This window comes from Quercus suber, unplaced genomic scaffold, assembly GCF_002906115.3.
Source record: "Quercus suber isolate HL8 unplaced genomic scaffold, Cork oak 2.0 scaffold_908, whole genome shotgun sequence".
Lineage (NCBI taxonomy): Eukaryota > Viridiplantae > Streptophyta > Magnoliopsida > Fagales > Fagaceae > Quercus > Quercus suber.
The window spans coordinates 8,906-80,994 of NW_027070332.1; the positions used below are offsets into that span (position 1 = coordinate 8,906).

Sequence of the window (72,089 nt, forward strand, 5' to 3'; positions counted from 1 at the left end):
GCATTTCTCTTGCAAACCTCTTCACTTAAAATAAAATCTCGAATATTATCATATTTGAGTTTGTTTTTCCCTGTAGAATTACTCACCACCATTCTCATGGCTTCCCAACTATTTGGTAAAGAAGCCAAAAGTATCAATGCATGAACCTCATCATCAAATTCAATTCCCACTGTGGATAATTGATTAATGATTGTATTGAACTCATTCAGATGTTGCGCTACAGGAGTGCCTTTTGCCTTCTTCAAATTAAATAACTTCTTCATCAGATACACCTTGTTGTTAGCAGATGGTTTTTCATACATGCTAGACAAAGCCTTCATCAAATCCACTATGGTCTTTTCTTTTACAACATTGTGCACAACCGATCTTGACAGAGTTAATTGAATAACTCCCAATACCTATCTATCAAGAAGGTTCCAGTCTTCATCCTTCATAGTTTCAGGTTTCATCATCAAAAGAGGCAGATGTAATTTCTTCCCATAAAGATAATCTTCAATCTGCATCCTCCAATACGCAAAGTTTGTTCCATCAAATTTCTCAATTCCTGAACCCTTACCTTCTTCTTCGGCCATCGCTTCCCCTCTAACCTTAGCTCTGATCCCATTTGTTGGGTTCCAAATAATATTATCACAAATATTAGCAATTCAAGCTAGCAATCACACACAAGATTACAAATATTTACGTGAAAAACCCTTTCTCTTTGAAGGGAAAAATTACAGGACAAACTCCGAATAATTTCACTATTATCAAATCAATTATAATAATTTTTTTGTATTTCTCAAGACTAAAGAAAAAAAAATCTCTTTTATTTTTCTTTGCTCTCACACACACAATTTTTTTTTTCTTTCTCAAAGACAGCAATCCTATCTCTTTTCTTTTTTCACTATGCGGCATCCTATCTCTTTTTCTTTTCACTGTGCGGCACCCTGTTTGTTTTTTCTTCACCATATATACCACACAAAACCTAATAACCCTTATTTATATAAAATATGCCGCCTCACACTCCTAGGAACATATGGATTCCTAAATCAGCTTATATAAAAGACTTCTCATAGAAATAGAATTCTATTCTATCCAACAAGCTCATTACAGGACATTCTAGCATTTTACCCCTTTTTTGTTTTTTATTTGGCATTATGCCCAAAAAAAAAAAAAAAAAAAAAATTAGTGTCATCACCCATACAATGTTCAGAGAGCTCTATAGTGGGGTTTTTAACCTCTATAGTGACATTTTAAATCCTTATAGCAGCGTTTTCCTTCAAATTTTTTTTTCCCTAAGTGTCATTGTCCCATGGCAGGTTCAAGGAGCCCTATAGTGGCGTTTTTAAGCCCTATAGTGACGTTTTTGAGCCCTATAGCGGCGTTTTCCTGCAAAAATTTTTTTCCAAGTGTTATTGTCCCATGGTAGGTTAAGGAGCCCTATAGTGGCATTTTTTTAGCCCTATAGTGACGTTTTTGAGCCCTATAGTGGTGTTTTGGAACTCGATTTCCATAAAATCGAGTTTTTTTTTTTTTTTTTTTTTTTTATAAATTTGATCGGGCGTAACTCAATTTTAAACCAATCGAGTACTTTAAGTAACTCGATTTTAGGGTTATCGAGTATCGAAATAGGGGCATGCACCTATATAGTTTCGAAACAGGGGTATAATGCCTAATATTTTTGCCCAAAGGGGCAAAAGGCCAGAATGTCCGCTCATTACATGGGCAATTACGTGGGATGGATTTAATTGGTGCCGTGCACCTAATAAATGGGGCATCCTTTAACCCAAAGGCGAGGGGCAACTTAATTAAGACAGACTCTCTAGTCATTTGAGACAAACCAATAGCCACCTCTTTCACCTAATTGATTCTATCGTGCTTTCAACTACTTTAATACCTCACTTAGTTATAAGCTCACGTCACTAAACTCAGCATATGAATAATAAAATTAAACTGTTTCAAATGAAGAGGATTCTAGTAATTAGACAATAAAATGGTGCCAACTGCCAAGGATGATTCCATATGGATAAATATCAATAACATCTCACCTCAGTATGTTGTGAAAAAAAGTATTATATCAGTAACATTACTCAAAAATTAAATGAGACCACATTTGCTACTCCTTATCTAAAGCCTTAACCACCGGATCGACAATATGGATAATGTTTCTGGCTCAAATCTATGGATGGTTCATGCCTCAATTAAAAAACAGTGTACTTAGTCCAAGTTGTTGAGGATATGTTTGTGTCACATTAATGAGTGTGGCCCTTCTTCTATTCGTACATTGAACAGAGTTTAATGAATTAATTATTCATCAATAATGATCACCACTCGTGTAATCAATAAATCAAGTGTCACACTGTCGCCTGAGAGTACCCAAAAGGCCAATTAGAGATAGAGAGTCAAACACTTCTGTGTTTTTTTTCATAGTTTACATTGCATTTGATAAGTTGGTGCAACTGAGATATCAACATCTTAAAGCAACATATCACTGTTCATAGTTTGGTTTTCTTAGCACGTATGTAGTTCATGACCAATTCCATGCTACACCTTGAGGTTCATATCTCGTTTTCATTTACTTGACCAGGTTCTAAGTGGAATCTTTTACCGACCAACCTTTTTTATTTTTCTATATTCCTCTAATCCTTTTTCTCATGGAATGGACTTTGGAGGAGATAAAGTTGAGTACCAAATGGCACAGCTTAGTTAAGACCTTCCTTAGTTTAACCTTAATTATGTTGGTCAATTTTTACTAGCATTTTGATAATCACAAGTAAACCAATAAATGGACATTTTTTATTCAAAATGTTGATTCCCTCCCGGTACATCACATTGACCACTGACTTGGAATGTATGTACTTTTTTTTCTTTTGATAACAATAATTAAGTACACAAATTTTCTCGAAGTTTTTTATATAACTGCTCAAATTGTCAGTGATAAGTTTATGAGAATTAATGCACGCACGCACGTACGAAAGAAGTTGCTGTTTCTTGAATTGATCTTTTCAAAATAAACCAAAGCTTCCAACTTTTGAGGCAATTGCATGAGTCATGGTGAAGGCCAAAATATTCCATGTCTATGTGCAATTGACGAGGATGATGCGTTCAATTAATGATGCATTTTATGACCTTATTAGGATCTTTATAATTATAAGACAGATATTGTCAAATTACATAACGTTAAGGGTGACATCGAATTTCAGATCCATTGGTAAAAGGTAGGGCAAAGATGCGAACGAAGAATCCAAAAGTGGGCCCAATTTGAAATCAAATCATTTAGGTACTAAATAATATATACATTGCTCTTTCATGGTCAACAATGTTATCATTATGGTAAATCTAAGGGAGGTGGTATCTTTGGAGGCGGAGGGTAGAGCTAATAGACTCAATTTTTTTTTACTTATAGGTTTTTATAATTGGTCAAGCTTTTGGAAATAGAAGGAGATGTCAAAGGCTATGATAGAAAGAATAGACTATCAAATGGAAATATATGCTTTCATATTAGGGAGTCCTTGTAAGTGACTATAATTAAATAACAAAGAACTTATATAGTAACCAAAAGAACTTGCACTTCCTTGCTGTTTATAGTTTTTTATTCAAATTGTAATAACTAAATGAGATTTTAGTTGATTTCTATCTAGTAAAAGGTATCACATACATTGTCAACAACCTTTGTAGTTGGATGGTACTTTTTGACAAGAGAGAGACATTCAGGGTTGGATCCTTCAATAGTTGGGACACTTAAAATGAATTAAAAAAAAGAAAAAGTTTTCATTGAAAGTTCAACAGGCCTATTTGAGGGTTGTAAATTGCAATATAAATGGTTGGAAAAAATAGGATCACATGTTATAGAGGACTGATGTCACTAATAATTCATTTTAAAATTGTTCTATGGTTGGCATCTCTTAATGTTTTTATCAGAGACATATATACAAAGCTTAAATCTCTCATTCTAATTATCGAATTATTAAAAAAAAAAATTTCTTTATGTTTGTACTTTTTTTTCCTTGGAAATATATATGTGTAGTTTGCATCATGTCTATACATTGTTCATCATCATTAATTGCACCATGCAAAAGCAGGCCGCCGGTTGCCAATTGCTATTGAAGTGTGGTTGATTATTATTTGAACCAGCTGGATATAATGTCAATCCCAATCTCTCCACAGTCTAAACACATGGTGTGCTTGCATGATTGCGACCCCCCTTTTTTCCATTTGAAATTAACTTTCTACAAAATTTGGTGTACAATAGATGGTAGATAACAAAGAGAGAAAGCAAACAACATAGCTAAGTATGTGGGAGCATAGCACACAAAGCATAGGGAATAATCTGACAGATTCAGCTAATGAGCGCCCTTATGATATTTGTTAATGAATCATTTTAAAAAAGTTTTAATATTATTTTTATGAAAAATATAAAAACTGTGAAAAATGTTTTTTTTTTCATAAAAGATTTCTAAAAATATTTTTTAAACTATATTATTATAGCATCCGTTAATTTTTCTTTTAATATGAAATAGTTTAACATGTAAATAAAATTAGGTCCCATTAGGCTATTACCATTTTTTTTTCTTTTTTATTGAAGGCTTATTGGGTTTATGAGCTATAGATTAAGCCTTTCTTTTTTGTTAATAATGATTATTACAATTTACAAGGCATGTACAACCCTAAAGTCATACTAACATGAAAAGGAAAAAGAAAAAGACAAGGAAGATCATGTGTAATTATTTTGGATGAGATGTTTCATCTGACAAATACAAATATACTCAATATAACATAATTGCGGGTCTGACAATCTTTTTGTTGATGTATGGAGAATTAGGTTAATTAGCTTACATCACAGCATTGACCCCTGACTTTCTATTGGATATGGAGGTCTACTCCAGCCTCTTCTTCTTCTTTCTCTTTTATTTTTATTTTTATTTTAAGAACTTATTTAGCATTCAAAAAAGAACTTGAACTTATTTAGCATTCCATTTCCTCTTAAACATTTCTCCCAAAAGTGAAATACTAATTTTATCCTAATTTTGAGAAATTAAATAAAAGTGAAATATTAATTTTATCCTAAATTTGAAAAATCAAATAAAGGTGAATGGTACAATAATAAAATTATATATCTCTTTTTTTTTTCATTATTATTTTTATAAATTCTCAAATACATTAGAGAAAATATGTCATGTTCCTTTTTATTCAATTCTTTTATGAATTATTTATTCCCATTCCATTTGGAATAGGGCAGAAATGTGAAGAAAATAGAAATCTCTTTCTCTCTCTCAATGAAAAGAAAACGAGTTTACACTTCAGATTTGATTATTATACCCCTAAACTATAAATATATTTACTATAGGATTTTATTTATTAATATTTGTTAATAGAAAGATGACAATTTATTTATAAGTAATTAAAGATAATACATTAGGCCGATAATATTAGCCGCTAGGCTGACTATGCATGGGTGAAGGAATTTCTTCCATCCAAACACATTCTAATTGGCCAAATAAAAATGCAACCATATTCTCTACTCTTGTGCAAGTCAAGTAGGCCTCTTAACTTAACTCTCCCTTCGATTCATTGTTAAGAGGCCCACTTTTAGAGGGACTAAATATGTTGTCCTTTAAATTAATAGCTATTAAAAATTTATAATAACTATTCACTAATAATTATTGAAAATATTAACGGACGTACTTAAAACAATGGTTAACAATTTATTTAAAAAAAAAAGTTTTTATAGAAAAAAATTAATGTTTTAACTTTTTTTTTTTTATTTCTCATTAAAGTGATGTTAAAATTTTCCTAAAATAAATTATTAATTATTGTCCTAAGCACATTCGTTAGCATGACCCAATAATTATATGAAATTTGTTACTTTCGGTTTCCTTCTATTCTCTTCAACAAAAATAGAAAAAAAATAGAAAAGAAAGAATAATCATTTGATCATTTCCTCCTCATCTTTTTCCTTCTAATAAAATAGACTTTTAATGGTGAATAACCTTATAATTCATCCAATACTTTCTATGTCCATAGTTTAAATTCTTCTTTAATTATTGTAACTATTAAAAAAAATTTTCAAAAAAAGAAAAGACAGTAAGTGAATCACATTCTGATTCTGATTCAACATTCAATTGAAACCCTTTTGAAAATCTCGTGCTCGCTTAAATTTGGACACGTCCACCTCTTAAAATTATAATTAGAACCTATTATTATGTTGTTTCTTTTGAAAAGACCCTTACGGGTTTGATAAGACAGCATTTTAGGCCCTCAATTCTTTTCCGTGTATTTGTCAATGTTTTTCCACCAGTTGCGTTACACTTGAGTGCTTTTAGTGGTGCATTTGAACTTTGAAGCTTCTTTCTTTTCCTGTTGGCAGGTGGCAACAAGAGCAATACATAATGTGTTTTCTAAAATAGCTCTAAAGAAGAAGGGGGAAAAAAAAAACATATTCGAAATAAAGATTATTCATTTTAATGTATAGAGGTGTATGACATGTTATATCATTTAAATTTTACTCTATCAAATAATAAGATAATTAATTTTATATAGTATATAAAATTTTATAGTACTTTTACTTTAACAAAATCAATAAATTTAATGACTTTCACAATTCTTAGCGCGATGTGTTTAATTAAAATAAAAAAATAGTGTTAATAATAAAAATACATAAAATAAATATTATTCTAATTACAACTTATCATTTAATTAAATATTATAAAAAAAATTATGATTTAAGAAAAAAAATAAAGTTGCTTCAGAGGTCATTCATGTTTTTTTTTTTTTGGGAGAAGAAGAGGAGGTCATTCATGGTTGATGTAACAACAATACAACATAAGTTCAATCCCAGAACAACCTGAAATTAGGTGTCTCTCTCTTTCACACGCTATATGGATGGGACATGTCTCTTAATTTCTCAAGGCATATTATTATTATTTTTCCTGTTAATGAATACTTATACTTAATATTATGCTTGACGGATTTCACATCCACATTATGAATAATAATGAATAAAAACAATGATTATAAGGGTTGAAAATAAACGTCCTAGGATTATTAATAATCAGGGTCATGCTTTAGTTTTATCCTTTTCAATTGACGGGTCGAAAACGAAGGGTTTAAAGATTGATATTGTTTGCATCTTGTAAGCTTCCTTCTGTAGTTGATGTATTCAACCCATTATATTATCCAAATACATATCAATCCAAACTCTATAGTAAGTGTGTGCATATAAAAGATGAAAATATATGTGTGGTAAAAGCTAACAACACGTGTGAATTTATAAATATCTAAAACCACATTGTTTAGAAATCCTAAAAAAAAAAAACATTTTATAACTTTCCATTGTTTATATTCATTAGATATTGCAAGTGATTCGTAACTTATTTCACTGTTAGATTTTATATTTATTCAATCACACACTTCATTAAACATAATAATCCATGGTAACTGCCACCAATTAATTTGTGAGTTCATGTCCCTTCTAAATCCATCTTAATTTTATATATTGGGTTTTTTTTAGATGATGTAGAATTAAACTTATGACATTCGTTTTATGATAATTACTTTTCATTATAAGAGACAAAGGCACCAATTAGATTTTTGTATAGGTAGGATTCAAACATATGTCCCATACTCTTTCTTCTCACATAATAGTGGATTCTACTAATTAAATTTATGATGAGACCCACAATTATGTGAGAGTTAGAGAAGTACGCATTTATGGTACTCCTAAAGTACTTAATAATTTTCTAAGAAAATTGCATAGACTGAGCAGCAAGAAGAAGAGGGTAAAGATGGAAAAACAAAGAAGAGGAGTTGTGAGATTAGTTCATTCCTTATGGCCTATTTGGATTAGGGGTAGCAAAGGGGACGAAGTAGGGAGTAGAGTAGAGCTGGCTGGATATTAGGCTAATTTTTGACTACATTTACTTTACTCCCCCTCAATTCCTCTTAATTTAAATAAACCATTAGAGGTTTTGTATTAGGGTAACATAGGCTGTGGTTTTCACTCTATGTAAATAAATTTATTGTATTGTTTGATCTTTGACCTGCTACACCTATGTTTTAGATTGGGACGATCAATGAAAATATTTACACAAGCTATAGTTGACAAAGAAATAGACATAGTTAAATGCAGTTGGGTTGGTCTTTGCTCTGACTTGATTGGATCCCCCCTACACCACAAAGTCACAAACTCAATATCAACATAGAATTGGTTGAACACTCCATAGCATTTTTATTTTATCTTCGAAATTTTCATTTGTTCTAATATAAAAGTGTTACATTTTCTTTCCTCTCATTACCTAATATTTTTTTGGCTTCTGACAACAGTCCAAATAAATATAATTTTTTTTTCTTCTATTGGAAATCCTCCTGATTCTTGAAAGTTGAAACTATATAAATTTATATATATATATATATATCGACATTCAACCACGACTATTAATTGAAAGTGATACTAAATGTGGTTCTTGTTCTAGAAGATGATTGTATAGGTGTTATCAAAAAGAAAATATATCTATATATGTCAACGTTGATTATATAACAATTGCACAGATATGAACTAATAATAATAATAATTAATTAAAACGTGGGCTAAGAACAGTGTAGGTATTAGGTTTTTGTCATTGTTATTCATGGAATCTGGCTGGAGTTTTCCATGCATGCCAACGTAGCTCATGCCTCAAATGGTGACCCACGTAAAGCTGTTACCAAACGATAAGTATAAAATATTATAATTGTTAGATTATTTTCCCAATTAAACTCAAAATAAATTTGTTTCTCAAAAAAAAAAAAAAAAACTCAAAATAAATTTAGTCTAATAACTCTAATGTGTCATTCTGAATAGTATATTATCCTTGGAGGTACACGTGGCACATTGTTCTAAAGTTTTTTCTTTTTACTACCAATTTTATTACAGTAGATTTATAAATTGACTTGAAAATAAATGTGATATATATAATTTTAAAAGTATGGCTGGGTTCTAGTTAACTAAACTGAAAAAAAAAAAAAAAAAAAAATTTGCCGTCAAATAAAAGATTTGTTGAATTCTGCTTACAACAAAAATTGATTAGTGTCTTAATTTGATAATAAAATCGATTATCATCGAGTGGACACCATGTTTAAGACTTATAGTTGTGTAATAAAATTTACAACGATGCTTACTTTTTTTTTTCTCAAAATTTATTGAGATGTCAAGTTTTGAATATAGTAGATGACAAGTTTAAGACCACTTATTAATTCAAAGCTTGTCATTTTAGTAAGATATGCACCTAAGTATGATGAAAGCTATGTCAACATATTCACGCTATTGAATTGAAAAGAATTTTTAGCACACCCGTGATTTTTGCATTGTACCTACAATGCATGAATGTCTGTTTGAAACTTTTAAATCTTTGTTAATAAATGAAAAATATCATTGTTGCCAACGGACTTTGGACCCATATAATATTATTCTTAGCAGTGAGACTAATGTTCTAGAGGGTAATCCCCTTAGTTAACACCTTATTTTTAGTCCAAGACCTTAGGTAACACCTAAACTAATATAAAAACAAAACTTTGTCACTCACTTCTTTTTTTTTTTTTTTTTTTTTTTTAATAATTTTTCATATTTAGTTATAAATCAATAACATGGAGTCCATCTATCATAAACAAATAACATGTATGGTTTCTTGTCAATGTTGATCATTGAATTTCGGAAGTCTCCTCTTCTGTCCTTGCAAACAGGCATGGCTATTGTTCTAGAAGGTGATCTATGTAATGAAAAAAAATGTTTTAATTGGCTAATATTATTAGAGTCATTTTAGGACCACAAATTATGCCACAACTTTCTTACCACAATTCTGACGCGGTAGATTATAAGTGGTTAACTATTACTTACACTTGGACCTACAATTTCTTATTTACCAATCACATATAGCAAGAAGTTGTGAAAAATTATGTGGTGCTAAACTTTTCCTATTATTAATTAAACTATTAATTTCTCATTGATTCGTATTCATTCAAGGTTGACAAAGTACTAGTAGATAGTTAATAGTTTAATTAATGAAAAATCAAAGATAATTTGCGTAATCACATATTTGTTTTGTGTGGGAATATAGGATCTGTTTGGATACCTCTTATTTTGCTGAAACTGAGAACTTAATACTGAAAGTACTATAAATAAAAGTAAAGTTAGTTGAGATGGTACAATAGAGCTCATAAATAGTACCAAAAAGTACAATGGGGTCCATGAATAGTAGCAAAAATAAGCTAAATAATAAAGTAATTTTAATTTTTCATTGGTATCCAAATACGCACATAATAAACCTTACCATAGTGTTAGCCCAACAGAGCCCTCCATCATTTTGGTTCGTAAAGAGGCCCATTCCTCTTGGAAGGTGGACCCTTAAAAACTTGGCCCATTTCATTTTTGGACCGACCTTGGACTAGTTGCTTAAAAACTCATATCAAGATCCTTTTGAAATCTTATAATAACTCCACCCTAAAGTTCTTTTCATTTATGTTTATTACTGGTCACTGTAATGTACCGTTGCACTGGATAGTTATATGCTACGATAATGTGGCTCAATAAGACTATAGAAACAATAATATGATACTTAAGATTTTAGATATTACGAGTTTGATATTTGTATTTTTTTAATAAATTTGGATTTAGAATATGTGCTTTCAACCTGAATTTATCTTTTTCCCATTATGTAAGTGCATAAAAATGGACCGAATAGAACTAAAATGGACCAAATTGGATACAAATGGACTGGATTGGACCAAAATAGACTAAATAAAAACTAATGGACCAAAAAACCCGAATAGGACCGAAGAGGTTTGAATGACTAAATTGGACCGAATAAGACCAAAGTGGAAAAAATGGACTGAATAGGACTAAATTGGTTGAATAGGACTAAAGTGAACAGACAGACCGAAAAGACCTGAGTAGCGCGAAAAAGACCAAAGTGGACTGAATAAGACTGAATAGAACAAATGTGGATAGAATGGACTGAATAAGACCGAATGGACAGAATGAGACCAAAAGAGACGAAATAGGACCAAATCAGACCATAGTAGTCAATAGTCACACTTAGCCCAACAGCGCCCATCATCAGTTTAGTTCGTAAATAAGCCCATTTCTGCTTGGTAGGCAGACCCTTAAAAACTTGGCCCATTTTATTTTTGGACCAACCTTGGCCTAGGTGCTTTAACACTCGGATCAAGATCCTTTCAAAATCCTTCTCAAAAAAAAAAAAAAGATCCCTTCAAAATCTTATAATAACTCTACCCTAAAGTTAGATTTATTAAAATCTTTAAGACAACAATAAACTTTACCAATTAAATTAGTTAGAATCTATTAGAGCTTGTTTGGATAAGTTGTTTCAAAAGATGCGTTTTAAAAATGAGCATTTTAAAAATGTGCGTTTTGAAAACACTATTTTAAAAACCACATATATTCAGTTGGTAAAAATGTGAAAATATACTTTTTATTTTTAAAACCAAATTAAGCGTTTGAATAAGTTGTTTTAAAAATAGCTGTTTTGAGTGTAAATTTCAAAAAAATGACTTAACTAGTTTGTTAAGATTATTTTATCATTTTTCATGTAATCAATGTTTTCTTCAAACTCATCTACTATTCAACAAGAAAAAATTAATCCCATCCAATCCAAATGGTTTTGATCAACCCCATCTATTTGATTTTTTTTTCTTTTCTTTTCTAACTTCACAACCAGTAAAGAAACAGCAGCCACACCAAACATCCAACCAAAATTTTATTCTAGTAACCATTAGCTACCTCAATTTATTGAAGCAAGAAAGCTTTGTCCACCCTCTCTTTTCCTTTTTTTTTTTTTTTTTTTGGCTGAATCCACCCTCTCTGAATATACTTCCATAAGCTAACCCATACGGCACATTAATAGACTTGGTACACACAAACCCCCCACTGAACCATACGTTTGGTACAGAGACTTGGGATACCAACAGAAAACTACAACAGTGGCGGAGCGGGGGCGCCTTGGCCCTCCAAAATTTTAATTTTAATTTTTTTTTACCATTTAGGTATATTTTATAAATATTTAAAGGTTATATGAAAAAAAAAAAAAAAAAGGAGTTGGCCCCCCCAAAAGAAAGTATTGATCAAATAATCTAGTAATTTTTCTCAAAAAAAGAGAGTTTAGAGTTAATATACAATTGCAATAGAATGAAATAATTAGGTAGTAAGTTTTGTGAGTAAATAGTAGAAATGTGGAACCCCTAATTTTTAGCTCAATTTCAAAACCTATTAATGCGTTCAAATTATTCAACATTGATAATATATGCAATTTGGTTGAAATTTCATATTCTCAAGATTTTATCCAAAAAAAAAAAAAAAAGGCTCATATGAGACTTCAATTATAACATTATGATTTTGATTTGTCAAAAATAGATGAAGTTTTGCAAACAATTTATGTATTAAAAAGGAAATTATAAATAATTTTGCTATAAAAATAATAATTGATGAAGTTTATTACGTAAAGTATTATTGTTGAGCATGATTTTGATGGAAGATACTATATTCATTTTTTTTTTCTATATATTTGTATGTTGTATACCCAATTATACAATGTTTGTATACTTATTAGAGTTTAAGAAGATTATAAGTTTCTCTTATAAAGAAGATTTTGTGTCTAGGTGTGTATATATGGGTATTAAAGTTGATAATTTTGTGTATATGTACATAACTTACTTTAGAATAAGAAAATCAAAATTTATATTTTCATACACATATATATTATGTGGATTTTTTTAGGGAAGTGTCTATTTGTGATTTGAGTTTTTCTTGACAAAATATTTCGGCCCCCCAATTCAAAATTTTTGGCTCCGCCATTGAACTACAAGAATAAATAAAAAGACATTTAACTCTCACTGTTTTGAAGCATGCTAAAAGAATACCACAGTGACAACTGACAACAGCCTTGAAGACATTAGGCACTATTACCATCCCATCTAATGTGCTTCCCATATGTGTGATACAACTATTCCACTAGGGCCATGTCATTGTTTAGATTTTAAATAACTAACTTTCAGACATAAAAGTTTACAGGATCCAAACAATGGTGACCATCTCACCAATTCATAATGCTAGTATTAGATGTAAAGAAAATTTTAAAATAAATAAAAAGACATTTAACTCTCACTGTTTTGAAGCATGCTAAAAGAATACCACAGTGACAACTGACAACAGCCTTGAAGACATTAGGCACTATTACCATCCCATCTAATGTGCTTCCCATATGTGTGATACAACTATTCCACTAGGGCCATGTCATTGTTTAGATTTTAAATAACTAACTTTCAGACATAAAAGTTTACAGGATCCAAACAATGGTGACCATCTCACCAATTCATAATGCTAGTATTAGATGTAAAGAAAATTTTAAATTTAACTTTCTCTCATGATAGAAACACAAATTTTATGCCATCTATAAAGCATCCACAAGTAGAGAGGATATGACCAGCTGTAATATAAACTGACACCACCAAATCATTAAATCTGTCTATTGCTTTCAAAAACCTGCATAAGAATGTAAGGAAGGAGATTGTTAGGAGGTACATTGATGACAAAAATAGGTGCAACACAAGAATAATAGAGCAAAAGCATAGTTGTTATCACATTGACATATTTATATCATGAGGAACAGAACTCACATGGCACTAGTAGTCCATGCAAGGTCCTGAACAATATCCAAAGCGGCATGTAATATGAACTGATGCAGCTGAGCAGCATCTTCTCTCTGTTACCAAGAAATACAACACCAACAACAAATAGCTTTAAAAGGGCCGTAATATACAACTCATATAGCAAGCTCCAATAAAAATATTAAAAACAATTAAATAATAATTAAATTAAAAAAGAAAATAAACCAAAAGCGAATCAAATTAATCATGATGATTAAACAATGCATCAAATAAGATAAAAAAACTCAATCATGAGTCAACATAATAAGCAAGCTTTCATCGTACAGAGCATGATACTGAACAATTATACAGGATAGGTTCAAAAAGTGATTAGAGACAACTACAAGTGTTACACAGATAACACCACAATAAAAAAAATTACATTTCAGAAACTAATAAATAGGAAATATCAAGGACTTACAGATCGTTCACAAGCATGACATGACCAACAAACACCGCATCAACTTTGTACTTCACAAACCACACCTCATACATTACTCTCATGGATTCACCCTCCAGAAAATGATAGTTGAAGCTGTTATACCAAGGGGAATGGGGAATTCATTAGAACAATCAACCAAGGGGTCTCAGTCCGCTTAACTTTGGTAGTTCCTCTTCAAGCCATTTGTATTGAGGGGTATATTTACCTGAAAAAATGGCAATGACAAGTAAATTTATTATTTTTGCTTTTGCTGCATGAAATCCCCAATTTAATTGGGACAAAGCCTTAGTTGAGTTGAGCTGAGCTACATTGAGTTTGGCAAAATGAGACACTAACACATGCCGTCATCAGATGCTAGCTTAAACAAAACACTATGGTAGCAATCTTGCCATTTAACTTAACCACATAAATTAGGAAGTCTTGATCATTGCATTCTGTCATCCCCTGTTAAAAAATTATTCTGTTTGTGTAGTCCTAAGTAGTCCTAAAAAACTGATATACAATGTCAATGAAAGATACTTGTAATTTTATAAACATTGTATATGATGTCATTATGGAAACCAAAATCAAACAAGATCCCATATTGATAATTGAGGGGCCAATATATATATATATATAGTTAGAAAAGTTTGCCAACATTTGATCCCATGGTGATAACGTTTTTCTTTGTGTCTATATCAATTATTCATTATGATAGGCCAGCTGAAGCATTAGAGGCTATTATCAATTATTCTTGCTTTTTCCCCCTTTGTTATGAAAACTATGCCCACTACAAGCACACAAAGATAGACACATCTAACCCTCAATTCGCCAGCAGCACACATAAATAGATTCTAAAATTTGTCAAACTGAGAAGGGCAATTTGCATAGAGAGGACACACAAACACTATATTGGAAGTGCATTTATAATACCCATTAAGCTTTTCATCACTAAAGAAACATAATAAAGAAAACTCCTTTATCCATTTATTCCCAACCCACCAAAAAAAAAAAAAAAAACACAGGGGTCTGATTCCAATGATATCTATGTGTCTACAAATATAAATCAATAATTATAATCAAAAGTAAAAATGGGCAGGTCTCAAAAGCAGCCAAAAACCCAACCTTTTTGGCACTTTGTTGATTGTTTCACAACTTACTCAATTCAATAAGAGTTATTTTAGAATCGCAATCTAATCACATCCCTCTTCACCACTCACAATCAACCACATATAATAGTAGTGGTAAATTATGGTATGAGAAAATGCGTGATTCTAGAACTTTTTATTCAATAAATTAGCTCGGTCCCAACATCAAATACAGGAAAAAAATTTTGGAAAAAAAAAAAAGACTTATTCTTGTGTGTGTATGGTTATAATTTTTGAAAATTATCTTTAAAATATTTTGATGTTTACTAGCACGGAAAATAATTAGTATTTTGATTTTAGCTTGGACAATGGATATTATAAGCCTACACCCCATTTTATCTTGATCAACGTCTTAAAATCTCTGATTCTCAATTATGAATGGAACAAAGCAAGTAAATCTTCTTCAAAAAACCTGAAAGGATCACAACTCTAGTTGATATCACCAAAAATATACACTAAATGTATAAACAAAAGGAAACTAGGTTTTACATTTTGGAAAAAAATGTGATTGCATACGCATCTCTTTAGTTTGCGTATGCATATAGAAGCACGTGTATGCAACTTTGCTACTTTGTGGGTCAAGAGGGATGATTGCAGAGAAGTTATTCAAGAAGCTTGGAACTTTGGCACCTTTGCTGCTACTCCTGAGGGGGTTGCATCCAATCTCCAAAAATGTGAAGTTGCTTTAACTAATTGGAATCAGAATGTGGTTGGCAATATTCAAAAGAAAATTCATGAGAAAAAAAAAGGCTCTCAATTTTCTCACCATGGAAGATAGTGGCACTGGGGGGGCTGTAATTAACTAGCTTAGAAGGGAAATTAATGATCTCTTAGACAGTGAAGAAACCATTTGGAGACAGCGCAGCAAGGTTCATTGGTATAGGGAAGGGGATCGAAACACTAAGTTTTTTCATGCCCGTGCTTCTAAAAGAAGGAAAAAGAACTCAATTTTGGGGATTTGGACTGATGATGGCATTTGGTGTGAGAGCAAGGAAAGCACTGTTGCAGTTGTAGTATCGTATTTTGAAAAGATTTATTCCACCTCCTCTCCAAGTGGAATTAGTGAGGTTGTTGATGCACTGCCTAGATGTGTCACTAAAGACATGAATGTTGAGCTTACTAAGGTCTTTACAAGAGATGAAGTCATTAACGTGCTTCAGCAGCTTCACCCAACCAAAGCGCCAGGGCCCGATGGTATGTTTGCAATCTTTTTTCATAAATATTGGGATATTGTAGGGCAAAGCATCACAAATATGGTTTTAAATGTTTTGAACTCAACTATACCCATAGCTGAAATAAATAAAACTAAAATTGTTCTCATCCCAAAGACCAACCAGCCCTCAAAAATGGCAAAATTTTGCCCAATCAGCCTCTGTAACACAACATATAAGCTTGTATCAAAAGTCCTTGCTAATAGACTCAAACCAATCCTCCCAAGTATTATCACTGAAAATCAAAGTGCATTCATTCCGGATTGTCTTATTTTGGATAATGTCTTAGTGGCCTTTGAATTCATGCATTATTTGAATCACAAAGTTGATGGGAAGGATAATTACATGTCAATCAAATTAGATATGAGTAAGGCTTTTGATAGAGTAGAATGGAAATTTATCAAAGAAGTTATGGAGAAAATGGGTTTTGCTAAAAAATGGGTGGACCTTATAATGCTATGCATCTCTTCCGTGTCTTATTCAATGATCATTAATGGTGAGGCATGTGGAAACGTCATTCCCTCTAGAGGCATTAGGCAAGGGGACCCTCTCTCTCCTTATCTTTTTCTTCTTTGTGCCAAAGGCTTTTCAGTGCTTATTCATAAAGCTGTCCATGATAATCAGATTAGTGGAATGTTCATTGGTAAGGGATACCCAAAAATCACTCATCTCTTTTTTTGTAGACAACAATCTCTTTTTTTGCAAAGCAAATGAACAAGAGTGTCAGAAGCTTGTCGACATTCTTAATAGTTATGAAGTGGCTTCGGGGCAAAAAATTAACACCGACAAGTCTTCTATTTTTTTCAGCCCAAACACTCCTAATGAGAGAAAGGGTAGCATTCTGAATATCCTTGGTCCAATGAATGATTCCAGGCATAACAAATACCTGGGGCTGCCCTCTTTCATTGGAAGATCCAAGGCTCAAGTGTTTGCAGAACTAAAGGATCGGGGGGCAAAAAAACTTGCTGGTTGGAAGGGGAAGCTTCTCTCAATTGGTGGGAGGGAGATTCTTATCAAGGTGGTTGCCCAAGCAGTGCCCATGTATACAATGAGCTGCTTCCAACTCCCTAAAACTTTGTGCAAAGATTTAGAAAATATGATGAGGAACTTTTGGTGGGAGCAAAGAGACGATGAGAACAAAATTGCTTGGGTCAGTTGGAAGAAGATGTGTAAATCAAAGTTTCACGGAGGGATGGGTTTCAGAAACATCCAAGCTTTCAACCTTGCTAAGTTGGCCAAGCAAGGTTGGAGGATCCTTTCCAACCTAAAATCTTTGATGGCTAAGGTTTTTAAAGCTAAGTACTTTCCTTATGATGATTTTCTAAACTCTAAAAAAGGTGGCAACCCCTCGTATGTTTGGCGGAACATTCATAATAGCCTTGGAGTAATAAAAAAGGGAACAAGATGGAGGGTTGGTAATGATTGAAGAATATATATTTGGGATGATAAATGGTTGCCAACGCCATCTTCTTTCAAGGTGATCTCTCCCCAATCAGATTTTGCTGACTACCCAATGGTTTCCTCCCTTATTAATAATGACACTAGATGGTGGAAAGCAGAAGTAGTCAGGTTCATCTTCCTTCCTTTTGAAGCAAGCCCAATTTTAAATATCCCTCTCAATTATAATCTCCCTGAAGATTGCCTCATCTGGATTGGCAAGAAAACAGGGGTGTTTACAGTCAAAAGTGCATATCACATTGCCTCAAGCCTAGTGGACTCAAATGAAGAGGGAGAATGCTCTTCTCTTGATTCTAGAACTTGCCTTTGGAAACGGATTTGGCATCAGAAAATCCCTCAAAAGCTCAAAATCTTTGCTTGGAGGTCTTGTGTAAATGGCCTTCCAACCATGTTCAACTTAAACCATAGAGGTATTCACTGTTCAAGCTTTTGTCCTATTTGTGATAAGGCCTTGGAGTCCACTGCCCATGCTCTTCTTTTATGTGATCACGCCCGGCTGACTTGGGCAAAGTGGCACAATTGCCCAGTTAATGTAATTTCCCCGCCTAGGGACTTAGTGGATGTTGCCTTGGAGTTTATTGTAAAAGGTTCCCCTCATGATTTGGAACTATTCTTTGCTGTGGCTTGGTCCATTTGGTGGAACCGCAACCAAGCTATTCATGAGGATTCGGGTTCTTCTCCAAGTCAAGTCTGGGATATGGCAAACAGAATTTTACATGAGTATAAAGATGCTTGCTCTCTCCTTGCCCTCTCTTCAGCCCCTACTCTAACAGCTTGGCAAGCCCCTCCCCCGGGTTTTTTCAAAATTAATACTGATGGCGCTGCTCTAGATGGCAGCCCTTCCTGTATTGGTGTGGCTATTCGGGACTGTCGGGGTTGCCTTATTGCAGCTTTGAGCAAACTATTGCCATCATCATACTCTACCGAGATCACAGAAGCTTTGGCGCTACAAGATGGTGTGCTACTTGCTTTAGAGTTAGGGATCTCTCATGTTATTCTCGAATCTGATGCCCTCTCAATTATCAAAGCTATTAATGAAGATGTGTTGGGAGGTGAGTTGGGTCACATTGTGCAGAACATAAAAGACATCTCTTCTTCTTTTTCTTGGTGCTCGTTTCAGCATTTGAATAGGAGTGGCAATAGAGCAGCTAGAGACTTAGGTGTTACGCAAGTTTGGAAAGGTGTGTGTCCAAGCTTTGTGGAGCATATCATCTTGAAAGAAGGGTGTTCGTAGCTGCCGTGTTTGTTCTCCCTGCTGCTGTTTTGTTTTTCTCTGTTGTTGCTCTTTTTCAGTTGCTAGTTTATAATGTATTTTCTCATCAAAAAAAGAAAAAGAAAAAGAAAAAGAGATGCCTACAGAGTACAAACCCTTATAGCTAGAAACCTGATCTACATCTTCAAATTTAAAATGACAATATATTCTAACATATAAACTTTATAAAACATAAGGAGACGCTAAAAATGAGAACTAATCTTGACCTGAAGATGTATTGGATCGTGATCAAATGAACCCACAACACGTACGATAACAAATTCCCACCTTTTTTTTTTTTTTTTCAACACACACACGCGGGGATAACAAATTCCCCCCTACAATAACAAACTCCTAGGCCTGGTTTTCCTTGGCCCAAATATTATACGGTAAATCACAGTCTAATAGGCCTATCTAAGGCTAAGTTAGTCATTCTATTCTCATTAAAAATTTGACCTAACACTAACCTGTCTATACGTATAAATACCATGCTAGGTTTCTCCTCTACTTTTTGATTATTTGCGTTTTTAATTTCTCTTAAACAAGGAGCATTTTTATTTAACCAGCGTGAGTGATCTCTTGGCATTCAGGTACTTCTTTTTTTTCTCTAATCTTCTTTGTTTTAGGTTGCTATACATTAATTGTTATTGAACTTTTATGATTGCTTTTAATTGATTGTGAGGCAAATAACAAATTGAAATATTAGAACATAGGTTGTTTGGATTGGGATCTCGAGGTTTTTTTTTTTTTTTTTTTTTTAAATTTTTTTTTAAAGCAAAATCTCTTAAATTCAAATCATATATACTGTTAAATTTACACCAAAAATTTTAGATTAATGATTTAAATTTCAAATCCAAACACAATATAAAATTTTTAAATGAATATTTTTCTCTCTTTCTTTCCACTAGACATTGGCACCAGCATCTCAACCGTGCTGTTGAATTTCATTTCAACCCAATTTTGCATCAACTTAGAAATTAAATTATTTCTTTTTTATTTAATATTTCGTTTTGTAATTTTAATTTTTAAATGTATTTAATTATTTTCTCAATCTTTTTTATTTTTTTTTATTTTTTTGTTATGTAGTTAAACTGGTATCCCGCACACCTCCTCTTTTTCATTAGGACGGATTTAGCCTTTGATTTTTCTGAAAATTGCAATTACTTCCTGCCAACTCTTTGCCATGTTTTGTGAATTCCTACTTTATTTGATTGAATTTTTTCCCCCATCAACTCGCCAAAATTACTCTATTAAATAAATAAATAAAAAGTTGGTTTTTTGAATTTGGGGAAAGAATCAGACTGACATAAGAGCTAATTAATTTAGTGAATCCCAACCTAATAATTCTCGGATTTTGAAAACCCAGTAAGAGTTTTGAGGTGTACATGCTTTAGTAACCAAAAAACAATAGAATAATGAAATTAGTTTTTGTATCAATTTCAAATGGCTGTATAAAGTTTTTGTTTTTATTTTTTTAAATACAATAGCACTTGAACCTTTGATGAGTGTAGTAGTATAATGATTGCACTTTATTGTTTGATTAAGATATTAATGGATTTCTCTTTTGTGTTATTTGGATTCCATTTCAAATATCTTATTGGAGAATAAAAGACTTTACCAATTATATTAAATAAAAATGAACGATACCATGATGGTGACTAATGATAATTCTTTTGTAACAATTTTCTTGTTTACTTCTTTGATCAACAGCTGTGCAAAATGAACACTGACGTGAAGCATGCGATTGTGACGAAAGTTGTTGGTAGGACAGGATCAAGAGGGCAGGTTACTCAGGTGAGAGTGAGGTTTATGGATGATGCAAACCGCCAAATTATGAGGAATGTCAAGGGACCCGTTAGAGAAGGTGATATCCTCACTCTTCTTGAGTCAGAAAGGGAAGCAAGAAGGTTGCGTTGATGGTTTTTTTTTTCTTTTTTTCCTATGGTTCAAATTTAGATATATGACTGAGTTTTAGTATCTATGAACATTTTGTGAAAATGGATACTTTGTTTGGGATGCTATGGCAGATTTTATTTTAGAATAAATGCTATGTAGTTGGTTTAAAGTTTAAACAAGCATGTTTTGTTTTTTGCTGTAGTAAACCATTTATATCTGGATTTTGATTATATATTCTTACACTGCTTTAGTTATGCAATTTCTTATATCTATGCTTCTCATGAGTCATGAAGATGAATTAGCTTTGTTCATTTGCTGACCTAAGTGCAAGTCAATTTTTTGTAGATTTCATTTCTTTGCAACTTTTAAGGCTCATTATAAAGATCAAGGTCCATTTATTATGCAGCAAGTTCTTGAGGTTATGAGAAAGAGTAATCCTAGAAACTGACTATATTTGAAAGCTATATTAGGATTTAATCCCAAACTCTTTTGTTTTACCATGTCGTCTACAACCCCCATGGTCATGTAACGAATGCCTCTTCTTATAGAGCCCTTGATCTTAATAGAGCGTGTCATGGTGTGTGATTCATGCTAAACGCCGAGCTCTGAAATTGAAGTATTTTTTGGCTCTATAAAAAGTTTTATTTTATTTTATTTTTGTTTGTGTTGTGACTAAAAAGTAAAAGAAAAAACATGAATAAAAAGGAATGCTTTTAGATGAATATGTTTTATATATTAACCTACTAGGCTGATCCTACCAATATTTCAAAAAGAATCAGTTTGGTCATTTTATATATTGACCTACTAGGTTGATCCTACCAACATTACAAAGAAAATAAGTTTCGTCAACTTTCACTTTGTAGAGAATCCATTACTTTGACTTTGTAGTGAAATGGAGAGGATCCAGATTCTTTTGTGTTTATGTGAAAATGTGGCACTACCCGTGTGCAATACATATGGGGAATTACAAATTTGATTATATAAGTTACAAATTAATGTGTAACTTTCAATTTGACCAAAGTGAATAGAAATGGACCAAATTAGACCAAAGTGAAATGAATAGATCAAACTTGACAAAAGTGGGCTGAATTGCTTTGAAGTGGACTGAATAGACCGAAGGGACTAAAATAGACTAAATTAGACCGAACTGACCAAATTAGACCAAAATGGTCCATAATGCTGCTTTTAGATATTATGTTTATATAAATTAAAAAAGATAAAAAGAAAATGTAAGGAATTAATGTGGTCCAGGCTCCAGCCTTAGATGCCAACATCCACATTGGAAAGCCTTTGATAATAACTATGAGGTGTTGTGTATTACAATCAACCCATTAAAGCGTATTTATATTAGGCTAAATCCTAAACTAACAATACTTGAACTATAAGTGAGACTAGGAATATTGCTTTGCTTGACTACAAGTAAGACTCAGATTACGCTATTGCAGAATTTTTTTTGATATTTTTCCCTTCTACGGCCACAGGATGCAACTACTCCAAACAATTTTTGATAATTCAATTCATTTTCCAAAGCTCTATTCCTTGGGGTGAGGAGCAAATGATGATATTATAAAAATTTAAGCCCATGCTCAACCCCCCAACATTATTGATACCAGGTGGTAGGTGGATTTTCTTCCAGCTACCTTAACAATTCACATAGAACAAACCATGGAGCTTCTTCTAGGTACAGTACATCTATTTAGTTTGCTTTCGTAGCAGCTGGAATCTGACCAAATTAACCGGATTATCATTGGCTTGCCTTTGAAGACAAATCCGTTGACTATATTCTGCAGCCAAAGGTTAGAATGGCATGATCATTACAAATTAAGCACAAAGGCGAGATTATTACAAGAAAAAGAGAGACTTCCTTTAGTTGTAAGTTTAACTGTACATACTACTCACAATTAGTGAATGCTTCAAAACTAAGATATTTTTACAAGCCTAGTGCATCAGTATCAACGATCCTCATGGTAAAATACATTGTGTAAAAAAAAAAAATTTCGTCTTAGTGTTCCTAGATACATTACTTTAGATTGTGACATGAAATTTATTAATCATTTTTTAAGTACAATTTGGACGCTCCTGCCTCCATCCCAAATTGATGGCCAAACAAATTTTTTGAATTAATCTCTTGGAAACTTGTTGAGAAGTTTAGTAAAAGAGCATTTAAGGAAATGAGATTTGTCATTTAACGAGTTGAGTTTGCTTATAATAGCTCAATCAATCGATCAATGAAATAAAACCTCCATTTGAAGGTGTCTGGCAGAAATCCACATAATTTCTGGATCTCTTATCTTTGTCAATTCAAGCAAGAGTGAGTATGGAAGTTGAAGAGTTTGGAGTACAAAAATAAAGGCATTATATGAACAAGTTCAATAACAATTGAAGCCATCTTAAAATTTACGAGTCCAGAGTTGAAAGTTGATGCTCATAGAAGAAGCTTGGGGTTCAAAGAAGGTGGTTTGATTATGGTTTATTTGTATAAAGAGTACTTATAACGTGTTCAAGCAAAGAAAGTTTGGTCTTTGCCGAGTATTGAATAAGTTGAGACCAACTACATTTCGCACAGAGCTACCAAAAGATTCTCAATAGTCAAACTTTTAATGTGAGGAATCTCTTTCCTTATATTGTGGAGATGAAGAGAAAATAACATCAAAGCCAGTAAACATTCAATGCCATCTTTCTAGTTCACCACAAGAGCCGATTGATGTACAATCTATCACTTGTAAACGTAATCACTACTAACCGTAGCACAAATACTTAAACATTTGGTGCACTACGTTTTAATAGGATTTGACTTCAAACTTGAAGTCAAGTTCTTTTCGATAAGGGATGAATGAAGCAGGAACAAAATGTCAACTTATAAAGCAGCATGTATCATTTAGTTTTGTGTCCAAGTTTCTTTTGATGGTCATGATTGTCATATTAATATCTGGTTAAAGTTATTTACAAGGTATTGATGGTGACTGTATAGCCTAGTTATGCGTAGCATTGACTGTCTCATAAATTATTTTTGCGTTGAAATTGAGTGATTCCTCCTATCAATCATGTGCTTGCTTATGGTATTATCGCATTTGCATTTGTGTAGCATTTAATTACTCAAGATAGGATCCTAGGCTAGCGATTATATCCATTGTAATGGCTAGAGTGGATTCTAAAGCCAATTCCATAGCAGCTTGATATTGGGACACGTCAGTAAATACGTAAGGAACCCAAATAGAATTTATGATGAATCCATTCAGATTACTAAATCAACACGATACTGCATTATATGTTTATAGTGACTTCTTCTTGCCTGGAGAGCCTGGGTGAATGGTTTGCCAACATGTCTAAACATGGAAAAAAGGGGAATTGAGGTTGATGCCAAATGCCCCCTCTGTGAGAAAGCTGTAGAAAGTACAAAGCATGCAGTTTGCACTGCTCTATTATGGAAAAATCTGTGATATATGGTGGAATTGGCAGTCTTGCCCAACAAACCTGTTGGCTGAAACATGTGACATAGTGGATGTTGCATTGCAAATTCTAGAATCTAGTACTAGCCATGACTTAGATCTGGTACAACCGAAACCAAGTGGTTCATGAGTCTCAAGGCCTTCCATCAACTCAAATTTGGAATTTTGCACAATAGATCCAAAGTGACTATAAATAGGCAGTAACTATTAATCTCCTTAGGCAGCAACCTCCTGAGGTTGGTGGGGCTGCACCACCTCCTAGGGTGTATAAAATAAATGTTGATGGGGCCACTTTTGAAGATGGTAAACCCTCGGGTGTAAGGGTGGTGATCAGAGACTGTCGAGGTATGGTGGTGGTAGCAAGTGCCAAGTTGCTGTCTGCTACGTATGGAGTGGAGGTCACGGAAGCTTTGGTTGCTGAAGAAGGAATGCTCTTAGCCCCCCAAATGATGCTCACACAGTTATACTAGAATCTGACTCTCTCTTGGTTGTTCAAGCCATTTCATCTAACTCTCTCCATGGAGATCTAACTCCAATTATCCAAGGGATCCTTGATTTGCTCAGTTTTGTTGACAGCTGGAAGGTTAAGCAAATGAAAGGGATTACAACAGAGTGGCACATGAGTTAGCCAAACTAGCTAGAGATTCTGGGACAACTCAGTTCTGGAATAGGATAGAGCCCCTAATGCTGCAACACCTCTTACTAGTTGATAGGTCAAAGTGTTAGGGGGAACTTTGTAGTCTGCATCCTCTGTTGTAATTTGATTTCCTCTTTATTTAATGAGATCATGGCATATTTCACCCTAAAAAAAAAAATTCATAGGATATAGCAAACTAAAAATGAGCAAGGACCCCAGTAATGAACTGTGCTATATGTACAAGCTAACATGCTCCAGTACATAAATTTGCAATCAACTTGAATTGACACAGTTAGTAATTTGTGTGCAAAGAAGTCGATGCCTTTTTGACACAACCCATTTAACTCATATAATTAAATACATCTGTGTTTTAATTAATTCAATTAGTAAAGTCTTTTATAGTCAAATAAATGATTTGTGGTTTAAATCTTACCTAAACTAAAAATTAATTAGTATATTGGTTTGATGTTAAAAAACAATCATAATAGAGCACACACCATAGATTCCAATTCTATCATATTTATCACAATATTAAAGTATAATATTTATATATAATAAAAAATAAAAATTTCTCCATTAGTCAAATACCTTTTTCATCCTACTTGCATTTGAACTTTTTTCTTTTTCTTCTTTTAATTAGTAATTCAAAAAATTTTTGGTGTTATAATTGAAAATTTGACAAACACTAAAATCCTTAAGCTTCTATCCAAAAATATACCAGTTCATTTCTTACATTCTAGCTATACTGGCACACTCTCTCTCTCTAAAATTCATCAGTCTTAATGTCAAAATTATAGATTTTAAATTAAACACCTCAAATGCTTCTTCATTTGTTTCGAAGTTAAATAATGCTATGAACACAAAATTTTTAATCCTTTTTTCACAACATCTTACATTACCCGTTATAAATAGGATAACATTATTTTAATTTAAGTTTACTATTAACGTCACTTCATCATAACCCAATTAAAATGTCATACCAACATTTGAAAAACCACGTCTATTAACATTGCACTCTTTACGTAAATGACAATCATATTTTTGTATCATCTTCATGAAAGATTTTCCAATAAAAGCACTAAGATATACCATTCTCCCAACCCATGCTCAACCCAAAACATGCTTCAGTGTTTGATATGAAATGGCTGCATATTTAAAATTGAAATTAGAGGGAAAAAAACAAAGGGAAGGAAAAGAAAGGAGAATGGGAAAGGGAATGCTACACAACCAGTTCAGCTGTGTAAACTGTGTCATTACAGCAGGTAGTAATCCCAACTCTGTAATTCATATCGTTTCACCAAATCCATGTAATTCACATCACTTCACCAAATCCATCTCCTTCATGCTACTCTATAATCCAGAGTTGTGTATACTTTCAGCCATTTTCTTTTTCTAATAACAAATGCTAAGTCCCTGACTATACTGTCTTCCATGTCAAATATAGACCACCTCATTTGGCGCAAGAGGTGCTTACTAATGTAGTTTTCGATGCTTTATTTGCACTGCCTTGGCCGGAAATTCTCACTCGATAATAGAGAGCCGATCAAACTTTCCAACCTTTTGGCTCCAGAACTGGGCCTGAGGACTGTGGTATTGCCAATAACAGAGCATGGATCAGTCCCATTTTCCCTACTTCCTATGCACCAACCGCCTGGAACAATCATGTCTGGACCCCGAGACAAGAGCTCTGAATCAACTTTGTCAAGCACTGGATCATCTTGGCGAAATTTCCGTGCAAATGGAGCATTACTGTTAATCATCCTTTGCATGTCATCAATGTTGAGGTGGTGGGGATGTTGCTTGGGAGGGTTATCCCATGATATGAAGTGGAGATCACTGTTCACAGTTGTGTTCCTGAATTCTTGGGCATTACAGATTACAGTGTGGAAGTATCCTTCCGGGGAAGATATAAAGTTTGCATAGTACATGAGGACAACTCGAGGTAGGTTGTCCCATCCCCATATGCAGTAATCAATGAATTGCCTAGAAAGTACCATCCAAGCAGAACCTATAACAAAAATCAAATATTTGGTTAAACCTACTTTACTTTCACAATACTAATTTGCAAATTTTCTGATTCCAATACTATAAGACTCATGTACTTTCATAACCAATTAAATAGTTGCTCAGAACAAGACTTCTAATTGATATTTATCAATTATTTCAATCCATGAAAAAAAAGAAAGAACAAAAGAAAAGAAATGAAAAGGAGTACTCCAGCACCTTATGAGAATTGAAACAAATTTCAAACAATTAACACTAAATGAGTTCACTACAAAACTCAAAGGTCAAAAATCACTTGATACAAATCATCAAGTCACCTCTACTTCATGAGTTGTGGCCCCCAACCAATTGTGCTACCCCTTGAATTTATTGACAGCATGACTTTAGCACAATTCATTCTATCCACGGGAATTTTATTTAAATTTCCACAATAAATCAGGTATAAGGAACCAGAGAGAGAACCAAAAACTTTCAGAGCTTCAACTAAACCTTCTTGTTGATTTAAAGCAGTACATGCAGTATCAGATACCACCATGCTCCTGATGCCCCTCATACAAACCTAAAGAAACTATTATGTCATAGCATGAACTATGAACATTAAATAGAGAAAGCAAGACTATGAATTAAGCTGTATCGGGCCAAGGGATGGATTTTCAAAATCTGAGCTGCTCAGAATTATATAGAATCACAAACCTAGTTTATATGCAGAGTTACGATACATGTACGGTGAATATCTTCCATGTTCTTTGATACTAAGACACCCATTGCATATTAAGAACAAAAGTATGAGCAGCTCAGAATTGAACAAGTTTCAGAACCAATTTTAAAATATAGAGCATTAGGAATAACATGTATAGTGAGCAATCCTCCATAGTTTTGACCTGACACAAGGTTGGGGTTCCTTTACATCCAGAGTCTTGGAAAGAACATAGACCTTACTGCTTGAAGATAGGAGGTAGCCCACTTCTCCTCCAAAAGCACCAATTTCCTTCACTACATCAGCCGCCCTCTGCTGGAACTGAACACTTACCCACAAGCTCGGAATAAGTCCAATTTGGGTTAGGTGCCCATGGTGCAGTGCAAAGTACACAGTTTAGCTGTAAGCATACCTTACTTCCCATCTCTTTTGCAGGTGATATGAGTGATTCACTTTGATAATTTGATAATTGAATACCTTCAGAGGTTTCTAAGTGCAGGTAAGCATGAAGCCTGCTAGCACCTAGCAAATTGGCAAAAGATGCAGTGACAGCCAACCAAGGAAACTAGCAATGATGGAAGTCTGAACATGTAACTGTCATTTTGGTTGTGTACTTTGTACAGGCATCTTCAAAAGTGGATTCATTTAAACAGGGAAAAGGGTTGAAGAATAAAATGGGGCAATGAAAGGGAAACAAGATCAACCTATGCAATATCACTATCTAGGTGGCAAGGCAGCTTTGAACAAGAGAAACTAACTTGGTTTCGAGGGTTATTGTTACACTATTGATCATTAGCCTTTGTGCACTTTTTAGCCAAATCAGCCTCAAAATCCTTGTGCATATTTAGTCATGCCTACTCTCTCTCACACACAACATGCTCACATACAAAGATGAGCGCCAGAAAATAGTAAAAAAATATTTTTTTTATTTTTATTTTTTTTGATAAGTAAGCAAATGGTAACCTGATATAATTGCAAATGATAAAATTATGCACGACACAGCCCCTCAGGATATGGGGAGCTTTCTGAATTTTGACTAGTCATTCATATAAGATTTTGTCTCATCCAGACAAATGTCAGATGTAAAACCAAAGAAGAAACGTGCTTCTTTGTTTTCCATTACTGTACACCTCTTAACATGCTAAACCATCTTATTCAAAGAAGACAGATAGACGTCTAGATATTTTACCATACTTAATTCAATAGGAAGTGAAAAAATCTCAAGGAAACCATTACTAAATGAAATGAGCTGCAGATGAGAAAAGAAAAAAAAAAATTGAACAGAAAATTCTCAGGCCACCAGGGGAAACAATAAATATAGATAATGAAACAAAAAACCAGGTCAAAGGCATAAGAATAAGAATCAAAAAAGAAAATACTGCATAAAACTAATCAAGTAAAACAAAAATCATTATCATACTTAAAACATACAAGATAAAAGAAAAGTGAATAAGAGATAAGAACAACCACAAAATTACAACAATTACCATTTAATAAACCAACACAAGAGCTCTATCATCAAATAATGTATATTAAATCCAGAAGAATATGCTGTCAAGAAGAAGCACGTGGTTCTTCAATGAGTGTGTGCAAACTTTATGTACCATGTACTTTTAAACCTTGACAAAAATGGTTCTCACATGAAAATAAAATAAATAAATAACTCCCACGTCAACTTATTTTAATGTTACCGTAAGTTAGTTATTCATGGCATTATTGGGACCAAGTACGCTATATATCCCAGTCAAGGTCAGATATGGAAAGTAAGTACTTCTTGTATATATCATAAGAGTTCTTAGTCCTGGTATAGTAACCAAAGTCAGTCATGCTCTTATAGGTGGGGAAGTATAGAAAATGTCCAGGCCCAATTTTCCCAAATCAAAACATTTCACTAATAGATCATAGCTTCTTTGGAAGTCATCCTACTAAAAAATTCAATTTTGACTGCAGAATTAGAGAATTAGGCTGGGTTCAGTTTCCACACTACAAGTTTTGCTACAAATTTGTGCTGAGATTGAATGCAATTCAACAACCGAAAAAATGATTGGATTCAGTTTGCCACAAAGATGCAATCATGTTTATGCCTATGATCTCCCAGCAGCAACTAAATGGTAAAAGATTGTGCATTGATCTATGTAGTGAGATCAATATTATATGATTCTCTCACCCAAGCTCATTCCATTCAAAATCCATAATTTGATTTCTAACCATTCACTCGTTTCTAATGCCATAATTCTCTCTCTCTCACACTAACAAACTGCGCGATCATAATTTGATTTCTCTAACCCAAGCTCATTCCATTTGAAATCCATAATTTGATTTCTAACCATTCACTCATTTCTAATGCCATAATTCTCTGTCACACACTAACAAACCGCACGATCAGAATATAACGAACCTAAAACTAATAAAACCATAAATAGGAAAAATACACAAAATTTGTACCTGTAAATAGCTTGAATGCAGTTGGCACACTTCTACGTTGTGTAACCCAAAAAACATCTGCTTTCTTCGTCATATACAACCCCGGGTCTACTATTATCGGCTTCGCCCTCTGATACCTAATCATAACACATAATAAAATCATTAATTACATTCCGCTCATTTGAGCGTCGTCAGGCTATGAATTCTCAACAGATTAGTCAGAGTCAAATCAACATACTCTTTCCACCCAATATTACTTGTATGATCAATGAAATTGAGATCCCTTGGCAAGTACGAAAATGTGTGCAGCAGATCTAATCAATCCAATCAAATCAATCAATCAATAAGTACTCCAATTCGAATATCATTTCAAAAAATACCAAATAAATAAAAACGACGACGTATTGCATACCGTCTTGAGAGACCAGTGGATAATCAGAGGCGCTGAGATTGATGAACCAGTCCCAGTCCGGACCTTCTCGCAGCAAAATCGCGGCGGCGTGGAGCGTGTTCGCGACCATGGTGGGACCCCTATAGGTAACGAGGTTGGCCTTAGCGATCATCTTCACATTCTTGAACTGAGAGAAAACCGGGTGCTCCGTAACGAACCGGTTCAGATCGGATCGCTCTTGGACTGAGGCCTCGAGGTCGAGATGGACCACGTAGCGATTCCGAGGGTGGTAGAGAGCTAGCAGGGTCCGCTTCAGCATGTGGCCGTCGCCGTTGGAGCCGGAGATTAGGTAAGCGAGCCGAGGCGGCTCCGGCGGCGGAGGCAGAGAGATTGCAGGGGTAGGGATGACGTGGAGCTTGGACTCGACGAAGACGGAGCTCGACGCCGTGATCGAGCGGTAGAACGGGAGGAACGGTGAACCGTCGGGTGAGGTTAGCGTGGAGAGGAAGAGAAGGAAAAGCGAAACTATTGAGCCTATTGCCAAAGGGAAGATCCATTTCCTATCCATCGTGTGCGGTTGTGAATGTCTCAAATTGATGTAATAGCTCTTCAGCCTTTTCATTTTTTTTTTTTTTTAAATTACTTGTTTAGTAGGTGATATGAGAGAGACTATTCTTTTCTTTCGTTTTGAGCTGCTGATGATGAAGAATTTGTTATGGAAATGAAAATAGAATAGGATTTAGGGCCTTTTTGTAGTTGTGTGAATTTGAAGAGAAAAGAGGAGGAGAGCTTGAAAACTTGGTGGGTATACCATAGTATAGTATGTTAGTCTCGCCGTGACTGAAGGGGTAAATAGGTTGTGGATTTTGGGCAAAAGTCTGAGTTTGGGATCAAACGGCTGAGGATGAGAGAATGGGGGTTTTCAGAGTTTGGTGGGGGCCACGATTGTTGGAAAATTTTGGAATGTTTTCTTGACCATGAATCATGATTTTGCGGTATCTGTTGACTCTACTTCTGGATTTAACAATTTATGTTAAGACTTTTGCGTTGGTGTTAAACTAAAAGTTAGATTAGATTAGTTTGAGTTTAAGGTGACTTTTTGTTTTTTTTTTTTCAAGTTTTTTACCTGGCAAAGTAGAAAAACGGCAAAGATTTGAAGCTAGTGTTAGAATAGAACTTGGTTTGTGGTCTTTGCCTTGTTTTATTTTAACCTTCTTTAGACAACAGGCTTTGACTTAAAAAAAAAACCTCCTATTAGCCTTGAATAGGCTTTTACAACAAAAGTAAGTGAAACAAGAAAATATTAAAGGAGTTTTTTTTTTTTTTTTTTTTTTTTTTTAGAGTTTCATGTCCGCTTCTGATGATAATTCTTTTATCATCAGACCAAAACATTAATCAGTTTTTTGTGTAGGTAAAGATTGAACTCCAGATCTCTTATACAACCATCAAAGATTTTACCAGTTAAGTTAAGTGGAACCCACATTAAAGGAGTTTAAGTAAGAAAATGATCCATGTATTATGAAAAAAAAAATTTTAAAAAAAAAATGAAATCTATGTTTTTGTTGGCATCCTATTTTAAAACCATATTTTTTTAACTTACTTTTTTTTTTTTTAAATCTCATTGCCCTTTTAGGTATAGAATTTTAAATTTTTAGTCAATTAATTTTATAAAGCTGAATAAAGAAACTGTGGGGGAGAAAAACCCAGCCCAGCTTATTCGGCCCAAGGCCCTAAAGAGGAACACTCTTCATCCGAGGAGATGAAGCCTTCAGTCGGAAGCCCACGCCAATGGGGGATGCCTGTGGATGAACACGTATGCCATCCGAGGAGATGCTCATATGTCCGAGTAGTCATGAGTCCTCGGATCCGAAGAGGTTTGATCAAACGCGAGTATGGGAGGTTCAAGTGATCTATTTGACAAGCGTCAGGAGGGAGAGGAGCCTCGGACACACATAAAGATAACGGCAACAGGGAATATCAAGGAGGCATACTTCAACCACCACATTTAATGCCCTGCACCTACCTTTCTGGCCGCATTTATGTGGACAGGACACCTGAACGGTGCTTTCTCAGCTACCGCCACTCACATAAGGCTAAAGGTGGGATGATGGGACATGTACTCAAGTGGATGCCTGGATGATGAACAAGTGGACGGAGGAGATGTAAGAAGGTAATGCTATATAAGGGAAGGGTACCTCTGATAGAAATGGAGGGGAAAACAGGAGAGAGAAAGGATATAGTAGATGGTTGTAGCTCCAGGAATTGTAATCCTTGATTATGAATGAAAACATCTCTTCGGACAGAGTACCCATTTTAGTCGAGAGCACATTAATTCAGCTTCTCACATCAGTGTTGCTGCTTAATACTGTCATTTTCATTACTTGCCTAGCCCTTTCGCCCACTCTCTACAAAATTTATTGTTTTGGGCTCAGTGGGTTCCGAATCCATACCTCCTTGGGCTTGGGCCGCAAAAACTGTCCCCACAGAAACTGTAGCAAACAAAGAAGTAGCAATTTCCTTCTTTTTTTAATTACTGCAAATGATATGAATCCATCCTAACTTCCTTTTTCTTCTTTTTAAGATAATGGTCAAAGTCATGAGATTAGATAAAAATTCCTGAAGTTAGGTTGTTTTCTAGATAAGGGTCAAGAAGAAGATATGAAATTTAAGTTTTAGGCATCTAGAGCTATCAAAATTGAAATCAGAAAAAATTTTGATGAATCACTTTCTTTTTTTTTTTTTTCTTTTTTTTGAGAAGAATTTGATGAATCACTTTGATATGTTATTTATTTAAAAGTAATACGATAGTAACAAACTATTTTACAAAAATTTTACAAACTGCTAACATGGCAAATTCTTACTAGTTTTAATATGAGTCCATTTGAAAAATGCTAAAACTACATCAGCAGTTTGTAAAAATGTTATAAAATAATTTGTGTCTATAACATTATTATTTATTTAATGTTTAGTTTATCCATCATTTATTGGTGATTGACTTTTTTTTTTTTTTTTTTTGAGGAACTATTGGTGATTGACTTAAGAGATAAAACTGAGAAAAATTCCTATATACTCTCAAAGAATAGAAAAAAAAATGACATTTCTCTCACATTCACGGTGGACCTCACCATTTATTTAATAAGTGGACCCCATTATGACTGTGAGAGAAATGAACTTGATTTAAGTCCAGTGCATTTAGTGTATTGGACCCGGTCAGATGGTGACACGTGTCTAAAAGTGGATATATGTAATTATCTCAACGGGTCCAGTACTACTGAATACTGGACCTAAGCCTGACCCAAGAGAAAGAAACATTATTCTCTGTGCTCCATGTGTATCTAAGAAATACTTACCCTGTGATCTAGGAGTCATTGGGAAAAAAAAAATATATATATATATATAGGGAAATGTTAACGAGTGTTATTGGGATATTGGTTAACAATCCATTTTAAAAAAGTTTTGATATCACTTTTATGAGAAATGAAAAAAACAGTCAAAACATTAATTGCTTTTTTTTTTCTTTTCCCATAAAAACTTTTTTTAATTGGATTGTTAATCAATGCCCTACAGCACTAGTTAACATGACCCATATATATATATACACATACATATAATGAAATTATACATAACTCCCTTTTTTTTTTTTTTTTTGAGAAAAAAATTATACATAACTCACAAGGCAACTTTGACAAGGAAGGAAAAAAAAAAAAAAAAAAAAACTTTATAAATGACCACAAGCAGAGTAGGACTGGACAGAAATTAATTCAAAGGATAGCATGGATAACTTTTATTTTTTCTTTTTTTGGGCTAATAAGTTGCCGTGATTAAGGATCTCCATGACCCTATCCAAAGGAAATGGAAGGAAAAGAAAAACAAAACAAAAAAGGTATGAAAATTATGTTATTTTATTATAAAAGCATAATGTAATACAAAAAGACCTTCATATTATATACAACATGAAATCTTCTCAAAAATAGCGACCAGTAATAATGATATTATTATCATTATTATTATTATTATGAGAATCAGAGCGACCTGTAATTCTAATGCATGAATAGATTAGTGACCCGTGTTAAAACCTACTTCATTAAGAAAAGAAAAAAAAAAAATTTATTCATGAATTAAAGTGACTGACTAACCAAACACAGAAGCAGATGGCACTTTCAACTAGTAATTAACAATTATTGAGGAATCAAAAAAAAAAAAAACAATTATTGAAGTTAGAAGCGTTTAAAATGCTGATGGTGATATAATAAATTTAAAAATAGACTTTCTTAAAGCAGCAGCGCCACCTGTGGACCCCAAATTTATAACTCTTCACCCGACATGCCTACCTGTTAGGGTTAGGAGAATTGTTCCTTCATTTTTATTTTTACTTTTATTTATTTTTTTATTTTTTTCTATGGAAAGATCAAAGTCAGAAGTATTTTTTTTTTTTTAATAGATCAATAGTGTGAATTGGAATACTTGATTTTTAATGTTTCTCTTAAAAATATTAAGAAATATCAATTAGTTAAGTTAAAAGACTTTTAACGAAATATAAAATTATTCTTAATAAGTTATAATGAAGTAACCACTTGTATTATACTATTACGTATCAATTACAACAAATTAGTATCTTGAAAAAATAAAAATAAGAATTATATGTTGCTAACCATGGAGAAGAGCTTTCACACTGTGCAGATCATAGTGAAAAGAGGATTTTATTTATTTATTTACTTTTTTTTTTTTTTTTTAGTTCCATGTTTTCTAGAGGGATGCTGTAACCTGGTGGCCTAACTATTTATTTTTTTTTTTTAATGGAAAGATCAAAGTCAGAAGTATTTTTTTTTAATAGATCAATCATGTGAATTGGAATACTTGAATTTTAATGTTTCCATTAAAAATACTAAGAAATGTTAATTAGTTGAGTTAGAAGACTTTTAACGAAATACAAAATTATTCTTCATAAGTTATAATGAAGTAACCACTTGTATTACACTATTACGCATCAATTACAACAAATCAGTACATTGAAAAAATAAAAATAAGAATTATATGTCACTAACCATGGAGAAGAGCTTTCACACTGTGCAGATCCTAGTGAAAAGAGGATTATTATTATTGTTATTATTTTTTTTTTTGAGTTCCATGTTTTCTAGAGGGATGCTGTAACCTGGTGGCCTAACTCAGTTTCTTTTTTTTCTTTTTTTCTTTTTAAATGGAAATATCAAAGTCAGAAGTATTTTTTTTTAGTAGATCAATTGTGTGAATTGGAATACTTAAATTTTAATGTTTCCATTAAAAATACTAATAAATGTCAATTAGTTGAGTTAGAAGATTTTTAATGAAATACAAAAGTATTCTTAATAAGTTATAATGAAGTAACCACTGGTCCACTTGTATTACATTATTACGTATCAATTATAACAAATCAGTACATTGAAAAAATAAAAATAAGAATTATATGTCACTAACCATGGAGAAGAGCTTTCACACTGTGCAGATCCTAGTGAAAAGAGGATTATTATTATTATTATTATTTTTGAGTTCCATGTTTTCTAGAGGGATGCTGTAACCTGGTGGCCTAACTCAGTTTTTTTTTTTTTTTTTTTAAATGGAAAGATCAAAGTCAGAAGTATTTTTTTTTTTAATAGATCAATTGTGTGAATTGGAATACTTAAATTTTAATGTTTCCATTAAAAATACTAATAAATGTCAATTAGTTGAGTTAGAAGACTTTTCACGAAATACAAAAGTATTCTTAATAAGTTATAATGAAGTAACCACTTATATTACACTATTATGTATCAATTACAACAAATTGAAAAAATAAAAATAAGAATTATATGCCACTAAGTCACTAACCATGGAGAAGAGCTTTCACACTGCAGATCCTAGTGAAAGAGGATTTTTTTTTTTTTTTTTTTTTTTTTTTTTTTTTTTTTTTTTTTTTTTTTTTTTTTTTTGAGTTCCATGTTTTCCAGAGGGATGCTGTAACCTGGTGGCCTAACTCAGTTTTATAGTTTAAAATTCTTATCTACGAAAGAGAACAAAAATTATATAAAGTAAAGTCGTCGAGTTCTTATTTGATGACTAGAATTTTATTATGTAATCCCCATAACAATCAACCAACAGTTTGAAATAGCTTAGCTGCTCGCCTAATTCATATAGGTTCCTTTTTTTCTTTTGGAGACTGATTCAGAGTCATTAACTCATAAATATTATTTTTATCACCCTAAGGTTAACTGCCCTAGTTCAACAATTACGTTACATTGGGGGTTGCCAAAAGCCAATATTTGAGTTACTGTATGTCAATGAAGCATTCCGAGGTGGTCCCCCAAATTAGAGCGTTTCAGTCCAAAAAGGCACCAACTGAGATATAAATTGATATAGGAATAAACTTATGAATTACGTTAATAAGTATATTTAGGACAATTGTTAATAAATTATTTTGAAAAAGTTTTTGATATGATTTTCATAAAAAAAAATATAAAAAGTTGTCAAAAAATTAATTACTTTTTTCTTTTCTCATAATTAAAAAAAAAAAAATTATCCTATATTAATATCTTTCAGCATCCGTTAACATTTTTCTAAAATTATTTATTTGAGACAAAACATGTAAAACAATCTATAAGAACAAGCAACCTGTATGGGATACAATGGTAGAATGGACACAAGCTATTCGTTAATTTGGTCATTGACGAAGTACTTCATCTAGAGCTGCGAAGTAGGATTAGATGCAAAGGGATAAGGTAGGTTATGGGAATGGCAGTAACCACAAAAGGAATAGATGGGTAACGTGACGGCATTAGTGTGATCTTGAAGGCTCAAACTCTAGGATAAAAGCATCATTTAAGATGTTAGGCACCAAAATGATACAAAACAAGGGGATAGATATGGACTTTATAACTCTCTGGGCCTAAAGAAGAATTAAGGTGCATATTTGACCGTGAATAGTGGGCATTCAAAATGATGTAAATAATTAACAATCCAGGTTCAGACTACGCACTCTAGTCTAAGAGGCATCATTTAAATGTTAGGCAGCAAAAATGAAGATATGGACTCATAAGTACTTTCCATGCCTGCATTGAATTGAGGTGCATGTTTGAACATGAACATTGGGAAGTCAAAATGATATTAAGACTTTGCAAATCTCTGCTAACGTGAGTTTGGATACAATGTTTATGTTCTAACGTTTGCATTTGTGTGTTTTTTAGTAGGCCTCATGCATTGTTCACAAGACCCGCAAGTACTTTTTTCAGTAAAAACAACTTTAAAACTAGGTCCACAGCACTATTCACACATTTTAAAATTATTTTGCTATAATGTTTTTATTTTTCAACAATAAGTAGTATCCAAACAAACCCTTAATATGTTTTGTTTTCAACACATAGTATGCATTTGACATCATTTTATTTAGTTTTTTACTAAATAATTAACAATCCAGGTTCAAACTACACACTCTAGTCTAAGAGGCATCGTTTAAATGTTAGGCAGAAAAAATGAAGATATGGGCTCATAAGTACTTTCTAAGACTAGCATTGAATTAAGGTGCATGTTTGAACATGAACATTGGGAAGTCAAAATGATATTAAGACTTTGCAAACCTCTGCTAGTATGTTTTGTTTTCAACACATAGTATGCGGTTGGCATCAGTTTATTTAGTTTTTTTGCTAATTTTGTTATTTTATTTTATTGAAAGCGTGTTAAAGTATGGTTGTACTTCAAAAAAAATAAGAAAAGAAATATAATTTTAAAAAACTGTACATAAAAGATAAAAGCTAAAAGCTGGACCCAAACAGACCGTTATCTTACGAAGTTACATGGATTTATATATGCTTGTATTGGTGGCACTTGCTTGCTTTATTTGAGAATTTTATTCTACCATCACTCAGCACTAAGTATATAAGCAAGTAACACTACAATCAATCACATTTTCCCAACCAAAATGCAGAACATTCATATGATTTTAGCGCTTTTTTTTTTTTTTAAACCTATAGTTTTAGCACATGTAAGACTACATGATCAAACCATTAAGATTCAAAATCTTTACATACAGGTAGACAAAGAAGATTTAGATGAATAAGAAAATAAACACATTTTTTGCATTCAATGCATACTCTAGATTTCATTAAAAATAATAGGGTGTCCACCTCTCATCCCCGATGCACAAAATTAAATTTGTGAATAGTGGTAGAGACCACTAAATCAGGTCATCCTGCAATTAATGCAACTTTTCACTGAGAACATTGCCAAAGAATGCTTCTTGTACAAGTGATGGATCAATATTGCTCTTAAGAGCAACTAAAAGGGACAAAAAAATAGTTCAAGAAAAGGTCAAAAGAAACCTTTCCAATAATAGAGGTTACCCATTCATGAAGCAGAAATAAAGGTCTTGCGATGACCTCTAATAGCTATATATCCAAGCTTGGTAGGATATAGAGATGAAAGAGAACCTAAAAACCCACCCCGTTGGTGAGCGTGCAATACCAACAATACAATCGTCCTGCACAAAAAAAACCAACAAGCATCTGCTTTTCAAAGTTTTTTATTTTTACCCTGATAGTTACAACAATGGAAGAAGGGGGATTCAAACCCTAGCTTTTCTAATTAAAAAAAAAAAGCAGATTATGCGATTGAGCTACAAGCCTATTAAGTCCAAAAGTTTAATATCCATATCATGTTTTAATTCTTCCATTTCAACCTCAACTGAAAAAGAAGTTTATATTACATAGAAAAGAAAAGAAAAGAAAAAAGTAACTAAAATGGTCCGTTTGGATTGAGGGGGAAGGAGGGGGAGTAGAGTAGAGTAGAATAGATTTAGCTTAAAATTAACTTATTTTTAGCCAACTCTACTGTATTTCCCTCTACTCTCCTTCTTAACCCCCTCCATCCAAACGGGCCCTAAAGCACAAAAAACACTGACTGTTTAGTATTAAGTAAGTTTAGCGTGATTGCAATAGCTTTACAATGTTGGCGGTCATCAATGATTAATGTTACAAACAAGAGCAGAAATCTATAATTCCTACAACATATGATAGAAAGCAAATACAAGACCTCTAAGCTTAATTGAATCGGAAGATTCTGGCAACACCGCGGGAGCCATATATATATATATATCCATGGAGATCCTTTCTATGATCTCTATCTGCTTCTCACCGATGTATGAACAATCCTTCATGCATGCAAACTTTTGTTTGAATTCCACACAGGAGCTTTTGGGACCACACCACCAGTTAATCCTCCTTTCCCATTTTCCACATTCAGCAGAGGATCAGATTCATATTCCACTACCTGGCATGATTCAGAGAATTTTTAAAAATACAGAGAGAGAGAGAGCTCCCAAAGCATGTTTGCTTTTTTCTTTTTATTTTTTATTATACCAATAAAGGAAGAGAGTACAAAGGTTACGAAATAATTGGATGAACCCAGCTGTGGAGGAGTGGTATTCTAGTTGCTAAATCAGCTATGCAATAAACTGAGTTCAGAATGGCCCTGGGAACAAAAAGGGCTTCACAAACAAGACCATGCTGCTGTAAAGCTAGTACATCAGCAACCACAGTCTTCCTGCCAACTAGGAAAACTTTCCAAGTTAAAAACCTGAACTATTCTTTCGCTACTGCACAGAAACAAAATCCTGAAAAACCCAAGGCTCTTAACTTTTAGGGCTGCCTCGGCAAGAGCTTCCTGAACTGCTTCAAAAACTGTTGCTGCTGCACAACTGACACCACCCGAGAACATGGTCATCCCCTGAAGATTGATGGCTTCATAAGCAAGGGCATTTCTTCTTGTTTTCTTTCTCCTAGCTCCAGAAACTTTGATGATTAGCTCCCAAGGTCCTCCAATTTTCTGGTTTACTGTATGGTCAGTCACAGATTGTCTGCTTAGTTTTCTTGACATGTTGAAAGCTTCCTTGAACCTGCAAGATAGGTTTTGAGCAGTTAGGATAACTTCCATGTGATTAGGAGTCTTGCCTTCATGAGTCACAAGATTCCTGTGGTTCCAGATAGTCCAGAGATAGGTGAAAATGGCTTGAAGATAATCCATCATATCTTGATCCATCTGCTTATATCTAATCAAGATGTTACTTATCCAGAGCTGCACAGAAGAGTTCCTTAAATCAGAGGTGCGTATTGCTAATGCAGATCCATGCCAACAGGCTCAAGCAAAGGTGCAATAGAGGAATAAGTGTGAAGTAGATTCATGCTCTACCTTACACACAGGGCAACAGCTAGTAGTTGGGATTCCTCTATTTCTTAGTGTGAGATAGGTAGGTAAACCGTCATGCATCAGCTTCCACACAAAGAGGCCAACTTTATGGGGGACATTCACCTTCCAAATGAGATTCCACACCTCTGGTGGGAACTGGTTTGGCCTGTGGTGATGATGGGAGGTTTGAGTAGAGTCCTCAAGCAAAAGATTATAGGCATTTTTGACTTTATACTCCCCTCAGCTTGAGTGTTTCCATAAAAGTTTATCCGAGACACCACCTGTCTTGGATATGGGAATGCTCAAAATTTCAGAACATTGGGGGAATGGATAAACAGCTCTAACTAGGTCAGCTTTCCAAACACCCGTATTATGGTCTATAAGGTCAGCAACAGTGCCAGTGCATAGGTTTGGGTTCTGCAGGTTTTGAGTAGGACACTGGAACCAATCAGGGTGGTTGAGTGGAATGTCCAAACCTTTTCCAACCCACCATCTGCCTTCCCTTAGCTTTGGGTTATCCTGTTTGGTGATATTTCTCCAAAACCAAGAGTGATGGGGTTTAGGTGAACAGTCATGTATGGAGCATCTAGGAAAATATTTGGTTTTGAAGGTCTTTGCTAAAAGAGACTCAGGCTTATGGCTTATCCTCCAAAATTGCTTTGCAAGCATAGATTGGTTTATAATGCTGAATTTTTTAAGACCAATACCTCCTTCCCTTCTATTGAGGCAGATTTTATCCCAATGAAGCATATGCATCTTTCTAAGCCCTTGGTCATGACCCCACCAAAAGTCTCTGACAATAGAGTCTAATTTCTTACAAATGGTTTCAGGAACTCTGAAACAAGAGAAAGTATAAAATGGCATAGTTTGAAGTACAGTGGCTTAAAAATTAAAATACAGTGGATTAAATTCTAGGAAGTAAAACCATGCAATATTAATAGAATAAAAAAATAAATAAAAAATTAATAAAAGTGGCCAAAACTTGAAATGTTTGTGGTGCTGCTGCTTCATGACCCTTTTGCTGACACGCATGAGTGCAAAAGTAAAAATGTGGAACCCTCCCAATTAGTGCAATTAAAATCCCTAAAATATTCCTCCAGCTAAATGGGTCATGAAGTAAGACATAAACAAATGGCAATACCAAGCAAGTCTTCAGATGTCCAAGCACCTGATAGGTGACTGCCTGACTGCCTGGCTGGAGATGTCTTTCAAATTACAAGAAACGTGCTAAAATTTATAGAGACAAATAATATGTAGGATAAGATGATGAATGCCTGTAATAGAGAAAGTTAATAATACTGAGAATAATTTCAAAGATAAGAAGGGAAAGTGATTTTCTTTTTTTCTTTTTTAAATCGTATTCAAAGCATTGACTAAGTTTTGTGTTTGTGTCAGAATTTTTTCTCAAAAAACGAACAGAAAAAGGGCAGGAAATGCAGATTTAATCCAATTACACACATGCATAAAAATTTATTGGGTTCTACATCCTCGTTTTCCTAAGTTTGAGGTTTAAATTTAACTTCCAAAAGTAGTCCAAATTCGTTACAATACCAGTACAACACATCATCAGCATGTAAAAAAAATATTTTGACTGCTTACCACTCTGGAAAAATAAAAGTGCATATATCCTGCAAATTCAAAGATCCTTTAGTTTAGTTCATTCACTTGAGGTAGGTGCATATTCCTAATTCTATATATGTTCATCTCTGCAAATATTAAATTGCCATAACAGTTGCTCATATGACAGATATCATACCATTTCAGCAATCTCCATAACCCTAGATTTAATAAACTATATACTACTTCTTTCCATTCCAATACTTCCAAATATTCAATATATAATGCATATTTTATTTCCAGGAAAAACTGTAAGTTCAGCATCGGGAGATGGGAGATGGGAGACGGGAGAACTCACTGTTTCTTACTTGTCTATATCAAATTGTCAAGTAGAATAGAGACAAAACTTTGATTTGAGAAATAAAGACGAAGAAGAACTACACCTTCACACTGTATTAAACCTTACCTGCTGAAGGGAAATCATCAGGCAGTTGAAGCAATTTAGCAAGCCAATCCAGGACATTTATTTCAAGCTCTGTTTCTGCAGGAGAAGTTATAAAACTGAAACCCACCATTTTAAGACCAGCACTGAGCATTTCTCTTACAAATATCATGATGCTGCTATCAGAGGGATAATATGCAAAATAATTGAGGTTCTACTAATGGGTTACTCCAGCCTCCAGGTAATATCTTTGCCTGAACATCTAGAAGCCACAAAAATACATGACACATGTTTTTACCAAAACCGGGGGGGGGGGGGGGGGGGGGGGTGNATTAAACAGGTCAAACAAGCTCTATGAGTTGAACACTACCCTAACTCATTTATTAAATGGCCAATTATATCAAACCGAATATAATTTGAATCCATTAAACTTCAACCCATAAACTATGAATTTCTCGTGTCGTGTCGGGACCATCTTGGGATCTTGGCTTTGAACCTCCATTTTTGGCGCGGACATTAACTAGTAAACAGCGCATGAACATCACTGCCCTGGTCTCTAGTCCTAAACTCTTCTTAACTCAAATCTCTTGTCTCTAGTATTTGTGTTAACAAAACAAATGAGTACAGTCTCGTTCTCTCCTGCTACTTCCATGCAATTATTAGATTCATTTCCATCTTCTTCTTCTTCTTCTTTTTTCTCCGTCCCATCATTGCCCCTCATCAGAACCAATAATTACGCCACCATACCCTTCAAGAAGAAATCCAAAAGAAAACCCAGAACCCGATTGCTGTTACTCAAAGTTACAGCTTCTTCAACAGCCAAAGATGTGTGGCGAAGAACTCCACTTCACAAAATGGCGCCGTCCTCGCCTTCTCATCAGCACCAACGATACTCTAGAAAGAAACAAGAGCAAGTGCACTTGGATCACAGTGTGGACATGGACGAGCTCTTGGCCTCAATGGGTCAAACCCAGAACGAGCATGAACTGTATGCGCTAATGTCACCTTACAAAGGTAGACAGCTCTCGATTCGTTTCATGGTCTCGTTGCTCTCGCGCGAGCCCGACTGGCAAAGGTCACTCGCGCTTCTTGATTGGATCAACGAGGAGGCTTCGTATTCGCCTTCGGTGTTCGCGTATAACGTGGTGATGAGAAATGTGCTTCGCGCGAAGCAGTGGGAGGTTGCTCGTGGACTGTTTGATGAAATGCGCCAAAGAGCGCTAGCGCCCGATAGGTATACGTATTCGACGCTTATTACTTATTTTGGGAAGGAGGGTATGTTTGATTCTGCGTTGGGGTGGCTGCAGCAAATGGAGCAAGACCGTGTGTCTGGGGACCTTGTGTTGTATAGTAATTTGATTGAGCTTTCACGGAAGTTATGTGATTATTCCAAGGCTATTTCGATCTTTTCGAGATTGAAAGGGTCGGGTATTGTGCCTGACCTGGTGGCTTATAACTCAATGATTAATGTTTTTGGCAAAGCTAGGCTATTTCGAGAGGCCCGGCTTCTTATAAAAGAGATGAGGGAGGTGAGTGTTTTGCCAGATACAGTGAGCTATTCGACACTTTTGACAATGTATGTTGAGAACCAGAAGTTTGTTGAGGCATTATCTGTGTACTCTGAGATGACTGAGGTGAAGTGCCCACTTGACCTTACTACGTGCAATATAATGATTGATGTTTATGGGCAGCTAGATATGGCAAAGGAGGCTGACCGGCTGTTTTGGAGCATGAGGAAGATGGGAATTGAACCCAATGTCGTTAGTTACAATACCCTTTTGAGGTTTATGGTGTGGCTGAGCTTTTTGGGGAAGCCATCCATCTTTTCCGGTTGATGCAGAGGAAGGATATTGTATACAACACAAGGTCCCCAGACACACGGTCTTGCTCCATTTGCTGCAGCCACCCCAACGCAGAATCAAACATACCCTCCTTCCCAAAATAAGTAATAAGCGTCGAATACGTATACCTATCGGGCGCTAGCGCTCTTTGGCGCATTTCATCAAACAGTCCACGAGCAACCTCCCACTGCTTCGCGCGAAGCACATTTCTCATCACCACGTTATACGCGAACACCGAAGGCGAATACGAAGCCTCCTCGTTGATCCAATCAAGAAGCGCGAGTGACCTTTGCCAGTCGGGCTCGCGCGAGAGCAACGAGACCATGAAACGAATCGAGAGCTGTCTACCTTTGTAAGGTGACATTAGCGCATACAGTTCATGCTCGTTCTGGGTTTGACCCATTGAGGCCAAGAGCTCGTCCATGTCCACACTGTGATCCAAGTGCACTTGCTCTTGTTTCTTTCTAGAGTATCGTTGGTGCTGATGAGAAGGCGAGGACGGCGCCATTTTGTGAAGTGGAGTTCTTCGCCACACATCTTTGGCTGTTGAAGAAGCTGTAACTTTGAGTAACAGCAATCGGGTTCTGGGTTTTCTTTTGGATTTCTTCTTGAAGGGTATGGTGGCGTAATTATTGGTTCTGATGAGGGGCAATGATGGGACGGAGAAAAAAGAAGAAGAAGAAGAAGATGGAAATGAATCTAATAATTGCATGGAAGTAGCAGGAGAGAACGAGACTGTACTCATTTGTTTTGTTAACACAAATACTAGAGACAAGAGATTTGAGTTAAGAAGAGTTTAGGACTAGAGACCAGGGCAGTGATGTTCATGCGCTGTTTACTAGTTAATGTCCGCGCCAAAAATGGAGGTTCAAAGCCAAGATCCCAAGATGGTCCCGACACGACACGAGAAATTCATAGTTTATGGGTTGAAGTTGAATGGATTCAAATTATATTCGGTTTGATATAATTGGCCATTTAATAAATGAGTTAGGGTAGTGTTCAACTCATAGAGCTTGTTTGACCTGTTTAATTAAATATAATTTTACCAATATACCCTTTAAACTTTAGGTATATAAATTTTTTAATTATTGTGATTTATTTATTTTTGACATATTGTGATTGATTATTTGTAATATTAAGATATGCTTTAGTTTTTAGTGATTATTTGTGATGTAGTTATTAATTAGTTTTGAATTTTACATTAAAAATATTTATTTGTTTGTTTTTTCATAAATTTTTATTTTAATTTTGATAAAATCTAATAAATAAGTCGACACGACTAACCTGTTTCATAAATGGGTCGTGTAAGTTGATGAATTTTGACCCATTTAATAAATATGTCGGGTTAGTATTGACTTATACAATCGGATATTCATGAGTTGACATAATATGAACCTGACACGCGAACACAAATTGCCACCCTAAGATTTAAGTGTCTATTACACACTTGCACACACACTTGCACACGTAGAACGTACACTTTTGCAAAAAAGAAAAAGAAAAAGGGGAAATAATTGAAGTGTAGTTCATAAATTGGATCGGATGAAGAATAGTCATTTTAATTCATACTACTAATTGATAACTTTAACAAGATATTATTATTATTATTATTGTTGTTGTTTTTATTTTTAAGTTTTGTTACTAATTATAAAATTGGGTAAACTACGCATTTAGTTTCTATCATTTACATCATATTTTAATGGCGTAAACGCACTTTTAGTCCCTACATTTTGGCTTTTTTTTTTTCATTTTAGTCCTTACATTTTAATTTTACCACTTTTAGTCCCTAAACCAATGAACACGTTCCATTTTGGTCATTTTCGTTAGTCAATCGACGGAAATTGCTGAGGTGGCTGCCGGAAGAATTAAAATATTATAAAAATGCCACATCACTCCTGACAGATCAGCATATAAATTTAAAAAATTAATTTATTAATTTTAACTAAATAATAAAATTAAAAACTAAAATTCACATTAATTAAGATTGTTCTTCATGTTCTTCAGATTGTTCTTCATTTTACAACTTGTTCTTCATATTCTTCTTAAATTAAACCCAGCAACCAAGAATTCAAACCCATCACAAGAACACAAACCCAGCAACCCAAGAACTCAAACCCAGATCCCTAGGACATAAATGAAAACAAGAAGGAAAAATCCAAATTCAACACCTCAGAGATCATCAAACCCAGCACCATCAGATTTACCACAAATCAAGATCATCGATTTTTTCATGTTCTTCCCTAAATTCTAACACAATCAACACCAAATTCTCAGTAAATCAAACCTAGATTAAACGCAGATCAATCACAACAAACCCAAATCAACACAATCAAACCAAGATCCCACCACCAATGACCGACACAATCAAGCCACCACCACCCCGCCGATCAAAAACATTTCTTCATAACATGAACTTTAGCTAAAAAAACCCACAAAAATTTCAGAACATGACCACCACTGCCACCGAAAAAGTCACCAAACCCATCGATCAATCAACAAACCCACGCCAAGACGGTGGCTAAGATCGACGAGCTCCATTGTGGCCAAGACTAGGACGAAGGCTGAGACCGGCGAGCTCTATTGTGGCCGAGATGATGGCCAAGACGGAGGCCGAGATCGAGTTCCATTCTCTCTAAACCACCGCCGGCCCCCTTCCTCTAGATCTACTCCAAACCGTCGGCCTTATCTCATTCTCTCCCTCTCTCTCTCTCTCTCTCTCTCTCTCTCTCTCTCTCTCTCTCTCTCTCTCTCTCTCTCTAAATCTAAGACTTACAAAGGCCAAATCCAAAAAGAGACACACAAGAAGAGCTGGGGGAGTCTAGACATCGCCATCGAGGCCACTTGAAGCCGTGGCCGTGGCCGCCAAGGCTGCCTGGAGCCACCACTGTCGCCTGAGTTCACAAGAGTTGATGGGTTCGTGGGGATTGGGTTTGGTCTATCTGGGTTCACAGGTGCAATCGGTGGAAGTTTCGGTCTAGGTTCACCATTGCAATCGGAGCTAGGGAAGGTTTGGCAGTGTGGTGTTCAAATCCAATAAATTAGTTTAGTTTATGTGAAGTTTGGGTTCATGTGAAGTTTAGTTTAGTTTAGTTTCGGTCTGGGTTCATAGGTTTTGATGAGCTTCTAAGTTCATGTGAAGTTTAGTTTTTAATTTTATTATTTAGTTAAAATTAATAAATAAAATTTTTAAATTTATATGCAAACATGTCAGGAGTGATGTGACATTTTTATAATATTTTAATTCTTCCGATAACCATCTCAGCAATTTCTGTCAGTTAACTAACAGAAGGGACCAAAATGGAACGCGTTAATTGGTTTAGGGACTAAAAGTGGTAAAATTAAAATGTAGGGACTAAAATGAAAAAAAAAAATCCAAAATGTAAGAACTAAAAGTGCATTTACGCCTATTTTAATTTAGCCCATAGTCTTTCAATTGTTTCAATTTGGTCCATAGTTTTTCAGTGCCATGTCATTTTAATCATTAACTTACTGCCATTATCTTTTGGATAAAAATTGCTAACACTACAACAAAAGTGGACTATGGTGATGAAACCTTTGGTCACAATATGTTCTTATCTATATGTTCTTAACATGAATGCCAATTTTCATGCTAATCGGGTGTAATTTACCATTTGATCTCTCTTTTAAATGTTATTTTAAATTACAAAAACTTGAATTTAGATAATTAATTAATGACATGTCTATTAATCTTTAATTACCTTGAAATTTTGTAAGTATGAAAAATATATGAAGGTAATATAATCTAATGGTAGATTTGTCAAAATTCATATCAAATTAAGAAATACATGGCTAGGTTCAAGTTACACATGCTATAATTCTAAAAAATGTTACACCACCAAATAACTTATTATTGAATTCATATTTTGAAAATCTAATCATTGGATTACATTTTCTATATGTTCTTAACATGCATGCCAATTTTCATGCCAATCAAATGTAGTTTACCATTTGATTTTTAAACTCATGTTTTATGCGTTATTTTAAACTACAAAAACTTGAATTTAAACTTGATTGATGACATGACTATTAATCTTTGATCACCTTGAAATTTTGTAAGCATGAAAAATAAATGAAGATAATGTAATCTAACGGTAGATTTGTCAAAATTCACTTCGAATTAAGAAATATAGGTCAGGATTCAAGTTACACCTGATGTAACTCTAAAAAATGTTACACTACCCATTAACTTATTATTGAATTTATATTTTGAAAATCTAACAGTTGTATTATATTTTTTATATGTTCTTAACATGCATGCCAATTTTCATGCCAATTGGATGTAGTTTACCATTTCATCTTTAAACTCATATTTTATACGTTATTTTAAACTACAAAAACTTGAACTTAAACAATTGTTGATTACATGACTATTAATCTTTGATCACCTTGAAATTTTGTAAGTATGAAAAATATATGAAGAAAATGTAATCTAACGGTAAATTTGTGAAAATTCACATTGAATAAGAAATATAGAGTTGGGTTCAAGTTAAACATGGTGTAACTCTAAAAAATGTTACACCACCCAATAACTTATTATTGAATGCATATTTTGAAAATCCACCGTTAGATTATATGATCTATATGTTCTTAACATGAATGCCAATTTTCATGGCAATCGGGTGTAATTTACCATTTGATCTTTAAACTCAGCTTTTAAACGTTATTTTAAACTATAAAAACCTGAATTTAGACAATTGATTAATGATATGCCTATTAATATTTGATTACCTTGAAATTTTGTAAGCATGAAAAGTATATGAAGATAATGTAATCTAACGATAGATTTGTCAAAATTCACATCGAATTAAAAAATATAGGGCTTGGTTCAAGTTATACCTGATGTAACTCTAAAAAATGTTACACCACCCAATAACTTATTATTGAATTCATATTTTTAAAATCCAACCGTTGGATTACATATTCTATATATTCTTAACATGCATACCAATTTTCATGCCAATCGGGTGTAATTTACTCATTATTATCTATTTAACTAATTAAATCTTATCCAAACCTAACTCAACGAAATTATTATGGGTAAACCCTAACCAACCCAATTACCCAATAATCAAAATTACCAAATTGCCTCTAAAACTTGCAAATAACCAAAGTACTTATAACATCGGGTGTAATTTACTCATTATTATCCATTTAACTAATTAAATCTTATCCAAATTTAACTCAACGAAATTATAATGGGTAAACCCTAACCAACCCAATTACCCAATAATTAAAATTACCAAATTGCCTCTAAAACTTGCAAATAACCAAAGTACTTATAAAATCTTCTAAAATTGCCGAAATGCATCATAAACCTAAAAAATGACTGAAATACCTATAAAATCATAAAATTACCAAAATACCCTTTAAACTTAAAATATTGACAAAATATCCCTGGAAACTATAAAAATACCAAAATACCCCCGAAACCTTTAAAATCATGGTTTTAAAAACCAGAACGAACCGGCCGGTCCGACCGGTTCAACCGAAAACCAGCATTAAATTCGGTCCGGTTATGATAAAAAACCGAAAATAGCTTAAAACCCGGTAAACTGTAATAATCGGCCGGTTCAACCTGAGAACCGGAAAAATCGGAGGTCGAACTGGTTTTGCTGTGGTGGTCTGTCCTCTCGCTCTCACGTTACAGTTTTGGTCATTACCGGCCGAAATCAAAATTCAGTCGAAATGTATATCTCACTCTCTCAAAGAAAAACCAATACTGCTTCTCAAAAAAAAAAAAAACCAGTACAAATTCACCTAAAATACTACTAATATAAAGGAAATGCACGCATAAACCTGTACAGGTATGCCGTACGCCTAAAAAACCAAGTGAATGGAGGCCAAAAATTGTTCAAGAGAAAAAAACTCATGAATATTGCTCAGAAAATGCTGAAGTTTTAGGCGGAAACTTCCTTATTTCTCATGAGGAAGACAAACTGACAAAGCAGAAAGAGTGGGGAAAACGAAAAGATGAAAAAAAAGATAGGAAAAAAGAGAAGGGGAGAAGTCAAAAAGACAAAGAGACAAAGAGAGGGAGAGAATATTGAAGAGGGAAATCCGAAAATGAGACTTCAGCAAAAAGTGGAATAGGAAAGAAACTTTTTAAATCCAGAGAGATATTTGAAAGTTTGAATAAATATGTGGTGGGTGTGATATAAATGTGTGAGTGTAGGATAGGTGGGAAAAAAGTATCNCAAAACTTGAAATGACAAAAAAATACATTTTAAACCTAAGAAATGACTGAAATATTCCCCAAAATCTAAAAATTACCAAAATACTCATGAAACCTAAAAATGACCAAAATTCCCTCGAAATATAAAAATTACCAAAATACCCCCATAAACATTAAAAAAAAAAAACCGAAAATACCCTTGAAACCTTAAAAAATGACCAAAATACCCCTGAAACTTATAAAATAAGCAAAATACCCTCTAAACCTAAACAAATGACCAAAATAGCCCTAAATTATAAAAATGAGTATTTGTTCATTTAGGGGTATTTTGGTAATTTTTATGTTTAAGGGTATTTTGATCATCTTTTAGGTTTAGTGTATATTTTTATCATCATATAGGTTTTAGGGCCATTTTTGTCATGTTATAGGTTTCAAGGGTATTTTAGTCATTGTTTAGGTTTTTGGGGGGGGGGGGGAGGGGGTGGTATTTTGGCCATTTTTTAGGATTATGGGTATTTTGGTAATTTTTAAGCATCAAGGCTATTTCGGTCAGTTTTTAGATTTCAGAAGTATTTTGGTTATTTTTTTAGTTAGGGGTTATTTTGGTAATTTTTTTTGTATCGGTGGTATTTTGGCCAAATTTTAGGTTTTGGGGGGGGGGGGGGCGCATTTTGGTCATTTTTAAAGTTTCATGTGTGCTTTGGTCATTTTTTAGGATTTGGGGGTTTCAATCATTTATTAGGTTTAGGGGATATTTGGTAATTTTTGGTGGTTTTTGAGCATATTTGGTGATTTTAGGGGTGTTTTGGTCATTTTGAGGTTATTTCATGGGTATTTTGGTCATTTAGTGGATTTTTAGTATAATTGGTGATTTTAGAGATCGTAGGAGTATTTTGGTCATTTTAAAGGTTTCATGGGTATTTTGCTTATTTTAGAGGTTTTAAGTATATATTGGTAATTTTAGTGGTTTTTGAGCATATTTGGTGATTTTATAAAAATCGGCTTTGGGTAGAGTATGAATATCTATGGATAAACATACCGGGTAACAATTGAGTATGGATACTAATTGGGTAAGGTAATCGGATATCCATGGATAAATTAATTGGGTCGGGTATATATGGGTATACCTTGCCCATGGCCATCCTTAATTATTTGTAAACAATAAGTGACGAATACTTATTTCTTCACCGAAAACACCTCCATCTTAATATTGGATGATGAATTTGGAATTTCATCACCCTTCGGTTAGTCTTTGGTTAAACAATAGGTGACGAAAATTTATTTTGTCACCAAAAACACATACATCCTAATATTGGGTGACGAATTTAGAATTTCGTCACTTCTGGTAAGTCTTTGGTGACGTGAATATTTCGTCACCCTAGGTTTGCCTTTTTTTTCATGACCTATAGTGATGAAATAAATATTTTGTCACCAATTTGTACATCTTTAGTGACGAAATATTGATTTCGTCACCAATTGGTACATCTTTGGTGACAAAATATTGATTTTGTCACTAATTTTAAAATTTTATAATATTTGGTGACAAATTCTTCTTTTCCTCACTAAATGTTATCATTTGGTGACGAAATTGTTTTTCCTCACTAGATTTTGTCACCGTAGCCCACTTTTGTTGTAGTGTAATGTGACAAATGACCAAAGTAAAAACAAATTAGTTTTTGTTAATATGGCAACAAACTTTTTTTTTTTTGGCCATTTGTCACGTCAGCAATTTCCATCCAAAAGAATTGTAAGGATTAACTTGACATGACATTGAAAGGTAGGGACCAAATTAACTTAACTGAAAAATTATGGATTAAATTGAAATATGATGTAAATGATAAGGACCAAATACATAATTTACCTGACTCCCACACAGAGGGTACATAATGAGTACCGACTACGGACTCCCTGACTGAGGCCACTGGCTCCCTGCCCAGGGTGTAATATGACCATAAAGACCCCCATTTTGGCTTCTCAAAGAAAAAAAAAAAAAACATAATTTACCTTGTAAAATTTTATTAAAATAATAATTATTAATATTAAGAAGCATTTATTATAATTTTGTTTTCATATATGGAACTGTATATTATATTACTATTTACAAAAAATCTAATTTGGTAAAATTTTAATTAAAGGTTTAAATATATAATAAAATTTAACACCGATTAAAAAATAGAATAGAATAATGATGTCTAAAATTATGATACCTTAAAAATTTATGTTGCAAAATATTATGAGGTTAACTACAATAGTCTTTTTTTTTTTTTTTTTTTTGAGAACCAACTGCAATAGTCAAGCACCTTTGATTTTGACACAAATTTAGTTATAAAAGGCAATAATTACTATATAAGTACCAAATTACATAGATTAATGCTATGTTCACAATATTTTCACAACAAATTTTAAATGGTAAGCTGTTATTGGTTATTGTAGGGACTCAATTTGGATTGACCCAGAGTATGAATGGATTTCAGCCCAACAAGCCCAAAAATAAATTTGTAGAGAGTGGATTGAAGGTTTAGGCGCTGGCCGGCGTTCACGAAGCATGAACTCTTTTCTTTTATAAAAGAAATACTTAGAACCATTTACAACTGGGGATGCTCCTCGGCCTGCCGAGGTGGCCTTTTTCTTCTTTCTTTTTCTCCCCCCTTTCTTACTTTACTCCTCCTCTTATATAGTCTTCATCGTCCTATCTCGTTCTTCATCTGTTGATCATCCATTCCCTTTCTTTGACCGTCCTCCCATCAGAGGCCTTATAAGACTCAAGTGGTTCACTCTGATCAACGTCGCCTGTAAGGGTTATATCCCCATTAATGCGGCTAAGGGTTAGGTGAATGCATTAAGTGTGAAGGTGAAGCTTGTTCTGAGCCTTGTCCCTTCCCAAAATTATCCTTGTATGCCGAGGACGAAGAGGTCCTCGGCGTGGATCCGAAAAAGAGCTTTCCTAATTTAGCCTCGGATGGTCACTCTTCCTCGGCGTGGGCCTTGGGCTACTACACGATGGGCTGAGGCTATCAGACCCACGGGCCCCACAATAGCCCCTCAAAACCCTGCTGCACGTTCTTCGGACGGGAGGAGGTTTTGATATCTACGGGCCCTCTAGACGAATCGCCCCACTTCAGTCCGCGCTAATGCTGGCGACTTTTCGACTGCCCGATGTACGTTTTGGCGTTTCAAGACTTAGTGTGTGCCCACATTAAATTTTGGCGGCACCACGTTTCCACTTTCAACGGTATGATGGTGTTTGTTCGGTGGGGATCTTCTGCTTTTATGGGCAAGCGGTTACATTTGGGGAGCCTAAGGGGGAGTATAAGTACTTGTTTGAACCGCCTGGTTCCTCATTTTCGCGCTTACGACCATTGATGCGCATAATTTGAATCTGGTTCAACTTGCACACTGTCTGAAGAGGATCGTCATATTTCTGTAAGTCTTCTTCTTCCGGTGACCCCAAATTTTCCTTAATTCTATTCATTCTTTTCTTCTTCTGGAACCTTTAGTCGTCCTTGGGGGATGGGTAAGTTTAAGAAGTTGGTTGAGTCCGACAAGATGATGAACAAATTCATTGTTGACTATGGAATACCCTAATGTGAGTTTGAAGTACTGTGAAGAAGGGGAGTGGTACATTAAGAGGAGAGAGGGTGAAGTCGTGATCTCGATAGTCGCTTTCGTAGAGGGAGGGATGAGAATCCCTATGAGGCCAGTGACTCTCAGTTACCTTAGGCATTTCCGTCTGGCTCCTACCCAGTACCCCGTGAATGTATTTAGGATATTAGGGTGTGTAGATACCTTGAATGAGAAAATGGGGTTGAGACTGACTCACCACGATGTGAACTGGTGCTACAACCTTCATCACTTGAGGGGTAAGACGTACTATATGAAGACGAGGGACGATAGGGTCCGACTCATCTAGTGTCTTCCTGATTCTAATAAGGGGTTGACTCAAGATTTCCTCATAGTGTCGGGGGAGTGGCACAACGGTTTTCACTGCCCAACAGTAGAGGGGGAGCCAGGTAGGGTATCCGAAGTAGGAGACGATCTAGGTTTCAGTATTTTTTTTTTATTTTTTTATTTTTTTAATTTTTTTTTATAGTTGTATATCCGCTTTGATTGATTAACCACAGGAGTTTCGCTTTTCTTTTTGCAGATCCGCACGCCTTTACTCGTCATTTCCACCTGGTCAACAAAGCGGATTTGGAAACCGTTCTTAGGTCAGAACTTTTCTTGAATGAAACTGATAACCAGGTTAGAGCTGCTCACAAAATCCTTGGATGCGACCCAGCTCAGAAATCATTCCCAGTCCCGAAGCACGTAATTAGAGCTTGTGACCCTCGGCTTACGCAGATTACCGTGGTGGAGGACGGTTTTGCATTTTCCGAGGGATCTCACATACCTGAAGGCATTCCGCTAGCAGGTCCCTCCTCATCCCACCAAGTAACGGTGGCCGAGGAAGGACAATCTAAGAAGGCAGGGGAGGTGGTTGAACTGAGCTCTTCTAAGGACGAATATAGTGTGTTCAACCTAGCTGATCAGTCCGAGGATCCCTTTGGTGATCTAGGAGACCCTCATCTGTCCAAAGCCGATCTCCAGTCCCTAAGAGTTGGTACTTACGCTAAGATGGGTTTAAAAAGACAGCTCCAAACCAATCTTCTTGACCTGCTTGAAGGCGGCTCCAAGAAGGGTGCACCGGAAGAGTCGCAGCCCAAACCCTTAACACATCCGCCCCAGATTTTAACTGTGCAAACCAGGTCATCCTCTGTCCCTACAGTATCAGACCCTCAGACCGAGTCTTATGACCCAAAAAGGAAGAGACTTTTCAAGGATAAGGAGCCAATGGATGGGAGCAAATCCCATTCCCCGCCCGAGGAGGGTGGATTTCACAAGCCTCCGAAGCAACTGAAGCTCGGTGGTCAACGGAAAGGTAGGAAGATCGTCCAGCAGTCCGAGGCCCAAGCCTGGCTGCCTGCTGCCATGCTCCATGATCAACCCCTAATGGATGACGCATCGATACGGGAATCTCAAGGAGTTGAGGGGGCTCTCGTAGCTGATGCCCTGGAGAAGTCTCTTCTCCTTCCCACTAACATGGCCGAGCTAAGAAATATGAATGGGCCAGAGGTTGTCCTTAACCTTAAGAAATATCTAGGCATGGTGGGTCCCTTGGTACCTATTTACTTTATTTGAACTTTGTTGCTTAGTACCTTCCCTTCTCTTTACGGAGTTACTTGTTTTTATTGGTAGGCTATCCAGGCTCTTTTCAGGTTAGACGAGGAGGTTGATGGCCAAAGCAGCGCCTTAGCGCAAGAGCGTGACAAGTTCTTGAAAGCTGCCAGTACCCTCAAGAGATCTGAGGCCGACCTAAAAAAGGCGACTGAGAATCTAGAGGAGATGACAAAGGCCAGGGACACTGCTGCCTCTGACTTGGCTGCGGCTAGGAAGCAAGCTGAGGATCAAACCAATCGCTTGCAAGACGTTGAGGGCCACCTACAGGCTGCCAAAGAGGACATTGCTTACCTGAAGAAAAAGTTGGCCGAGGCAATCCATGAGAAAGGTATTGTCGAGTATGCCAGGGACGAGGCTGTGAGAGCCAAAGATGAGGCGGTATTTGCAAAAATAGACGCTGAGCGCTCTGTAGAACAGGTGGAGGAGGAGGCTTTTGTAGATGGGGTGGCTAAGACTGAAGCCACCCTTCGGGCTCAAGTTCCTGCAGTGTGCAGGCATTTTTGTTCTCAAACCTGGCATGAAGCCCTCAACCAAGCAGGGGTTGATGCCTCATCTGATCTTAGAAGGGAGGACAGGGTATATTACCCTATTGCCATTCGCGAGGTTGCACCAGCTGCTCCCGAGGAGGGATCCTCATTACCAGCGGTTGAGAGTCACGATAAGACCGCCGAGGATACACCGTTAACTGATCAACCATCCGAGGAGGTTGAGCCCCAGAGAGCGTTGGGGGAAGTTGTAACCGAGGGTCAGGAAATACCTTAAGACGTGGCAAGTCCTCCGGCGGACCTTTCGAAACCAAGCCCTTAGGCCTTGGCCCAAACCTTTTGATTTACTTATTGACTTAATTTGCCCACTGAATTGAGGGGACTAGTATATGACATAGGATAAATTTGTTTATTTTCTCTTTTATCTCATTTTGTTTCTTGCCTCAGTGGCGTTGTAAGGGAGTTGTATACTTTCCGTTTGAACTGAATACTTAATACTTTGCTTCTAACTAATGAGGTTTTCTTTTATTTGCTTTACTATTGTACTCTGCTCAATATTCGTATTCTATTCTGGAGTTAGCCTCATGAAACCATCTGTTATCCTTCAAATATAAATCTAAAGATCGTATTATAGCTTGACTCTAAGTAACGCTTTGGTTTTTCTCCAGATAGTTATTTTCTCCATGGGTTCGAGTCCGAGGACCATGCAATACCCTGGTTATGCCCAGTACTTCTATTTTTCTATAAGTATCTAGTTTTCCATAGGTTTGGGTCCGAGGACCATGCAATACCTTGGTTCTGTCTAGTACTTCTATTTTTCTATAAGTATCTAGTTTTCCATAAGTTTGGGTCCGAGGACCATGCAATACCTTGGTTCTGTCTAGTACCCAGGTATAATGGTGTGAATAGTTTTCCCATAGGCTTGGGTCCGAGGACCATACAATGCCTTGGTTCTGTCTACCACTTCTATTTTTCTGTAAGTAGGGGTTTGTCCTCGGACCGCTTTATTGGAGACGATTCCTCCTTGGGTCGGATTATGATCTTTACACGTAGCGTTGATCTCGCCTCCAGCTCGGGCCCCCATCTTTTTCATTTATGAAGCGTCCTTTGGCCGTTCGTGTTCCGCGGTTGACGCTTCGGTGCGCGAGACGCGCCTTCATTAATGTCCTCGTGAATTAACACGAGTCCAACGGTCTTCGGCCCCCTTGGAATTTGCTAGCTTCATTATTAGCCCTGCTGATAATTCTCTTTTCGAATTCTGCGTGAATTAATTCTCACCAACCCTCATCCTCTATATAAGGCTTTCCGGGGGGATGGTTTCTTCATACTTCATGAACCTCCCAACACAAACAGAAAGAACACACCCTTTCAGCTCCCCAAGCCCCTTTAATAACCCCGCCGAAATTGTGACCAGAGTTGGCAGATATGGGGCGGCTTTGGGCGGGTGTGAGGACATCCGTGCCAAGAGCCGTTGTGACCGCAGCCCCCACTAGGCTTCCGGTGCAGCAAAATCTAGGCGTAACCCCGATGGCGCCATACAAGGTGGCCCGGAGGGATGTCGTTGAAGTACCTAATGTCTCTCCTCGGAGCGCACCCCCGACGAAGGGGACGTGCGAATTCATGTCATGGGTGGTGCTCGAGTGTTGCCGTCTCCAACGGCCAACGCTCGTGAGGATTGGAGAGAATCAAGGGAACATCACGGGGGAGGACATCCCGGAGCCCCTGCATCTGCTCCTCGCTTTGTTCAAGCTCCGCCACTCTGAGAAAGAAGTTGTTGGTGGCTTTGAAGCGAGCCAGTCTCAGCCCTCTTATTGTCAACATCCCATTCTCTTGGTGCCAATAAGGGAACGGGTTGACACTTCCCTCTAGCTAGTTCTAGGACGGGTCCACCTAGGCCTCTGATTGTAGAATTAGCTTGTAAATTTGTTTGTAAAACATGCCTGCCTGAGCCTCTGATTGTATTTTGTACTTTTTCTATTTATGAAATAATATCAAGATTTCTCTTTTCGCTATCAAATCTTCCATTTTTTTTTATACGTCGCCAACCTATTGTAAAACAACCACTTAGAACAATCGCCTAGTGCATTGGCCAGCGCACTAATCCTTCCCACAGACGGCGCCAATTGTAGGGACTCAATTTGGATTGAACCCAGAGTATGAATGAGTTTTCAGCCCAACAAGCCCAAATAATAAATTTGTAGAGAGTGGATTGAAGGTTTAGGCGCTGGCCGGCGTTCACGAAGCATGAACTCTTTTCTTTTATAAAAGAAATACTTAGAACCATTTACAACTGGGGGATGCTCCTCGGCCTGCCGAGGTGGCCTTTTTCTTCTTTCTTTTTCTCCCCCCCCTTTCTTACTTTACTCGCTCCTCTTATATAGTCTTCATCGTCCTATCTCGTTCTTCCATCTGTTGATCATCCATTCGCCTTTCTTTTGACCGTCCATCCCATCAGAGGCCTTATCAGTACTCAAGTGGTTCACTCTGATCAACGTCGCCCTGCTAAGGGGTTATATCCCCATTAATGCGGCTAAAGGGGTTAGGTGAATGCATTAAGTGTGAAGGTGACAGCTTGTTCTGAGCCTGTCCCTTCCCAAAATTATCCTTTGTATGCCGAGGACGAAGAGGTCCTCGGCGTGGATCCGAAAAAGAGACTTTCCGTAATTTAGCCTCGGATGGTCACTCTTCCTCGGCGTGGGCCTTGGGCGTACTACACGATGGGCTGAGGCTATCAGACCCACGGGCCCCACAGTTATAATATCGGCTCACCACTAATATAAATTTTTTATCCATCAATAAAAACTTACCATCTAAAATTTATTGTGAAATTATTATAAAAATATTGTATCTATATCTCAACAATGTTACAAGCTCCTACAAACATACATAATATCCCAAATAAACAATACAAATCAAATAGCAATGTTTCCAACCACTTTCCACAATGATAAGTTTCTTGCAATTGTTAGCAACTAACAACATAAGTATATTCATTCTTTGTTGAATGAAGTATGAAATTGCCCCCAGCCCGCCCCAAAAAAATCTATTATTTATTACAATTACCTAACACAATCTAAAATAAAATTTTACACTTTCAATTTTTTTTCTTTGGTGAAATTTTCATGTTAATATAACTAAGTGTTATATGTCAAATTCATTAAAATAATATATATACATATATACATATTTCAATATATATTACAATTCAAAACCGATAATTAGAAGAAAAATAATATTAGCTAGCAGGAAAGATAATAGGATCTCATTCATCTTTTAATAATCTATTCTCTTTGATAAAATAATTGGTGCATATATAATAAATTATGGAGATAATTACATATTAACTGTAGAGTAATTATATAAGTTGTGGAGTATGATATCATTTTCAAGTTAAACTTGGCAGTTTCATCTAAGTTTTCATAGTATAGTTTTAAATTATAACAATTGGAACATTTTGGATTGTATAGTAACCAAAATAACAAAAATTTATATAATTAATTAGTTAATACTTTGTACGTACTTATTTATTGATATTTGGTAAGTAGAATTTTGAATTTGAAAAAAATAGGGTTCATATGATGAATATAATAACTTTATACCTTTATGGGTTTTCATGCATTATAATTTAACATAGTTTTCAAATGAATAGCTTTTTACTTTTGAAATCTGTCACATACATTCGGATGCAATTGTTAACATGCATGTGTGTTAATAGTGTGTCATACATAAATTTTGCCCCTAAATTGAAATTCTGATAGTCACTTATACATTCTATTTAAGCAATTTGAGGTTCATAGGAATGTCTATGATGGTTGAACAACTAGTAATGTTGTGTTAGTAGGTTCTAATTAGCTTTATTAGTAATGTCTATAATGGTTGAATAAAAAATTTGAAATTCAATTTCTGTCTATACTAAAAATTGATTGGTATCTTGATTTAATGATAAAGAGCTATCATCAGAAGCGGACGCTATATGTTGAAACTATCTCAAAAAAATATATATTTAAGCCTTTCTTTCTTTCTTCTTCTCAAAAATTAAAAAAAAAAAAAAGAAAAAGAAAAAGAAAAAAAAAGCATCTTTTTCTTGCTCATAATAAACTTGTTACGGTACAAATCCCACCAATACAAACAACCAATTAGAGTTTCGATCTAATGATAAAAAAATAATTATCATAAAGTAGATTGAAATACTAATCTATATAAGAAGAAAGACATGCGAAATGTCCATAGGAAGCAATGCACAGTTGAGGTTGGAGTGGAGATCCCGTCCAAGGAGGTGGTGCCTGTTGCTGTATTTCGAGCACTAGGTACCACCTCTCTTGAAACAGGAAGCTCCACTGTGACCTCATTTCTCTTTCCCAGCTGAATTGAATCATCATCTTTCATTCTTTCTGTCACACTTAGAAGCAATTGAAGGGTTTCATGTCACAGAAGGATGGCTCTAGCTGAGACTATGCATACATAATGTAACCCAGCCACTGTCATCTCTCCTATGACCGGAATCTCTCAATCCTTTCACTTTCTTCCTTACAGCTTTCTCTTTTCCTTGCCTCTCATACTTATAGGCCAAAATTAAGCTGAGGCTCTTTCTCTGTATCTTCATGGAATAACACAATGAAATTACTCAAACAATACAACGAAGTTGCTAACATTTTTTAGGGGATTTTTCTGTCAAAGAGTTCGATAGGGAACGGTCATATATAAACATGGTCAATGTTCAAAGTTTTAAAATACCTCTTCGAATATGAAAGATGAAACTTACTGGTAATTGAGTTTGCATTGGAGAGTAGTTGATAAGGAAAAGAGAGGACAGCTTCGACGCTTTCATCAGTTTTGCCGTAAGCTTCTCTTTAATTAGGACGACTCTCCTAGTCTCCTTAGTCCTTAATTACCAATAACCTTCTCAGTTCTCACAACTAAATAGTCTTTCTATTTTTTTGAAATTTAGTTCTTTCATGATCATTGGGTTGAGACGATTACTTTTTCACTTTTTTTTTTTTGATGAATACTTTTTCTCTTTTAATGATAACAAATATAGGAAAATTTAGTTGATGCCCTAAGCACATTTGTAAGTAAACCATTTTAGGAAAGATTTTAGAGAAAATGAAAACAAAAATTAATATCTTGACAGTTTTTTTTTTTTTTTCTCCTAAGAAAATAGTCCGTTAACAAATGTGTTAAGAGCAACTATTACCATGACCCAACAAATATTTATTCGTGAAAGCCAATCAAAAAAGAAATATGATCTATAGCTTGGTAGGACTACTAGGAAATATATATTTTCAAACTTATTGACCAAGTGTTATAAGATGTTTTTTTTTTTTTAGAAGATTATTTCTAAGAACTTATTAGTACATTTTGTAAATAAATAAATAAAAACAAAGAAAAGTACATGCTTTCATGGAGTCTTAATTTTTAATTTGATTAACTCTGAATTCATTTATTGCAATTAGATTTTTTTTTTTTGATAAATTAGATAATTTTTCAATACACTTTATCATCTTTTTAAGCTTTAAGATTAGACAAAGTGAGATTCAAATAATAATCCAATAGTTTTTTTTTGGTTAAAATGGGAAAGAAATAACATTAACTAGCCAAAAACGGCCAAGTAGTGGCTGAAAGCCTTAGAGAGTACAAACCAGAAGCATTCGAATTTAAATTTACATATAAAATTTCATAAGGAGGGTAATCTAAAACAATAAAATCCTCTAACAAGGAGCATCCTCTTTTAGCAAGTATGTCCGCACAACGATTGGCCTCTTGAAAGGCATGGCTAACCCTGACTTGATGAAAACAATAGTAATTACATATTTTGTGATGCTTTGTATTTGTGGTTTGAATATATTCAACCTTCCCTCTTCCACTATCTACTTATCTCAAAAGAGGGGACAAAGTTAATTTGATCATTTTTTTTTAATTTTTTGTTTTCATGCATTTTGGATTTAGCTGTCACAATTTTTAATGGTTTAGTATGTATTAAATTGGAGCAAAAAAAATATTTATCTTATCAACGTATTAGAGAATTAACATGCAGCATACAATATACGTGGGTATATGATATGAATTATATCAAATTGGTATATTAAAATATGTATAGGCCCATACATATACGAGGGAATTTAATTTAGGCCTGCGAAAATTTATTAGATTTAGTCAAAGAGAGCTTAATAACCGCTAATGCCTTATGATGATGCCGGAAAAACCACCAGTGAGCCACACGGTGCTTGCACATTCTAAACAGCACCTGCACAACAAAAAGGAGAAGACTTAACAGAGAGCACCGGTGTGGTGCCAACCAAATACCCTCCGAAAGTTAAGTTAGAACTTCCTTCAACTCTAGACATTATAAGTGGACATTGTAAGCCTATCATCTCATGAAAACAACTAATAAGGTGATGATGCCGGAAAAACCACCAGTGAGCCACACGGTATTCGCACACTTTAAACAGCACTTGCATAACAAAAAGGAGAAGACCTAACAGAGAGCACCGGTATGGCTCACTGGTGGTTTTTCGGGCATCATCACCTTATTAGTTGTTTTCATGAGAGGATAGGCTTATGATGTCCACTTAAAAAAAAAATAATAATAATAATAATAAAAGAACTCTTTATCTTCTTTCTATCCACATGAATCATAAGGCCACAATATGACAACAAAAACATCATTTATTTTTTATATATAGACAGAAACATCACTTTTAAATGATTTATTTTTTATATATAGACAGAAACATCACTTTTAAGGTAGCCAATTTGAATGAAAACGTTATAATTATATTCTTAAGTCTTAACCGAACAATTATTTAGAATTACTTAATTATATTTGTTAAATATTATTACGTAACTGATGATAAAAAATACATATATTAATTGAATATATTATAAATTTGTAACAAATATTTTTTTAATATATACATTTTTATAATTTTTAATAAATTTTATAAAATATTCATATATCAATACGTGATATATATATATATATATATATATAATGCATGATTCAAAAAAAAAAAAAAAAAAAAAACNTACCTAACACAATCTAAAATAAAATTTTACACTTTCAATTTTTTTTCTTTGGTGAAATTTTCATGTTAATATAACTAAGTGTTATATGTCAAATTCATTAAAATAATATATATACATATATACATATTTCAATATATATTACAATTCAAAACCGATAATTAGAAGAAAAATAATATTAGCTAGCAGGAAAGATAATAGGATCTCATTCATCTTTTAATAATCTATTCTCTTTGATAAAATAATTGGTGCATATATAATAAATTATGGAGATAATTACATATTAACTGTAGAGTAATTATATAAGTTGTGGAGTATGATATCATTTTCAAGTTAAACTTGGCAGTTTCATCTAAGTTTTCATAGTATAGTTTTAAATTATAACAATTGGAACATTTTGGATTGTATAGTAACCAAAATAACAAAAATTTATATAATTAATTAGTTAATACTTTGTACGTACTTATTTATTGATATTTGGTAAGTAGAATTTTGAATTTGAAAAAAATAGGGTTCATATGATGAATATAATAACTTTATACCTTTATGGGTTTTCATGCATTATAATTTAACATAGTTTTCAAATGAATAGCTTTTTACTTTTGAAATCTGTCACATACATTCGGATGCAATTGTTAACATGCATGTGTGTTAATAGTGTGTCATACATAAATTTTGCCCCTAAATTGAAATTCTGATAGTCACTTATACATTCTATTTAAGCAATTTGAGGTTCATAGGAATGTCTATGATGGTTGAACAACTAGTAATGTTGTGTTAGTAGGTTCTAATTAGCTTTATTAGTAATGTCTATAATGGTTGAATAAAAAATTTGAAATTCAATTTCTGTCTATACTAAAAATTGATTGGTATCTTGATTTAATGATAAAGAGCTATCATCAGAAGCGGACGCTATATGTTGAAACTATCTCAAAAAAATATATATTTAAGCCTTTCTTTCTTTCTTCTTCTCAAAAATTAAAAAAAAAAAAAAGAAAAAGAAAAAGAAAAAAAAAGCATCTTTTTCTTGCTCATAATAAACTTGTTACGGTACAAATCCCACCAATACAAACAACCAATTAGAGTTTCGATCTAATGATAAAAAAATAATTATCATAAAGTAGATTGAAATACTAATCTATATAAGAAGAAAGACATGCGAAATGTCCATAGGAAGCAATGCACAGTTGAGGTTGGAGTGGAGATCCCGTCCAAGGAGGTGGTGCCTGTTGCTGTATTTCGAGCACTAGGTACCACCTCTCTTGAAACAGGAAGCTCCACTGTGACCTCATTTCTCTTTCCCAGCTGAATTGAATCATCATCTTTCATTCTTTCTGTCACACTTAGAAGCAATTGAAGGGTTTCATGTCACAGAAGGATGGCTCTAGCTGAGACTATGCATACATAATGTAACCCAGCCACTGTCATCTCTCCTATGACCGGAATCTCTCAATCCTTTCACTTTCTTCCTTACAGCTTTCTCTTTTCCTTGCCTCTCATACTTATAGGCCAAAATTAAGCTGAGGCTCTTTCTCTGTATCTTCATGGAATAACACAATGAAATTACTCAAACAATACAACGAAGTTGCTAACATTTTTTAGGGGATTTTTCTGTCAAAGAGTTCGATAGGGAACGGTCATATATAAACATGGTCAATGTTCAAAGTTTTAAAATACCTCTTCGAATATGAAAGATGAAACTTACTGGTAATTGAGTTTGCATTGGAGAGTAGTTGATAAGGAAAAGAGAGGACAGCTTCGACGCTTTCATCAGTTTTGCCGTAAGCTTCTCTTTAATTAGGACGACTCTCCTAGTCTCCTTAGTCCTTAATTACCAATAACCTTCTCAGTTCTCACAACTAAATAGTCTTTCTATTTTTTTGAAATTTAGTTCTTTCATGATCATTGGGTTGAGACGATTACTTTTTCACTTTTTTTTTTTTGATGAATACTTTTTCTCTTTTAATGATAACAAATATAGGAAAATTTAGTTGATGCCCTAAGCACATTTGTAAGTAAACCATTTTAGGAAAGATTTTAGAGAAAATGAAAACAAAAATTAATATCTTGACAGTTTTTTTTTTTTTTTCTCCTAAGAAAATAGTCCGTTAACAAATGTGTTAAGAGCAACTATTACCATGACCCAACAAATATTTATTCGTGAAAGCCAATCAAAAAAGAAATATGATCTATAGCTTGGTAGGACTACTAGGAAATATATATTTTCAAACTTATTGACCAAGTGTTATAAGATGTTTTTTTTTTTTTAGAAGATTATTTCTAAGAACTTATTAGTACATTTTGTAAATAAATAAATAAAAACAAAGAAAAGTACATGCTTTCATGGAGTCTTAATTTTTAATTTGATTAACTCTGAATTCATTTATTGCAATTAGATTTTTTTTTTTTGATAAATTAGATAATTTTTCAATACACTTTATCATCTTTTTAAGCTTTAAGATTAGACAAAGTGAGATTCAAATAATAATCCAATAGTTTTTTTTTGGTTAAAATGGGAAAGAAATAACATTAACTAGCCAAAAACGGCCAAGTAGTGGCTGAAAGCCTTAGAGAGTACAAACCAGAAGCATTCGAATTTAAATTTACATATAAAATTTCATAAGGAGGGTAATCTAAAACAATAAAATCCTCTAACAAGGAGCATCCTCTTTTAGCAAGTATGTCCGCACAACGATTGGCCTCTTGAAAGGCATGGCTAACCCTGACTTGATGAAAACAATAGTAATTACATATTTTGTGATGCTTTGTATTTGTGGTTTGAATATATTCAACCTTCCCTCTTCCACTATCTACTTATCTCAAAAGAGGGGACAAAGTTAATTTGATCATTTTTTTTTAATTTTTTGTTTTCATGCATTTTGGATTTAGCTGTCACAATTTTTAATGGTTTAGTATGTATTAAATTGGAGCAAAAAAAATATTTATCTTATCAACGTATTAGAGAATTAACATGCAGCATACAATATACGTGGGTATATGATATGAATTATATCAAATTGGTATATTAAAATATGTATAGGCCCATACATATACGAGGGAATTTAATTTAGGCCTGCGAAAATTTATTAGATTTAGTCAAAGAGAGCTTAATAACCGCTAATGCCTTATGATGATGCCGGAAAAACCACCAGTGAGCCACACGGTGCTTGCACATTCTAAACAGCACCTGCACAACAAAAAGGAGAAGACTTAACAGAGAGCACCGGTGTGGTGCCAACCAAATACCCTCCGAAAGTTAAGTTAGAACTTCCTTCAACTCTAGACATTATAAGTGGACATTGTAAGCCTATCATCTCATGAAAACAACTAATAAGGTGATGATGCCGGAAAAACCACCAGTGAGCCACACGGTATTCGCACACTTTAAACAGCACTTGCATAACAAAAAGGAGAAGACCTAACAGAGAGCACCGGTATGGCTCACTGGTGGTTTTTCGGGCATCATCACCTTATTAGTTGTTTTCATGAGAGGATAGGCTTATGATGTCCACTTAAAAAAAAAATAATAATAATAATAATAAAAGAACTCTTTATCTTCTTTCTATCCACATGAATCATAAGGCCACAATATGACAACAAAAACATCATTTATTTTTTATATATAGACAGAAACATCACTTTTAAATGATTTATTTTTTATATATAGACAGAAACATCACTTTTAAGGTAGCCAATTTGAATGAAAACGTTATAATTATATTCTTAAGTCTTAACCGAACAATTATTTAGAATTACTTAATTATATTTGTTAAATATTATTACGTAACTGATGATAAAAAATACATATATTAATTGAATATATTATAAATTTGTAACAAATATTTTTTTAATATATACATTTTTATAATTTTTAATAAATTTTATAAAATATTCATATATCAATACGTGATATATATATATATATATAATGCATGATTCAAAAAAAAAAAAAAAAAAAAAACCCAAATTGACATGACAATGATATGTTTAGAAACCACTTAAACAAGATAATAAATGAATGTTTATTTTATTGGTGATACGATAGTTTGTAAGGTTTATATAGTAAAATATGTAGTATTCTTAACATCACTGTAATGGTACATGTTTTGCATGGAATCCTGATTTTTAATTTAAAATAATAATTTGACTAACTCTCTATTCTTTTATATATTATTGCAATTAGATTGTAATAATTAGATAATTTTTTAATTCACTTTATAATCATTTATGAGTAGGTAAAGTGAGGTTCAAGTAATATTTAGTGGTAATGATACCTTTTACAATGCCCATATTTGTGATTTGAACCCAATTTGCCCCCTCCCTCACTACCCAATATCTACTTATCTCAAAAAAGTGGACAAAGTTAATTTGATTTATTGGTTTGTGAGTTTGTCGCTTTGTGTATGTTTTATATTTCTTTAATGTTTTGTGTAAGTGTATGACTATATAGCCTATATGTAATGTAATTGTTAAATTGTGTTGATTGGCTGGCACTGTCTCTTGTCTCTTGAGTGGGGTGGATAGGGCTAGCCATGGCAATGGATATTTGAATTAGGGTAGTGGAGGCAATAAAAGTTAGTGAGTAAGACATTATAAAAGACAAAAAAAATTAAATTATGTTAGGCAAAGACAAATAATGAAACTACTAAACAACTAATTAATAATCATAAAACTTTATGTATTTGCTTGTATTTTTTTTTGTCGTTGTTGTTGTCTGATGAGGATAATTTTCAATTGAACAAGACCTGGGGGTGCCGAACCTTTCTGTCTACACTAAAGTGGGACACCTCACTGGGGGACGATCAACCCATAGGTCGACATGTTAGGCAGCCCCTGACCTCGACGACCTATCCCCCTAGGGTTGACTTGCGTGGGGCCACTCACACATCCTAACATGGGGGTTTACTTGCACATCACGACCACTACCACACAATCAAATCTTCCATATATGGAAAGGTGGTCCCGAGTATCTTGGGAACTTTCTCTTTACGAGGAAATTCCCCCGTATCAAGGGATTCGGGCCGGTTCCCTGCCACTATATAAACCGTAAACCTTACCTTTCTTAAGGTACATGAATTCTCCCTAACTCTGGCACTCTTGAGTTCTTGAAAATTCTTCTATCACTGACTTAACCTTTAGAGGGCCTTTGGCCAGTACCCCACCGGTGCCCTTTGATTGGTTCTTCTCTTTTGTTCTTTAGGTATATCCATTGGCACATGTGTGGACGATCAACTCACTAATGATTTTTGTGCATCATCAGTTGGCGCCGTTTGTGGGAAACGAGTAATAAGCCATATCATCGTTTCAAAGACAAAGAATTGTATGGTCTTGACACGATCAATGGCCACCACTAACCAAGAGACCGAAAACCCGCCTAATGCATTGGAGAGGCAGATGCAAATCCTCGATGCGGCAGTTGAAAGGCTAACTTAGCAAAACCATGAGTTGGAACGAAAATTGGAGTAACGAAATGATCGGGAGCCAAATGACCAGAATGACGAACAAGAAAGGGATGAACGTGATAACGATCATCCCCCAACAAATGATCACCAAGAGAGGGACGACCAAAAGGAAAGCAATGCTATCAATAGGCGGGACTAGCACTAGTTGTCCCTCTGAGTTTGAGGTCGGCGCGTTGTGCATGATGCAAGAGATGCAGTTGATGAAAGAGAAGATGGATATGATGATGAATGCCTTTAAGGGTCGGGTGTCCACTAGCTTGGATGAACTAGTCCATCGTATCGATTCTCATTTCACCGCACCGGTCACATCTTTCCCCTTACCAGGAAAGTTCAAAATGCCACAAGTAGAAGCATATGATGGGTCGAAAGACCCCTTTGACCACCTAGAGTTGTTCAAAACTCTCATGCACTTGCAAGGGGTGCCGAACCAAATCATGTGCAGAGCCTTCCCCACCATGCTTAAAGGGCCAGCCCGAGTATAGTTCAACAAGATAGCCCCTAATTCTATCTCAACTTTTAAGGAATTAAGTGGGCTCTTCGTCATGCATTTCATTGGGGATCGACGACATAAGAGGTCCTCAGCAAGCATCCTGAACGTCAAATAGTGGGACAACAATAGCCTTAGGTTGTATGTCACTCAGTTCAATAAGGAGGCACTATTGATCGATGAAGCAAACTACAAAGTCTTGGTCACGGTCTTTACCAGTGGGCTTTGCTCAAGAAAGTTCTTGTTCTCTATTTATAAGAATGATTTGAAAACCATGATTGACATGTTGTATCGAGGCACGAAGTATATGAATGTAGAGGATGTTGTAATTGCCAGATAGGGCAGATCGAAGAAGCCAGAAAAGCATGACGATCCTCGACCTGATAGGGGAAGGAAGGCTGCCTGAACAAGTGACAGAAGGGATGAACGAAGGTTAAGGCCCCTACTAGGGTGAATGACCAACTTCACTCCTCTTAATGCTCCGCTTGATCAGGTCTTGATGCAGATTAGGGACGACCTTATCTTGGCATGGCCTAATAGGCTGAACAATGACTCGAACAAAAGATCGAGGAATAAGTACTGTCGCTTCCACTGTGACCATGGGCATGACACCTCATATTGCTATGACCTAAAACAACAGATAAAAGCTCTCATTAGGCAAGGAAAATTACAGTAGTTCATTTGGCGAGAAAGGATAGGAAAAACCCACCAAGGAACCAAGAGCCGAATTGATGAGCTGAGGAACAACCCAGGGCCCCACTTAGAGAGATAAGAGTGATCATCGGGGTTAGCACAATGATCGAATCCTTAAGGAAGTCAAGAAAGACCTATCTACAAACAGTACAAAATGTCGAGCTAACCGATCGTTTGCCCAAGCTTACTCGAATGGATGACCCAATGATCATTTTCACTAAGGAGGATGCTCAATGTGTCCACCACCCTTATGATGATGCCTTGGTGACCAATCTGGCCATTGCAAACTTCAATACCCGACGCATCCTAGTGGACAACGGAAGCTCAGCTAACATCCTCTGCTATCCAACCTTCCAACAGATGAGGATAGGTAGGGAACAGCTTAGGCCATTGGACATCCCTTTAGTAGGCTTCGGCAGAACAAAGGTCATGTCCGTCAGATCCGTCACATTGCTGGTCACCATCAGCACCTTTCCTCAACAAATCACCAAGGATGTCACCTTCTTGGAAATGGATTGCTTGTTAGCCTATAATGCCATCATCGGGTGACTAACACTTAACGTATGGAGGGCAGTTACATCCACGTACCACCTACTACTAAAGTTCCTTATGGATTGCGGGATAGGAGAAGCCCATGTGGATTAGATGGCAGCTTGGGAATGCTATGTAGCCATGCTAGAAATGAACGAACAAATGACCACCATGAACATTGAAGAGCGATGAGTGAATGTAGAACTGATGGAAGGATTAAAAAAAAAAAAAAAAATTCATCAATCAAAATTTTCAATTCCCTTAAAAAATTCAGGATTTCCAAATTTTTCAAAAAAAAAAAAAAAATTTCATTAAATTCTTCTTTAGGAACAGAAAGTTATCATCCTCTTCCATATTCTCCAGTGATGCAACATCAAGTCAATTGTCCACCTTCAGCATTCATCGAAGCAATGAATATGTCCCAAACTAGGGGCATTCGCCAGGTACGCCAAAGTCTTTTCAATGAATAACTTTGTTACTAATTGAAAATATTTATTTTGCAGGTACTAGAGTAAAAGGCCTACAAACATCAGTATGAATAATGCCTCTCAATTTCAATGGACTTCTGGGAAGCACGTCCAAAATTTAATTTCAATGGACCTCTGGGAAGCATGTCCACTTCAAATCAATGGACCTCTGGGAACACGTCCAAACCATCGGACCTCTGGGAAGCACGTACAAATTTCAAATCCATTGGACCTCTAGGAAGCACGTCCAAAATCCAATTTCAATGGACCTCTAGGAAGCATGTCCAAATTCAAATCCACGGACCTTTGGGAAGCACATCCAAACTTTAATCCATCGGACCTCTAGGAAGCACATCCAAATTCAAATCCACGGACCTCTGGGAAGCACGTCCAAAATTCAATTCCATCGGACCTCTGGGAAGCACGTCCAAACTTCAATCCATCGGACCTTTGGGAAGCACGTCCAAAATCCAATTTCATTGGACCTCTGGGAAGCACGTCCAAATTCAAATCCACAAACCTCTGGGAAGCACATCCAAACTTCAATCCATCTGACCTCTGGGAAGCACATCCAAACTTCAAATCCATCGGACCTCTGGGAAGCATGTCCAAAATTTAAGATCACGACTAAATCCTCATTTTGTCGTGGCCACTGGTAAGCATGTCTTGTACTCATTTCTTTTTCAAAACACACACACACACACACACACACACACACACACACACACAAAACACTAAAAAAAAAAAGTTTGCATGCATGAACTACGTTTGGACCTGATCCTCCCACTAAGAGGTTCGTAGGCAATCTCCCTCAAGATTCGGTCCACATTTTGATCCATAA

The 72,089-nt window shown here is 34.9% G+C and overlaps 4 protein-coding genes across 4 annotated transcripts; 3 read left to right on the forward strand and 1 right to left on the reverse strand.

Annotated features, from left to right (window-relative positions):
• The first annotated feature begins 17,967 nt into the window (after positions 1-17,967).
• Positions 17,968-19,146, forward strand: LOC112007404 (uncharacterized). Its single transcript, XM_024039746.1, has one exon. It carries the CDS (start codon positions 17,968-17,970, stop codon positions 19,144-19,146), a length of 1,179 nt encoding a protein of 392 aa, XP_023895514.1.
• Positions 19,147-19,653: 507 nt separating this feature from the next.
• Positions 19,654-21,260, forward strand: LOC112006295 (small ribosomal subunit protein eS28). The gene is made up of 2 exons (XM_024038577.2): positions 19,654-19,754; positions 20,875-21,260. Exon 2 carries the CDS (start codon positions 20,884-20,886, stop codon positions 21,079-21,081), a length of 198 nt encoding a protein of 65 aa, XP_023894345.1. The 5' UTR covers positions 19,654-19,754; positions 20,875-20,883; the 3' UTR covers positions 21,082-21,260.
• A 5,016-nt stretch (positions 21,261-26,276) lies between these two features.
• Positions 26,277-31,582, reverse strand: LOC112033833 (beta-glucuronosyltransferase GlcAT14B). The gene is made up of 4 exons (XM_024066599.2): positions 30,684-31,582; positions 30,510-30,585; positions 30,293-30,408; positions 26,277-27,154 (listed from the first exon to the last, which is right to left on the reverse strand). Exons 1-4 carry the CDS (start codon positions 31,282-31,284, stop codon positions 26,640-26,642), a joined length of 1,308 nt encoding a protein of 435 aa, XP_023922367.1. The 5' UTR covers positions 31,285-31,582; the 3' UTR covers positions 26,277-26,639.
• An 11,703-nt stretch (positions 31,583-43,285) lies between these two features.
• LOC112033838 (pentatricopeptide repeat-containing protein At5g39980, chloroplastic) lies at positions 43,286-44,794 on the forward strand. The gene is given in 2 exon segments (XM_024066606.2): positions 43,286-44,628; positions 44,631-44,794. Coding segments are annotated over 2 exon segments (1,326 nt in total). The 5' UTR covers positions 43,286-43,466.
• Positions 44,795-72,089: the final 27,295 nt, after the last annotated feature.

Coding starts and splice junctions, on each gene's coding strand:
- LOC112007404 (XM_024039746.1), top strand. CDS start 17,968: ATGGTTTCCTCCCTTATTAATAATGACACTAGATGGTGGAAAGCAGAA.
- LOC112006295 (XM_024038577.2), top strand. CDS start 20,884: ATGAACACTGACGTGAAGCATGCGATTGTGACGAAAGTTGTTGGTAGG.
- LOC112033833 (XM_024066599.2), bottom strand. CDS start 31,284: ATGAAAAGGCTGAAGAGCTATTACATCAATTTGAGACATTCACAACCG. Junction 30,586..30,683: donor TCCACTGGTCTCTCAAGACG/GTATGCAATACG, acceptor TGGATTGATTAG/ATCTGCTGCACACATTTTCG. Junction 30,409..30,509: donor AGTAATATTGGGTGGAAAGA/GTATGTTGATTT, acceptor TGTTATGATTAG/GTATCAGAGGGCGAAGCCGA.